This window comes from Eublepharis macularius, chromosome 8, assembly GCF_028583425.1.
Source record: "Eublepharis macularius isolate TG4126 chromosome 8, MPM_Emac_v1.0, whole genome shotgun sequence".
Lineage (NCBI taxonomy): Eukaryota > Metazoa > Chordata > Lepidosauria > Squamata > Eublepharidae > Eublepharis > Eublepharis macularius.
The window spans coordinates 142,633,093-142,699,598 of NC_072797.1; the positions used below are offsets into that span (position 1 = coordinate 142,633,093).

Here is a 66,506-nt window from a genome sequence, read left to right on the forward strand (position 1 = left end):
TCCCCCCCCCCTCCTTCACTGGCCAGGATCTGTGATGGAGGAGGAGGGAATGCCTGCCTGTCTACTTTCCCCTTTCTAGAGCCCGTTGTATTTTTTCCCACAACGGGCTTTGTTTCTAGTTACAATATAATGTTGGTCCATTTCCAACATAATATTAGTTCTAAATAACCTTAGGTCAGTAAAATTTATTTACTTAATTTATATTCCCCTCCTCCCCTCCATGAGGTCTAGGGTCGCCAGGTTCCCTTACTCCCCCAGTGGGAGGAAGGAGGACCTAGTACATACCTAGTACTACCAACTTCATGATGTCACTTCCTGGATTGATGGCATTGCATTGGCCACAGGAGTGCTCCCGTGCTTCATAACAGGTCTTTTTTAAGAACTGGCCCATTGGGGGCCCAAGTTGGCCCCAAGTGAAGGGCAGGAGCACTGCCGCAGTTGGTGTGATGATGTCACTCCTGGGAGTGCCGCTGTCACTTCCCACCAGCAGTGTGCCCGCTGTGGGTTTGCCCAGGAGGTATTTTCCCTGTGTTTCCCATACTTTTTCAATAACATTTTGATTTATATACCGCCCTTCACGACAACTTAACACCCACTCAGAGCGGTCTACAAAGTATGTCATTATTATCCCCACAACAACAATCCCCCTGTGAAGTGGGTGGGACTGAGAGAGCTCTGAGAGAGCTGTGACTGACCCCAGGTCACCCAGCTGGCTTCTAATGGAGGAATAGGGGATCAACCCTGGTTCTTTAAATTAGAGTCCCGCCACTCTTAGCCAATAGCTCAAACTGTCCCTTTCCCCCCCTGCTGGCCAGGTGAGTGCTGGGGGGGGCAGAGGCAGGGAGTGGGGAATCCCCAACTTCCATCCCAGGGCCTGAAGTCCTAAATGAGATCCCGGTATCTTACAGCATCTTTTTCATTTTATCTTCACAACCACCATGTGAGGTAGGTTAGGCGGGGAACATGTGCCTGCCCCAAGCTCCCTCAGCATCCACGTCCATGCCTCTCAACTGTAACCAAAACATCTGGCTGACAGGCCCGCTTGGTCACCAACCTGCTTCCAGACGGGGCTGCTATCGAGGCTACTGCTCCGGGGGGGCACACCGACACGACCCCCCGCCCCCCCGCAAAGTGTCCCCGCTTCAGGGAAGCAGCCCAGGGCGACCGGCGGGCGGCTTGAAGGGCCCTTTCAGCACAAGGGCGCGTCTCCGCTTTCGCATCTGGCCCAACGAAGTGCGCGGGCGACCCCGGTCTTGCGTGGAGGGCCCTTCGCCTGCCTCCTTCCAGCCCCCCCCCCCGGGCACTTCCGAGGGCACAGCCGCGGCTGCTGGGGGGGTCCACGGCGCCTGCGAACGGGGCGCTTCCAGGGCGGCCCGGCCCGGCGCTCCTCCGGCTCTCAGAAACCACAAAAGGCCGCCCCCGCCCCGGCCCCCGCCGAGGAAGAGCAGCCGCCTCTCGCGCGAGTCCGCCGTTCCCACGTTACGCTCCTGACTGCCGTGTCAACGGGCGGAGCGGAAAGCGCGCGCGCGCTCCAACCCCCGCCCCCCCCCCGGGAACGGGCACTCGCCGCCCAACGTGACGCGCACCGGCCGCCCCAACCGGCGCCACCGGGCGGGCTCGATCAGAGAGGCGGGCGGCTCCGGGCGAGCCTTACCGGCGGGCTGGCAGGGCGGGCGGCCTTTCCTTCTCCCCCTTCTGGCTGCGGGACGTTCTCCTTGTGGTCCCCCATCGCCGCCCTCCCCTCCCGCAAGCGCGAAAACCCGGAGCGGGCGGGCGCCAGGAAACCAAAAAGCGGGGCGCGCGCGCGCAAAACACTGACGGCAGGCAGGAAGTGATGTCATGAGCCGGAAAACGAGTCCCGCCTAGCTCCACCCCCTCTCTCCTCGCCGCGGGGGAGGCGGGGCTTAAGGGAGGGTCCCCGTGAGCGCGCGTGCGCAGTTTGTGGAGCTTGCCGTTGGGTTTGCTGTCTCGGAGGTAAAACTCCCTTCTTCCTGGAGGCCAGGATGGGGCGGGCCCGTGTTTGGCCTGGAAGGAAAACCTCGGAAATTTAACACGCCCCCTCGCCCCGCCCTTCGGCTGCGTCAGGCGCCGCCCTCGCCGGTTGCCAACTCCCGCTTAGGCGGTTCCGGGCCGTTTGGGGGCGGGGGGGGCCCGAGGGGGCTCCGAGGCCGGCCCTTTCCTCCGGGGGAGCCGACCTCGGCAGCCTGGAGTTCAGCGGTGATTCCGGGAGGCCTCCAGGCTCCGGCAGGAGGGGAGACCCGGCCTCTCCCCAGAACTCCCGTTGTCAGGGGAACGGCGACTGGACAATCCCGAATGGACCCCCGTGAATTCAGAAGCCTTTGCTAGGGAGACGGAACAAAACCGCTCTCGAACCGCATCACATCTGTCCACAGCCGCAGCCTGCAGAACGGGAAAAGGGCAGCCGCGGCACAGAAACGCGATTCCAAAGCCAGGCCCCCCCTCCGGGTGTTTTATGTCTGGTCATCCCAAATTCAGCATGAAATGACTCTCGGCGCCCGCAGCCACAACTTGCGCCGTGAAAGCCAGGCAGTCCCCGATCTGTGGCGCCACCAGGGCACAAAAGCGGGGATCCGAGGCCCGGCTCCTCACGGGTCCTTCCTTGGGATTTTTACATTTGGTCGCTCCAGTTAACTATGAAACACCTCGTCGCATCCAGGGCCACAAGAACCACGCGGCCACTGACTGCTTCTGGCGTTACCAGGCCCCTTAGGGCCCCCAAACCGGGGAAGGGGGAAATCTTACGACTAGATTTCATAAAGCAAAATCAATCCGTCCTATTTCAAAGGGCGGGGGGGAACTTAATAAAACTTGATCTATGGAAAGAGCTAAGCGAGTGTTTAACTAGCTTTGGTGTACAGAGATTTAAAAAGTGCTGGCTCTTTATGTGGACAAATCCAGACTGCATGAAAAAGACGATAAAGCACCATGGGAGCTTTAGGGTCTGTTTCTTTACCTGTAGAACTAATTCAACTAATTCCCTACGAGGCAGGACCAGATGCTGGGAATGAGCTGTGGGTGAAGGCTCCGTTTGTGAGTTTCTGGGAGAAGCTGGAAACAGAACACTGAACTACACAACATTTGCCCTGTCCTTGAGTCTACCTAGACTGTCACACATGCATCGCCTCAGTGCAGGATTCTCAGCTGTTGCAGGACAGGCAGAAATCGGGGTGAAAGGGACGCATGTACGTGCCCAACAGTTTAGTAAATCAAGAAAGTCCTCGTATGCAGCGGGGCTCCAAGTACACACACGAGCTGAATGCACAAAAAGATCTGGATCCAGGGATTGTTTCCAAGATTTGTTGTAGGGAATCTGTAATACATTGGAGGCTTCAGCAATACTGCGTTGGCACAAGGTGTTGCAACCCTGAGATTACTCCCCTTTGTAAAGAGAACTTGATTATTAAAGATAACAGATTGGATCTTGCCAGGTTTTCCTCTGCTGAAAGGGAACCTGATTGACCGACAAAGTTATGCGAAGAATTGTGGCCAAGAATTGTGGGAGCCGGGTGAACAAAAGCCACGTGGTACAGAGGAAGCCATGAGGAAGGGAATCGGGAGAGATCAAACAGGGAATGCTTGCAGGATCCATTTTTTTTAAGGCAGATTCCTGGTGTGTTCTGGTCATTAGCTCAAAAATAACCAGAAAATGCAAGAAAATGTACATAAAATCAGTTCAACTTTACCAAAAATTGTATCTCATGAATATGCACAAATGAAGTTATGGTATGTATTAGCTTTTTATTGTATGTATTATCCTAAAGGAAAAAGTGCTCTGCAAATTTCGTGAAGCCAGATTTCATCTGTTGCCAAAAATGGGGACAAAATTATCTATCTAGACATTTATACGCCAATTTTCTCCTCTGTTGGGACCCAAAGCAGCAACCAATATTACGCTCCTCCGTTCCATTTCATCCTCACAAATACAACCCCGAGAGAGAGAGAGAGTGACTGGCAAGGTCCCCCAGGACGCTTCCACTGTCGAGTGGGTCTCGGATGCTGGTTCAACATTCTCGCCCCACAAGGCTGCTGTCTCCCAAGATTTCAGCAAGGAGCGTTGAGAGAAGGAAGTAGCGGTGGTGAATAGTACCATCAAGGCGCAGAGACTGATGACACAGGAGGGTTTTCAAGGTCAGAGATTTAATGGAGGTGGTTGGCTACTGCTAGCCTCTGCCTAGTGTCCCTGGACTGCCTCGGTGGCCTCCTCTCCAAGTACTAAGCAGGACCTCCTCAGCTTCCATAATCTGGCGACATCTAAGTCAGGGCAAGGAAGTAGTACAGAGGGTCATCTTACATACAACAGCACCTGATGTGGCAAAATTCCTCCTCAAGATTTACAGGATGATAGAGATGACTTGAGTTTCTGGGGCAAGATGAGGCAGCTCCCACCAAAGTTTTTGGGTCTTCTGCATGTGCTCATCGATTTGTCTGCTTTCTTAAGGCAGCCCTGAATCACTTGAGTCTGGCAGATTTCAAATTATTTATTCATCTATCTTTGTATATGTTATCCACATCCCTCTTTCAGAGACCCTGCATATTAACAGCCACTTCAGGTGCTAATCTGAACCCACTCTCCATAAACTGTTAGGAGACCTCAGGTTCTGGTGTCTTCTTTGCTGGATTTCTCAGTTCACAATAACACTCATGGGAGCTTCCTCCTCCTCTCTGGCCTTCTTCACAAGGGGCCTGGGGCCGAGGCAGCTGCCCTCACATTTGCATATATACAGCTTGGCCTTGGCTCCTCTGGCTGCTGGACCTAGAATGATAGAATCATAGAATCATAGGGTTGGAAGGGACCTCTAGGGTCATCTAGTCCAACCCCCTGCACAATGTAGGAAATTCATGATTACTGTGAGCCGTCTGCCTAGCTCTCAGCCATTTTTGTACCTGCTTATGATTAGAAAAACCATAAGGCTCTTAATATGCGCCATGCTGCACTAGCAAGTTGCTCAGCTGGGCAGAATGTTGCCAGCTCCTGACCAGGAGACTGGAATGCACATGCCATGTGAATGGAACACCGAGTGATTAGGTGCCATTGTCTCCTGCCTACTCATGCCTTGGATTGACCAGCTCTTTGACAAGAAAGATGTGTTAGGGTTTATCCTACCAGCTCCCCTTGGACATTCTGAACTTCTTCCTCCCCGTTGATTATAACCCCAGGTAAGATCCTGTCCAGCAATCAAGGACCAACAATCAGCTCTGATAAGTTTAGGTTCTTTCTGGGAACATTTAATCAAAACTCTAAATTCATCAGCTAGCTCCAGCAGCACTTAATTAAGTTTACAGTTTCTTTGTAAGGCACGAGAAACAGGCAAGCTAACTATTTTGTCCCGCCTTGGCTCGCCAATCAAGGGTACTCGAACCCTTGGTCCATCCCAGGAAATAAACTTTTAAGGTCTTTCATGGACTGAAGTTACATTCCAGTCCCAGGGGCTGTTTTGCCCGGTAGTTACTCTGGCTTTGCCCCAGCCAAATTGTACAGTGCACACTTACTTGGATCCAAGTTCTGTACCCTCAGAATCCCTCTGTGCCTCCCTGGTTACGAATGCGGGCCATTTGAAGCCTCCTTCCACGGACCTCTCCTCTGATCGGTAATTATCATCTGAACCCTACAATCTATTCCCAGTTTCCTCTCTGCTTTTCCTAGGGCTCTTGTATGCTTGTGAAGGCAGTTTAGTTGCTTCTTGTTCTGTGTGTCTTTGAGTTTCCCCTTCAAATAAAAGTGCTCTCTGTTTTGGAAAATAGCCGTCTCATCAGTTTCCTCGGGGAGGGGACCTGGTAAAAACTGGGGGAGGATCTTGCTTGTTACTGCCTCTCACAAAGCCTTCTCCTTGTTTGCTCATTCCCCCAACTCACAAGGAGACCCATTCCAGTAACACTACCTCCCCCACACACTCCCAGTGACCCTTGCTGCATGCACAAAAGATGGCTGACCTGTTAGAACTGCTCAGCTTGCTGCTCACACTGCCACTGGACGGGCTCTCTGCAACTCGTCCAGAGCTCCAACCTCCCAACCCACTGCTGAAAAGTGGGGACGCCCTGCTCCCCTGGACTGATGTCATATCCCCAGACTGCCCCTGTGGCTGTCTGGGAAGCTGTCCTGGTAGGAGTCCAACGTCCTGCCCTGGTAACTGTCTCTGCCCCTGGGATTGTCCCAACCAGTGTTCATGAGGCCACTCATCCATGTTTTTCACCATCACCACTGCTGCTGCTGTGCCCAGCCCCGGACCATACGAGTGCCTGTCGACTGCTGGCTGGGACCTTGGCTCACTGATCAGTGCCGCCCACTGAGCCGCCACCTCCATCCGATCCCCTTGGGGCACGGCCTCCCCCTGCAGCAGTGGCTGCATCAGTGATGATACTGAGGGCGATGCCAAGGACACCCCAAGCTGGAGAACACATCCTTCAAGCCGGCCACCCCAGGCGGGGGCCCCACTGGGACCCCGCCAGCCTCCTGGTTCTGCTGTTGTTGCCACTGCTGGGGCTGTCTACTGCCCGGTCCGATCTGGCCTTGCTGATCCTGGTTGTGCTGGGACTGCTCCTCCTCTAGCTCCAGGTTCTCCTGCAGAGTCCCGACAAGCCGATGGGAGCCTTCCCTGGTGGTGGCTTCCGACTCTGCAGACGGCTCCATGTCCCTGATGATATTGGGGAAGAGGTGTGGGAGGACCTCCTCCTCCTCCTCCTGGAAATTGTCAATAAAAGATTGAAATGTGTGCAGATTTATGGCACAGAATGAAAGAAACCAAACTCTGCTATCTCCTGTGTGGTACTTGCTAAGAAAGGACTCAGCGGTGAGTATTTTGAGTGTAGAAACATTACGGGTTGTTAATCCAGATGTTGATGACCAGTAATGTTTAAGTTGTATCTTTTCAGGTAGGCAAATGGACTTTCTTATACTGGCTCCCTGTCGATTTCATGCTCTCTGTTGGGACATAGTTTTGCTCTTCAATTAGAGGAGGTTGCTGGCCATTCTAAAGCAATCATTGACACCTGGATTTTCTTGGTGGATGAGCCAGTCCAGCTGTGACTGATGGCTATTCCATGACGACTGCACAATGTCCAACCATGTGGAGATTCAGCCGTGGCAGAACAGTACTAACCTTACAAGTGGCTGGGTGGTGGTGCAGGAAAATCCCCCCAGTCATGGAATACCTTTGACTGGCAGAACACACCAGTCCCAAACAGTGTGCACATTGCAGCAGCATCAGAAAGAGTCCAGTAGCACCTTTAAGACTAACCCATTTTATTGTAGCATAAGCTTTCGAGAATCAAGTTCTCTTCGTCAGATGCCAGATACAGAGACTGGTCAAATACAGAAGAGGAGGGGGGGGAGGGGAGGAGAGAGAAGAGGCAATTGGGGGGGGGGGAAGGGGAGGGTGCAACCAAAAGATTCCTTTGCTAGTAAATGTAAACATCTCCTTTTGGTGTGAGGTTTCAAAGGAGTTTGCCATGTTAGTTTGTGGCAGCAAAACAACCAGACCATCCAATTCCAATGTAGTATAAGCCTTCGATAACCACTGCTCTCCTCGCCAGATGCATCTGACAAAGAGAACTGTGGTCCCCAAAAGCCCATGCCAGGTGCCACTGGGCTCCCCCAGACCCCGCCTCTGTAAAGGAGATCTGTTACCTGTGATAATGTGATAATCATTCATAGTCCCTATTCAGTCCCAGCTTGACAGAGTCAAATTTGCATATGAATTCAGTACAAAAAGGGGTGGGGTGGAGTGGGGAGAAAGGGAGTTGTTTCAAGGCACAATGGTGTAGCCTGACATCTGCAGTTGGCATCTTAACGTAGAAAACAGGGCAATACTAAGAACACTTTCCCGGGAGGAAGCTCCGTTTCATAGACTGAAGTGGGATTCTGAGTGCAAAACAGCAGGGCGCAGCAGCACCAGCGCCCGGTGGGTGAGCCGGTGGGAACAGCACTCACCGGGCCCCTTCCTGTGCTGCTTGCTCAGCTGCTGCCCCCCAACCCACACCTTCCTGTCGCACTTGTGCATTCTCAAGGGTCCCACACACACCGGAACCCTATTGTCAAGCTCCCCTTCTTCCCAGCCATGTAGTATTGTTACAGTGTGTGTGTGTGTGTGTGAAGTCAAGTCACAGCCTGTTTGGGGTGACTCCATAGGATTTTGAAGATAAGAGACAGTTGTTCAGCTGTGGTTTGCCATCGCCTGTTGCAGGCCTCTGCTTAGCGACCCCGGACTTTCTTGGTGGTTTCCCCATCCAAATACCAACCAGGACCGAACCTGTTTAGCTTCTGATACCTGACAAGATCGGGTTTCGTCTGGGCCAAGCCACACAGGTAAGGCGATTGCTACAGCATGTCAGATAAGCCTCCAGCATATCTGCCATGTGTTAAGTGTTTCTCGCTAGAAGAATAATATGCCTCTGAGTACATGCAGAGTAAATCCTGACTTCTGTTGCGCTGTTGCTAACTGCTTATCTTGCAGGCAAGGGGTTTTGATTGTAAGTTCCTGCCAACGCCTGGGAACCTGACCTTGGATTCCACGCAGAGACTGAGCTACGCTCCTCTCTTCCCCTCCTCCCCTCTTCCCAGGCTCTGCGGACTTTTCTTCCCACTGGGGGTGGGGTGGGGGTGGAGACACCAACCTATAACTGACCCTGCTCTACTACCTTTAGGCATTCCAACCAGTTCCACTGTCATGGTATCTTCATACTGGTATCTTTCTTTAATAAAAACATCTTTAATTCATACACCTGAGTGGTGCAGTGAAGTGTTTGGAGGAAGCACCTGGCAAGACCTGACAGAGTGCAACTTAGCAAAAAATTAAAGAAACAAAAAGATATTTTGGCAATTTGTGTATTTACCTTTGGCGTGTTGTACTAGTCTTGTAAAGAAGGGCATCTAGCCTTCCCTGGGTCTTCGTCCTTCTGTATCCCGTTACCATTCTTCTACCACCTCCAGGCTATTCATTACTTATCGGTAGCAGTTAACGCACCAAGTGTTTCCATTCAGTATTGACAATTGCTGATTGATAAGTTCAACGTTACTGCTTCGTGGAGTCACCTAAACTGAAGAGAGGGTGTCCCGTGTGCCAGGCAGGAAGAAAATGAGTTCCTGCCTCCCTGATTGGAGGGTGGGAAACACCCACGATGTCCTCCTTTCCTCAGAGGAGAAGGATGCTTCACGGTAAGTGTCCAGAGGTCCGTTCCCACTCACACCTGCTGGAATCCTCTTGTCCTCATGCTGCTGCCACCGATGGCAGGGGACCAAAGCAAGCTGGCTGGTGGGAATGCCAGCGGGAAGCCCCCCCCCCCGCCCCAACCAAGCCAGTCAGCCTGCTTTCCTCCCAAGTAGCAGCAGCCAGGACAGAAGCTGGCTGGCTGGCCTGGAAGGGGAGCAAAGCCCTTCTTCCCCATCACGCCAACCAGCCTGCTTTCCTCCAGAATAGCAGTGCTTGGGCGGAAAGCAGGTGAGGACCATTCACATAAGTACTGTGCCCTGCTAGCAGTGAGAGGGAGCCCTTCCAACCCTACAGGTAGGGAGCCTAGTAGCAGGTATGAGCACTCTGCCCAGGGCACCCCAAAACCTGGAACTGAGCCTGGGAGGAGCTACAAAGCAACCGGGTCCCTTGGATCTCGCTGAGCCGCTTTCTTCAGTTATGGGCCCTTCAAGCCTCTGTTGGCTGCATCTGACCTTGGCACGGAGCCTTGTGGGCACCCTTCCTCATGATGTTGTTGCAGGGAGCGTGCACAGGCGGCCTGTCTCCTCCTGCTGATCGCCAGTTATCAGCAGGCTGAGAGGAAACCCACCGGGAGTTTGCAGGCGTCTAGCAACCCCCAGCTCTGGCCTTTGCACCCACATGCCCCCACCAGCCTGTGCACCCTTTCTTTCCCTACTTGCAAGCTCTCCCACCACCTGCCCACACATGCAAGTGAGTTCACTTCAGAGTATGGATAGACGTGGGTAGCACACATTTCCAGTCCTTCCCCTCTACTCATCCCTTGAACTGTTTCCACCTTTTCAAACCATGGTGCCCAGAATACTCTAATATTCAGGCCAAGTGGAGCTGTTTAATTGCACCCTCCCAACTTCTGTTACCACCATAATACCAATACTGCCATTTGATGTTGTTGTTTCCTATCAAGACTTGGGAGGCCTGTAGCTAACTGAGAGGAACTTTGCTTGAGGTGTGATGTTTCAGTTTTCCTTCTTTGTTTTTAGAAAATCTTTACATCTTTATTCTCCCACAGTTGTTTCTATTTCATCAGGTTCCCGTAGGGATGTTTATAAGAGGGGGCAGAGAGAGGATCTGGATGCGGCAGCTTTGCGCCCGGCATTTTTGTTTGCTGTCTTTGCAGCGGCAAGTAGTGTGCTATTAGCAGCTGGAACCGTTGAGCCATTTCCATTTGGTGCCCCCCCCCACTTCCTGGCTGACCTTTCTGCACTGGCTTTCCACCTGAAATTCAGTAGTTTGTTAGGAGACTTCTGGGATGGTTGTTAATATTCAGACACCAGCAAGATGACAGTATAAACCCCTTTCTGAAATGCTGAAGGAAATGCAAGAACTCACAATTTAATTAACAAGATCTATCCCGTCCTTGGTAAGAAGGAAAAGCCAGCCTGAACATTTGCTATTTCACTCCCTGTTACAGTCACACCAGACCTGTGGCTGCAAAAATGAAAGGTGGGTAAATGATGGAATTCGCTGCCGGTGGAAGTAGTGGTGGTGTTCATGCTGATAGGCACCTTTAAAGGGGGATTAGACAGATCCGTGGAGGAGAGAGCCCTCAATGGCTACTCCATCCACAGAGACGACAACCCTCAGAATGCCAATTTTAGGGGGAAGCATCGGGGGGGGGGATGGCCTTGCTGTGGCCTCCAAGTCCTGTTTGTCGGCTGCTGTATGAACCAGGATGCTGGACCAGAGGGACGGCTGGCCTGATCCAGCAGGGCTCTTCTTAGATTCAGAGAGCCGAGCTACAAGTGACGCCTGACACAGGTTGGACCCTTGTCAGCTTCCCTCAAGTTTTGATGGGAAATGTAGGCCTCCTGGTCTTACAGCTTGGCTCTCCATTACAGCTGCAAGACCAGGACGCCCACATTTCCCATCAAAACTTGAGGGAAGCTGACAAGTGTCCAACCTGTGTCAGGCGTCACTGGTAGCTTGGCTCAGAGTCTCCCCTTTAAAAATGCCTCCTCTGATTAAGCAACATAAGCTTTTTGATTAATATGCGAATCACTACAAGCAATTACTAGTAATTATTTATAAATTATTACTAAATACTCATTAAATGCTGTTTCCTTCTTATTTATGGATGTCAGAAAAGGGTTTACGATGCTGGGGAAATTAATAACTAGAGTTGTGTTAACTGTACTACAAAATTACTTCTGTATCTTGAGGCAATAATCATTTTAAACCTCGGCCGTTTCCACACGCACTTAAAAGGATGGGCCACTCATGGAACACGGGCGACGTCTCCATTTGCAAATCGTTTGTGGGCCATTTGGCTTTTGTTTGTTCAGCACCTTTTTTGTGACCGCAGAAAGTGCATTCCCAGAAAAGGCGCCGAAAAAACGGACGCCAAACAGCCCACAATCGTTTTCAAACGGAGACGTCTGGATTCCTGGGGAAAAGCCACGAGCGTTCGGTGAGTGCACCATCCCTATAAGGCCATGTAGAAATGGCCTTCACCTGTTTTTCCTAGTATCTGGTATGCACATGCAAATCCTCATTTCTTTTGATGTACAAGTTTTCATTGACCTCAAAGGGATTTTGTGATAAGAATATCCATACATTACATTAGTTTCTGGCTGGTGAGTAGATAATTACCACACTGAGCCCTGATGTGGTACAGCAGTTTGAGTTCCGGCCTGGAACATGAAGGTTCAAATCTCTTCTCTGCCATGCAGTTTTCTGGGTGACGGGGGCCCGTCGCTCTTTTTCAAACTAGTCTCCCTCAGGGTGGCTGTGAGGATAATTTACTAACTAAGTAATGCCAGGTAGAGCAGTTACCCTCAACTTTGTTTAACATGTAGGCTCTTCTGGAATTTTGAGAACAGGTCATGGGCACCATAACAAGATGGCTGCCAATGGGCCAATTAAAACATGTTGGGAAACTTCATGGAACATTAAGACGACCTAAGCCAAGCACGCTGAAGGCAGCTGTTTCCGAAGGGTTGCTCCCTGCACGTACAAAGGAAAGCACCTCCTGCTTTGGTGAGAGGGGGGAAAACCAGGACTGGCTCTTTATTTTGAAGAAAAAATACTCTGAGCAAGCAGTAGTTGGGCACCATGTTGTAACCTTTGTTATGTTTCTAATAGGGTTGCCAGCCTCCAGGTAGTGGCTGGAGATCTCCTGGAATTACAACTGGTCTCCAGGCCACAGAGATCAGTTCACCTGGAGAAAATGGCTACTTTAGGGGGTGGACTCTATGGAATTATGCCATGCCAAGGTCCTTTTGCTCCCCAAACCCCACTTTCTCCAGATTTCTCCAGGTTTCACCCCCCAGATCTCCAGGAATTTCCCAAGTTGGAGCTGGCAACCCTAGTTTCTAACCATGGGAACCTACCTCCAGCTGACCAGATGCCTGATTTTTAGCTCTATTTGCATGCTTCAGTGTAGCTTTGTTAGTGAGGTATTGGAGTATAAGATCTTGACTGACTGAAAGCTACCCGTTTTCTTAAGTTCACCTACGGTCTTCAGTGCAGTCCCATATTGGGACTGTCTACTTAGAGAGGGGTGACCTCTCCAACCACGTGACTGTTTTTGGCAAGAAACACCGCTCCAGAGTGGTCCAGGGGGAGGGGTCGCCCCTCGGTAGCCTAAAAGCTGGAAAAATCCTATTCCAAGCAGCCAGCCTGCGCAAGCGCGGTCTCTCCACTGTGTGCCTGCACGGAGACCTAGAAGAACAGCATCTACAGGTACGTGCAGCCCGTTTTTCTACCTTTGCAGGATGTGTCTGTAACTGACCCCAGGGAACCTTGCTGAGATTGCTCAGAAAATGCAAAGCTGTGTTCAGTCACAGTCTTCTTTACTTTATTTCCTTTAAAAAAGGAAAGTCTGGGGCGTGCCTGTTTTCTTTTGCCTAAAATGACAACTCCCCCCCAGCCCAAACTAGGTAAATCAATGCTATGAAGTCAGCAATCGTGACAGTTAGTGCAAGGCTAAGGAAGTGGCTATACCTCAGTCTGGTTACAACTTTGCAGACGTCTCTGCCTTGCCTTTAATAGGGTCTTCTAGGTCACGCATGGTGATATACTTTCTTTGAGGGTTTTTTTTTTCTCAGTAAGTTTTTTGTACGCCTGTAGTCTGCTGTTTCCTATAAAATATCTTTTTGGGGAAATGTAGACCTCTGCCCGAGTCCCTGGAGAGCCACTGCCGGTATGAACAGACAGGACTGACCCTGATGGGTCAAAGGTCTGATTCAGTAGAAGGCAGCTTCATATTTTCATCTCTCTGGTTTTCCTTAGGGATGGGATTTCGACAGCCACGTTGCTGAGCCGCTGGTTCTCCAGAGCACAAATGCAGGGCCTTGTTCTAAAGCAGAGAGGGGTCAAACCGATCCCTCCAGCTGCCCCTTTAATGTCAGTTTGATCTGCAGCAACGATCAGGTGAAGTCATTTAGCTCTGTGCCAGGAGAAGCTTCACCTGTCCGTTCCTACGTCTTAAACCACTATTAAAGGGATAGGACTTTATTTTTCTCCTGGCAGGTTGGCAAATTTAAATGTAAATGAGGGGATGCCTCATAAAAAAATTCTCTAAAATGGTAAACCAGAACTCTTCTAAGAACAGTGTCACAAACCTTGAATTCCTAGGCAAAACCAGGAATACTTTTATCGAAAGCCACTTATTAAGACACAGGAAAACAAGTTAGTGAGGATTAACCTATAGTTTGAGGAGCCTTTGAAATAAGGTTCCTTCATTCTTACTTATTGTTGTAATCATATCAGAATCTGAATTGGTAGCAGTAGGTTTACTCCATTCTGCTCAGGTCCTGTGCTGGACACGTATCTTTTCATACATTGCCTTGGAATTTTTCTGTAGGTGCTGATTAACAGTGCAGTCCTCAACAGCGTTACTCCCTTCTAAGTCCACTGAAGTTAATAGGCTTAGAAAAGTGTATTTCTACTGAGGACTGCAGAAATACTTACCTTCAGAAGCATTACAATAGTAATTATTGGGTACTTGAAATGATTGGTGCCATAGCCAATATCTTACTAGTTACAATCAATGCTGCTTACCTACTTGACATATTTTCTTTGGACAGGTGGTGGCTTTCCTTCTGTGTTGGGAAGCTCCTTAGCAAAAAGACAACGTAGATTAAATTATACCATTTCTTTTTACAATTATGTGCATAAGTAATTTGTTTAACAATGTAAGAAAATAATTGACAAAGGTAAAGCAGTCAGATATGACAGTTGTAATAGTGGACCAAAGCAACGTAGCAAAGTTTCTCACGCTGCAATCCTGGGCATTCCCCCACACCTATTCAAAGTATTGTGGAAGGCCCCTGGACCCTTCGGAGTGGTGTTTTGAGGGGTACAAGGGCCTGCAGCTGGACTGCTAAAGAAGGAAAGCCAATCCAAACTATGTGAATTCCTTTGAACACTAAAAAAAGGGTTATAGAAGTACTAGTTATTATACTGATAGCGTTATTACTATGATGCATTATCTTGTTAACTATTTATTAGTACCCGGTGGGTTATGGAAATAAAACTAGTCCATGTATAAATACATAATACAGGCATATTAGCCAGGGGATCCCCTTTAAGGTGCTCTTGCTAACCAGAGTTTTCACAATGTAGGATCCAACACAGACCCCGGGCCATTTTGCTGCCAAGTAAGGTCGCTTTTAGCCATTCCCATGATAGCAGACTCGCTTTTAATGAACAAAAGCTGAACGAAAAGGCCGGGCTCCAAGGAAATGCTGTGTGGGTGAATCTAACCGGAGTGCAGACTCCATTGCCCGAAGGGATGGGAACTCGGCAAGTGCAGCTGCGAGGGAGGAACAGCCTAGTTCTTGCCTTTCAGGTCAATGCCCAGAGCAGCCAAGCAGGCCCAGAACCAGCAGAGCGTTGGACTCTTGCACACGAGCCGGGCTAGGCACACTAGTGAGTGCGTGGCATAGGGCCCTTAGGCAAGAGAGTGGGGGACATTTCTGCGGAGACCATCTTTAATCTCCTTTCACATATGTCGTATCAAATTGTTTATGTTTTGCTTCCCCATTGTATCTAACCTGTATCAGATTTTCTGCTCGCTTTCCCTTTCTGCAGTCTATATTGTGTTGATTGCATTTACTTACGCCGTGTAATCTGCTTTGAGTCTTAGAGAGAAAGGCAGACTATAAATAACAATGACAATGTATTCTTGCATGGAGCCTCCCAATGGCATGCAGTTATGCAGTTCCACACACACACGCACACCCAGTGGGCTGGGTTAGCCCTGGAGTTTCCCAAAGCAGAACTGGTTTATTTGTTTGCTCCTATGTTGTCAAACAGCAACTGTGGGGATGTTCTCCACTGCTTGTGCTTCCCCCACCTTGCCACCAGGAGGTGAGCAATACACTTAACATCTGTTTGTGAAGAAACAGCTGACAACATAGAGACTCTTCATTGCATTTACAATAAAAGGGTGCCAGAAAAATATAAAGTGATTTTGCTCTTCACTTATTTCTGGCTGCTTAGCAAGACAACTCTTTTTGGCTTCTGGGCAGCAGGATAAGAATCTGTGGCAAAAGAAAATAACAACCACAGCATTCAATTTCTATACTGCCCTTCAGGACAACTTAATGCCACACTCAGAGCGGTTTATAGTGTGTTGTTATGCCCCAGGAAGTAAAAACTTCAGGGAGACGAATCCCAAGCACGTTTCTCAAATCAGCAAGCTCCATTTCTGGCTAATCCTCTGCGCTGCTCTGTTTTTAACCAAGCCCTCACCTTTGGAGATAGGGATTGAGCTTGAAAGTCAGAGGCACAGGGCTTTTTTTCAGGGGGAACGCGGGGGAATGGAGTTCTGGAACCTCTTGAAAATGGTCACGTGGCCGGTGGCCCCGCCCCCTGATCTCCAGACAGAGGGGAGTTGAGATTGCCCTCCGTGCTGCTGGAGCGGCGCGGAGGGCCATCCCAACTCCCCTCTGTCTGGAGATCAGGGGGCGGGGCCACCGGCCACGTGACCATTTTCTCCGAGGGCAGCCCACTGAGTTCCGCCACCATCTCTTTTCCCAGGAAAAAAAGCCCTGCAGAGGCATATAAAGTTTGTGTCCTCCTTCTTGGGCCCACTTGATGGGTATATTGACTCCGAATCCAGCATGTCCTTTTCCTCTGGAAGAAAGAGGTAAGTATGCCAAGTCTTTTCACCTTCTCTTCTGATTGCTCTTGCCTCACTGTAACCCACTAGAGACGAATCAGGGAAGAGTTCTCTTTCCTCTGTCCTCGCTGACGCTATCTGATCTTGTTTGTTGTAATACTTAGGGAAGCAGGGACCACACAAACGCACGCACGCACGCACAAGCAAGCATAGTTCAGACCAAAAAGTTGCAACTCTCTGTTATGACTATCTCATAATCAGACTCATCACATTTTGCAGCTCCAAAGAAACACCAAACTCAGTTTTTTGGCTTCCTGTCTCAATGACATACGAATCTGAGTGTGGTCAGGGGGTTGCTTGTGTCAGAATCAGAACAAGGTTCGGAGCCGGAGCGGCGCAGAGGGCCATCTCAACTCCCCTCTGTCTGGAGATCAGGGGGCGGGGCCACCAGCCATGTGACCATTTTCGGTGAGGGCAACTTAAACTTTAAAGAACTCCCCCCTTGTTCCAGCTGACCCAAAATGATGTCATTGGGCGGTCCTGGGAACGTGCGTGCACTTTGCGCGTGCACATGTGGTACCAGGGGTACCACCTCTTGCCAAGAGTTGCCCCCTGTGCTGGCAACCCACTGAGTTCCACCACCTCTTTCCCCAGAAAAAAAGCCCTGGAAGTATGTCATCGTACAGCCATGGAAGACCTCAAATTTCTGCCAGAGCGCCGCCCTCTGATGGGTGGGAGGGTAATCCATTGCGTTGGTCAGGAGAAGAGCTGAATCCCTGAGGCTGAGAGTGTCCTGCAAGAGGTTCCTCAGAGACTTTTCTTCTCCCGTTGGCGGTTTGCATTCCTCCTCTCCTCAAGTTGATCCTATCCATTGTTTCCGATCGGAGGTTGGAGTCCCCTGCTATCAACAGCTCCGTGTTTGTGTGGACGTAATCCCTGTGGATCTGCCACAAGGTCAGCCGGTGTTGCCTGTTGATTGGGGCATCGAGGGCCCATAATCTGCACTTTGGAACAGGATCTCTCTCATGGGGTTGCCAATTAAAATCAATGATCAAAAGGTGACCCGGCACGGCTGCGATCATTTGTAGGATTTGACATCTCTTATTGGGCATGCACAGTCCCGCCACTCCCCTGTCCCTTGCTCCATGAGGGACCAAATGGATGAGCCCCACGTCCAGGCTCTCTGAGCAGCACTTCGCTCCCTGGGGGGGGGGGTGGAAATGTTGGTTTTATTCAAATAGTAATACATGTCCTCTTGCCCCTCTGACTGCTTCAGCCCTTTATAATTCCACGTTATGATTTTTAGATCCATAGGGGTATGATAGATTAAGAAGTAAAATCCGAGGGTGTCCATAAACTGGAAACTTCTATTCGCTTCGAGGGGATTGTGCCTCCGTGACTTCCGCTCCTGCTCTTTTCTCTTCTATGGATAACACTGTTTTCACTCCCTCCTGTGGCGCTGGTGGTGTGGCCCTACTCGGCGAAGGTGTAGTGGACACCGCCTTGCCACTTGACCCGCCCAGTTTGAAAGGAGGAGGGTAGAGATGTGTCCCCCTAGAGTGTTCCTGGTTGGGGAAAATGCTAGATGAACCGGTATTTTCCACCTCCTCTTCCATGACCATGTCCTCCTTCCCCTTCGCACCTTCGGTGATCCTCTCCTTTCTCTCTCTTCCTCTTTCCCTGAATTGATGTCCACTTCCTGTTTTTGATCCTTGCATTTATCCATTCCGTATGACAGGATTGTCAGCATATCCCTCAAAAAAGCTGCCTGTTTCTCAAGCGCTGCCTTTGTTCCCGCTGTGTCTGGATGGTCCCCCTTCTCTCTGCTTTTCACCCGCACACCTTCATAAGTCGGCTTTGTCTGGGTTAAGGTGGGGGTGGGCATTGCCACCTGCTCCACTCCTACTAACAGCTGGGTTAAGGTGGGGGGATGGGCATTGCCATCTGCTCTGCTCCTAATACCAGCTGGGTTAAGGCAGGGGGCAGGCATTGCCACCTGCTCCACTCCTAACATCAGCTAGGTTAAGTTGGGTAGTGGGCATTGCCATCTGCCTCACTCCTAATACCAGCTGGGTGAAGGCGGGAGGCGGGCATTGCCACCTGCTCCCATCCTGCTCCTGGCCTGGGCTTCCCACCATGCCACGTTTTCTGGACAGCATAGTGCCTTGCGTAGGCTTTCCTCCATGGCAGCGCCCTCTGGTGGTGCACCAGGGTATAAAGTGAGTTGTCTGAAATACGCTTATTCAATTATATAGTAAGATTACTATTTACTTCTCTGCAAGACTCTGCAAATAGATTGGGATCTCTGATAAAAATGAGCCAGAGCCAAGGGGAAGGCAATCTTTCCCATTTCCACATAGGGTAGCTATTCTAAGCTGAGTGCTTTTGGACTACGGGTTTTCCCCCTCCTCTACCTCCCCACAGCATTGTGTTGCGTTTGTGCACCTCCAGGTGTTTCCCCAGATTTTCTCTGATCTCTCCAATTCTGCTTTGCTCTGAAGGTTTGGAAAAGATTGCAGTAAAGCCTGAATGGCTGCTGTGTGTGGGGGGGGGGGCTGGGATTTTCCAATCCACAGGGCAGTCATTTCTTCCCTCTCCCTGCTTTTTAAAACATTTGGCACTAGAATATCATTATACTGATATACTGCTGTAACAATAGGTGTATCAGGTTCTCTGAATTCTCAGCTTTCATTTTTGAAAAACTAATTCTGTAACCACCTCCTTTTGCGGAAATATAAGGAAAAGGGTGTTTTCTCAAGGGAAGTTGAGACCTCCTTTTTAAAAAGAAAAGCTGAGAATTCATAGAACCTGATACACCTATTGCTACAATAGTTTATTGAAACAACAATATTTTAGTGCCAATTTTTTAAAAAAGTTGCAGAAGCCCTGGTGGCCCAGGGGAGAAGATGTGGCCACTTCTGGTGGAGCGGGGCAGAGACACTGGGGAAGCCTGCCGTGTGGAAGCCCAGTTCCCTGTGTGGAAGACACCCGTGCCCCGTCAGTGGCTGGGGGGACTGGAGAGTCCACCAATAAAACAACACGGGGAGGAGCTGTCAAGGGGCTGAGATGAATGATCAGTGGGTTTGCAGAAAAATGGAATGGACATGCTATGCAGTGACAACATGGGTGCCCCCCCATCTCCAACTCCTTAGTGTTTATTTCTAGCTGATAATCCTCTCAGCTGGTTTTGATGGCTTGTTTTTATATTGATATTTTCATATTTTTAATTGCAAGCCACCTGAGCATGACTTGGAGGAGACGGAGCAGAAATATCCTAAATAAGTAAGTTGCTTGAAGTGAGAAAGGCGGGGGTGGGCGGGGAGCAAGCCTCCCATATGCTTTCATCAGGACCCCTTAATATTTTTTTAGTTTTAATTTTTAAAGGCCACCCTAGTTTGAGAGTGGAGAGGCGAGGTCTGGGGACGGGGCTTGGATTCCGCCCTGAGCCTGCTGATGTCGGGAGGGCGGAATATTAATGGAATGTAAATAAATGAATTCTATTAAGGGCCCTCTAGCTCTCCCCCGTGTAACTGAGGCGCAACCCACCCAAAAGCACAACTGCAAATAGACTGGCACGTAAAAGGCCGCTTTTTGAACAGTTCCATTCCTGGTTTCCCTGGCAACAGGTTTTTATGCTGTCAGGGCAGCTATGAGAGTCGGTGGTGTTTGTTATCATCTAATAAAAATCTTATGTGCTTCTTAACAATTATCATTCCTAATGCTTTGTAACATAGGCCTTCCTTGAGGTAACCAGGTATAATCAGTTGACTGAAGAGTACAGGGAATACTCTGGAAATGTTGTGGAATTTCAAATCCTGGAGATACTTTATTATGCAGTGCATTTCTTGGCCATTCAGAGGGTGGGAGTTCAAAAACTCCCTTGGCTTCAGGCCTGTACCAAAATGTGGAAAATTTGAAGCATCCTGTATTTCTATTTAGTGATAAGACTAGTGGATATTTTGTGAGACTATCTCCATGTTTTGAAACATGGGCGATGGGTATGTGTGTGTCTTAGAAGTGTGGACTCTGTGGAAAGCTTGGAGTTGCTAAGGTTACATTGTGGGTACGGATATATCTACCTCTATCAGCAATAAGAGGCAGCGCGTTACTTAAGACACAGATTTCCATAAACAGCCAATTGTCAGGTCTCCTAAAGAGAAAGTTGTGACAAAGAACCCTCCTCTTACTTTCATATGTCCCCCCCCCTTCTGGAGGCACAGAGGATCACGTGGCCCTGAAGAGACTCCATTATACATTTTGTACACGCAGCTCTAAGAGGCAGATCGGAATAACTTCTGGTTCTTATATTCTGAAGACAGACAGACAGCAGTCCCTGCTTCTTCATCCAAGAGGCCTTGTCGCTGGCCTAGATCTTTTGGCAACGAGCAGTCTAAACCTGGTTAAGTCTCTATTGTGCTGCTTAGCTGCCGTTGTAAAACTATTATGAGCTAAAACTCAACTTTTCATTATAGCCAGCAATTTCTCCCCCCCCCCCCGCCCCCATACATTGTTAACATCCAAACTGAGGCATTCTTGCTACATCAGCTGGTCCCACTAGAGTTGCCAGCCTCCAGGTAGTGGCTGGAGATCCCCCGGAATTGCAGCTGGTCTCCAGGCCACAGAGAACAGTTCACCTGGAGAAAATGGCTACTTTTGGGGGTGGACTCTATGGAATTATGCCATGCCAAGGTCCTTTCCCTCACCAAACCCCACTTTCTCCAGGTTTCTCCCCCCCAAATCTCCAGGAATTTCCCAACTTGGAGCTGGCAACCCTAGGTCCCACTGAGGAGGAGGAGGAGCCATTTTTGACTCCTCCATTTTGTACTGTAAAGGTGGGCAGGAAAGACAGAAATTTGCTGCAAGTTAATTTTACTAATTTGAGATAAACAGCAGTTGTGCAGAGAGGGCATTTAGATCAGGGCTTCAGGTGTGTGTGTGTGGGGCATAATACCCTTAGCCGTTTCCCCAAAAAGTAGCTGGGGGAAGATAAGATTTCTGTTAGGCCAAGGCCGATTCCAGACAGCCCTCCCCATTCCGAAACGTTGCGCGTCGTCGCGTGGAAAACGCGAAATATCGCGTTTTCCACGCGACGACGCGCGACATTTCGGAATGGGGAGGGCCGTCTGGAATCGGCCCAAGTGGGGATAAAGCACTTTGGAAAAAACAGCTGTGCCTTCTGTTAAATTGGGAGACATAACCTGCTGGGACCCAAGTCAATCATTTTCTAATACAAAAGTAATGGGCAGGAGGGGATAGAAAGAAACAAAAGTAGAGCTGTGATATAAAGGAACTGAAAGAGATCAGGCAAGTTTAAAGATTATTTTTATTCTCAGGTTTCTGTTTTGGTGAGAATAGGTTTTGTAAAAAAAAAAAAAAGCCTGTAATATGGAGAATTAACAGATCGCCATCAGTACAGCCCCACAGCCTCTCTTCTATGTTATACGAACACCCCTTTCCCAGCCTTTCACAAGCGAATCAAGCCTTTTGAGGAACTACACACACACACACACGCGCGCGCGCACACACACACACAGAGAGTTTGGCAGCACTGCAATGGAAATCCAAGAAACGTCACCCGATTTAGGGATAGAAAACATGACCGATTCCAAGGGCAATTCTTCAGCTGCTTTAAGAGGAACTGCTTGAATGATTCCTGTGCTTTGCAGAGCAGAAACCTCACCGTCTTCCCAGGAAAACTGGCAAAGGCTCTTCGCTGATGCCACGCCAGCAAGATCCCCTTGTGACCTAGCCAAGCTCTCTCTCTTCAGCTGGGTGCACAGCAAAGAATGATTCTGGTGGTGGGGGGTTCTTAACGTTTTCACGTATGGAAACAAGAACTTAGCCTCTGTTCCTGTAGCACGATGATGCAAAGGGCCAATGGCCCCCAGACAGGTAGGAACCAAAGCCCTAGAAGTCCAGTAAGGGATGGATCAGTCTCTAATCACAGATCAGGACCGACTTTTGCAGGGGACCCAAAGTTTAGATGCCATGGCTTTCTAAGAGAAAATGAGAATGGCCATGTGTCTTCTTGTATAAGCCTTGCGATCCAGAAAGTTGCATCCAAGACGAGTACATGTGGACATTTCATCTCAATTCTATCTTGTCCATGGATTGCCCCTTAAACTTTCTGGCAGAAGTTCAGTAGTCTGAAAATAGTAACTACCACTGGTTTATATTGCTGTTTTGGCACTTTAACCAGAGGAGGACCAAATTTGGTTGGATGCAATTCAAGGCGAATCTAAAATAACGTATTTCAGAAGCTTGATCAACTTCATTAAAGTGATGTTAATTGAAATCTGATTTTGAAACTTTTCTCAGCTCTTACGCCAACTAACCATCAGGAATGCAAACTGAAAAGGCAACTAGCCTCTCAGGATACTTCACCACCTAAATTCACATTATAGATCTGAAATTATCTACAAGATCCAACAGTCATTGCAATTAAAAATACCCAGCTCCTCTTGTATAGAGTTGTCAACTAGGCTGCCCTAGAGAAAGTTCTGGATTTCAATATAATGGCTAATTTTTTTAAAGGTTTAAAATTTCACTGCTGACATAAAACAGGTTTGTCAATGTATGTTCCGTTTTTCGGTTCTCATTAAACTAAATATAAAACTGAACAGCTGTTTAGGTCAGTGTCAGGATGGCACCTTAAAACACACCCAGAATTTTGAGGGTGATGCTGTTTATAAGATGGTCGCTGTTGCCCTATAGCTGGTTCCAAACCAATCCATTAACAGATTAAAAATTTCCAGTGTGATCCAAACTAGATACTTTTTTCATGATTTTGCCACACAGCCAACTCGTATTCGCTGCAGACACACAGCAGAACGGCTTAATAACAACAAGAAAGGAAAGCCCAAACAGGCTCAGAATGCCACTGTGGCGAAGGGCTCTGCTCCTGCCTTCCCCCGAGCAGTTTTCCCGTGCAAAAATGGCACTGGGGGGTGCCCGTTTTCACTGCTCCACATGGAGTATTTGTGCATGTGAAACAGCCAAAATGAGAACACTCCCCCACTGTGTTTTTACACAGGGAAATGGCTTGGAGTGAAGGCAGGAGCTGAGCCCTTCCCCTCCCACAGCTGCATTTGAAAGCCATTTGCAGCCATTTTTTAAAAAGAAGCCATTTGCAGCCATTTTTTAAAAAGAAGCCATTTGCAGCCATTTTTAAAAAAGAAGCCATTCGCAGCTGCTGTGTAGCTGCGGGAAACACAAGTTGGCTGGTGTGTCGAATACGTTGAAAAAACTATTGTCTAGTTGGGTTCTGTGTTGTGACGCAGAACTGCAAGGTTAGGTATCAGTTTCAATCACCCTGTCCAGGAAGTATTCATACTATTTGCCCGAACCCCATGGGCAAAAATGGTTAATGTTACCAGAGCAGTGTAAGACCACCATGAGATCCCAGCCTTTCCACTACTCGGGTACCACCGAAAGTGCACCCTGACAACTTCCTTCTTTTGAAACTGACCTGCAGCAATCTACAAGACACGGACCATCAATTCTAGGATAATTCAAATCAGTTGACTTATTGATGTGATTTGGTGTCAAGAACGACTTCTGGAGAGGGTAAACATCTATTACAGAGGAAGTGATAATCTTGCAAGTTTTTGCGCTCCTCATTTTAATATACTGAAACAAAGCCCAGTCCATTTAGGGAGAAAATCTATTCGTGGGTGCACCTCGCCGTGACGACCCCCAGGTTCAGGGCTGCCTGTTATTTGTATACAGCCTCTGACTCTCACAATTCTTAAAGACTCCAATGCTGACAGATGTCTACCTTCAATCCTGCTGCCAGTTCAGTTTTGTTCCCTGGTCCAATTTTTCCAGAAGGATATTTTGGAAAGAATGATTTCGAAATTGCTGCATTGCCCTCTATGCTGCAGATCTGCCACAAATTAAGTTTTTAACTTGTTCTCCCTCCTTTCTCCTTCCCATTTTGTTGTGGTTCCCACAAAATGGAACATCTTCCAATCTACTACTGTCAAAAGCCAAGGAATGCTGTACTGGACGGCCCGCCATACTAGATTTGGCTTCCCAGTGCTTGTGAACCAAGCGTTTCCCGCTGGGAAAGCAAAGGCAGTCCCCAACGAATCTGTGCTATTGTTAGTGAGGCAGTTTGTACAATAAATGCAGTGAAAACTGAAGTATATATCGTGAAAGTGTGTGTGATATTTTAACGGCGGTGATACATACATGCGATATTTTGACAACAAAGATTCCAGAAGATGGTCTAGCACAATCTCCATGCTCCACTTTGCACCCAGTGTGAACTCAAATTTTAAACTGCATAGATAATTAAAAAGTTGCATATTACAAAAATAAAGACTGACACTTAAAAAAAAAAATACCCAAACCACCACGAATTACTGAACAGCAGTGATCTTAACAAAGTGGCCCCCTCTTTCACATTAGACAGACTTGAAAATGGAGTACCCCCCGATTGGGACTGCAGGTGTTGCTTTTCCAACTACACAATGAATATAATCCCTGAGAAGCATTTCAACTCATTCTGTTGGCAAGCAGCTCTGGGTTAGAGGGTGATCCTGAGGCCGAGGGTCAAATGACAAATCCTCCAAGCCCGCCTTTCTTCTGCAAGTTAATATATTACTTTTAAAATCATTTCAGTTTTGAGTTTGTTAAGTTATGCATTCAAGTTCCTGGGAATGTGTCCTTCTAAAGAAGAGGTATCTTCCAGTTTTGATTTTGCGTCCTTTTCCACAGCGCAACACTGCCACAGAATTGTTAGCTTCTTCCTATGGGGAAACTAAAAAGAAAAAAGAAAGAACATTTACAGAAGAGAAGCCGCAAATCAGAAACGTTCTCCAGCCAGCATGGTCAGTACAGCTGGCAGTACAGTACAGGAAGGGGGGGGTGTAAATAGAGGGCCGTTTCCTGTTTGCTGTAAAGCAACCCGCCTTCATATTCCATGGAAGTTCTTTTTACTTTCCAGAAAGAAACTCAAGTAGCGTTTTGCAAATTATACTCAATATCCAAGCTGATTCCTGATCCAGGCCTTCTAAAGAAGAGCTTGTAGAATTACAACTTTGGCGTAAAGGATTTAGCTCGCTTTCTGCTCCCTTCTTCTTTTGGCTGCACTGAAGATACACAGACATCAAATCCGCCTCCAAGCCTCCCCCTCTTAATAGCAAACTGAATACAGGAGGCAAACCTGAGCACATTTTACCACCAAAGATGACAGAATGGCAACTATCTAAACAAGGGGGAAATAGTTCATGGCAAACCAAAGCTCTTGTTATATTTGAGCTTCAGAAAAAGAGAAGGTGAGTAGCATCAGTGGCATCACACAACCCACACATCTCTTTGCCCAAATACCCTAGAACAAGCAGAAGCCCTGTTGGATCAGTCTGAGGGGCCAACATTCTGTCTCCCCCAACTCAAGGGTAGCAAATTCACGGGAAAAACACGTGTCAAGGGACAGATTAAGGAGCGCCACCCCCAACCTTCCCTTCTTGTGTGTAGACTGCCTCATCCTGAGAGCGCTTGGCAAGGGTGAAGGGGCTGTGAAATCTGCCCAAAGAACATGATGTAACTGAGTTGGTACTACATTCACACCGGCTTTTATAGAACTGCCAGGTTTTTTTTTTTCAAGGTGAACTTGCCGGAACGGAGTTCTAGCACCTTTTCCCAGAGTTCAGTACCTCTTGGGATTTCTGGGACTTGGGCTGACAGCATCATGAGTACTGGCACCTCTTCTTTTTAGGAACCCCCCCCCCACTGATAACAGCTAATCACCTGGGGTGAGCAAATGCTGTCTCCAGCTGATTAGGCAAAGAAGCATATATTGGGAAGGACTCTGCTCTTTTTTCTTTCAAGTCTTTTGGATGCAGATGGGCTCGCTCATGCCCATCTCTGCAAGAATGCAACTTTTGTGAATTTCCAAGGCTGCATTAATTGGAAAGGCAGCACTGGCATGAGAACAGGCCTGGAAGCTGTTTCAGTTCAAATCAGAAGAGCCGGCACCATGGTGGGAGAGCTCTGATCTCTGATCTTCTTGCTATGAGCTTGTCATGTAGTAACTTCTTAAGAGAGAAGAGAGTGTTTTCTATGCAAAGATGGGCTGGCATATGTTCCCTTTTGCTGCTTCAGTTCCCAACAAAGCACAGCAGAATTGGGGCTTCTAACTGCCCCCCCAGCTTAGCTCCCCCCACCCACTACCAGGAACTTTTTCATTTAAAAAAATCAGCAGTTGGCATTTCTTGTTTTAATGTTGTAACAGTCTTATCAGGATTTCCAGATTTCATTTTTTTAAAGCAAGCCTCTACAGAGACCTAAGGCAAAAGGCACCAGAGCTTTGAATTGTACCTGGACACAAACTAGCAGTCAGTAAAGCTGGAACAATAATTATATCTCCCTTGCAACAGATCGGTGTTGCGACTGTTGCCTTCACGTTTTGATCTAATTGTAGCTCACAGACAGTCCACAGAGGCAGCACATGACAAAGTCCGACGTGGACGTTACCAACTGCACTTCTAACCGTCGCCAGCAATCAAGGTGAGTCCAGGAGCACCTTTAAGACAAACCAACTTTATTGTACATAAGCTTTCAAGATCTGACGAAGACAGCTGTGGTTCTCGAAAGCTTATGTTACAGTAAAGTTGCATCTGATGAAGAGAGCTGTGGTTCTCAAAAGCTTATGCTACAATAAAGTGTGTATCTGACAAAGAGCGCTGTGGTTCTCAAAAGCTTATGCTACAATAAAGTTGCATCTGATGAAGAGAGTTGAGGTTCTCAAAAGCTTATGCTACAATTAAGTGTGTATCAGATGAAGAGAGCTGTGTTTCTCGAAAGCTTATGCTACAATAAAGTGTGTATCTGATGAAGAGAGCTGTGGTTCTCGAAAGCTTCTGCTACAATAAAGTTGCATCTGACGAAGAGAGCTGTGGTTCTTGAAAGCTTATGCTACAATAAAGTTGGTTAGTCTTAAAGGTGCTACCTGACTATTTACTATTTTCCGACTACAGACTAATATGGCTAACTCTTCTGGATCTATGAGCAATTGTGATGAACTTGATTAGTTGTTCAGGTCAACTAAAGATTCTTCACTCTGCTGATAGCCCTAATGATCTAAGCTATTGAGAAGACATACGATTTAAATTAAATTTAACTGTTCACAAAATTAAAACATTTCCTGTTGAAAAATGTATTTCCTTTACAGTTTTAAACAGAAACACACCCCAAATGTTTAACTCTACTTAAGAAAAATAAGCTGGAGATGAATTTTTTTCTGTTACTGCCTGAGGATGTTTCTTAGTATGCCTCCTCAAGAAAAAAAATTGTTTTGCTAGAAGAAAAGCTTTAACTGGAGAACCTGATTTAACTGCTGTTTCTTTGATCTCATCCAACTCCACCGTCTTTTTGAGCGTATTTATTCACAAGGTTTGTTCACACATTTCATGTCCCATAGTTACTCTCTCCTCACTTTTATCAAATACTTGAAAACTCTTAGCTGGAAGTGTGATCTCCACTGAAAATTATTATTCATGCTGACACTGAACCATCAGAAAAGATCTAGACGCTTCTTTCTGTGACGGCTTGTTCACACACACTGGTCAGTGCGTGGCGAACCTGTATCTGAGCACTGGCTCCTCAAACTAGCTTTGTACAAATACCCTTTTGGAAAGGCCAGAAAGTGTGCCATCATGCCAAGCAAGCTTAGGGTCAACTAATGGCCGAAGGGCCCACAATGCCAAGGGCTGGACAGAATGCAACCCCCCATCTATCTCCCAAGCTGCTCGAGAAACCAGTTGAGAAAGTACGCTATGCTTCGCTTGCCCAAGGTGAGGCAAGACCCCATGAAAACCAGAGCAGCCCCGAGCAATCCTGTGATCAATTTAAAAATAAAACTTACCTGCATGGGAATAGCCCCATAGGATGTTCCCAATATTTCCTTTTTGAGTAGATATTCCTTCGGGTACATCCAAATGACGACAGCACAGTCTTACATTCATTAACAGGTCCAAACAAGTGCACAACACAGGTCTGTAGATTTATCAGTCCCAGGGCATCACCATGGGGAGGCAGTGGCAACCCCCCAGGGGCTTCAGAGCAAAGTGGACACAAAAGTTTGCGGGAAGTTTAGGACGGGGAGCTTCACTGCGTTTCTTGCTTCGGCTAACTACTGCAGAGTTCTTGTGAACGCACAACTCCGACCCATGACTGGTGTTAAGGGTCAGTTCGGCCAGACTGCAGATCTGTGTCCAGTCCAACGAGCAACATTCAACACACCCGGCTCCCTTTAATCTGCACATAACAAAGGGCAGGGGGGAAAATCTCAAGGTTTATGAGGCTTACGATTCTGAATATGCATCCCATTATGGCCCCTGCCGCCCCCCAAAGCAGCACTAAACAAATGTATGTAAAACTAAGCATGTCTGTCATGAGAATTACAGCCTTGCTAAAACAGACAGAGGCCCAGCTAATAATCCAGCATTCTGTGTCTGACAGCGGCCAGGCACCGGCCCCAGGGAAATGCCCTCTAGGGGCACGTTCACAGCGCCCTTTTTGTATTCAGCCTCTGCACATACCTACTGTGGCTTGTATGGTTTTATGAATTTGGGTGAAGGCTGCAGGAGAATAAAAGAAAACTGGGTGAAATCCATGACGTTCTCCATACTGGACAAGTTTGCCACAAAGTCTGTCCTTATTGGCTCAATATCCTGAACGTTTTTAATACAGCGTACGGTTACAATACGCCTTTTTTCTTCAGTGATAAAATGTGCTTATTTGATTTCCATCCTGTCTTCTCATCCCACACTGGTTTACATCTAAAGATGAAATATAATTCAGCGCTCTGCTGGTTCGAATCCCACCACTGCCATGAATTCAGTAGGTGGCGTTGGGTCAGCCCCAGTTCCCCAGCTGAATTGCGGGGGATGATAACCACACTGACTTTGTTCACCACTCCAAGTGGGGCACTAATCTCTCTAAAAGAGCGGTATATAAGCGCAGTTATGATTATATGAAGTCATCTGGGCGGGCATCCCACTCAAACACTGCTCCCCACTAAGCCCTGCTGCTTGCTCCCCTTCCCTTCCATCCAAGTTCACTCCCCCAAGTGCTGACAACTGGACGGAAATTATCTTTTGCTAGCGAGTGCTGGGATTGATCCATCTAATGATGGGGGAAATGACAACATCAACACTATGTAAGCTTGGTTTAATAAAACTAGGTTGTTTATGGAAATGAATGAACTTCTTATAAACAGACAGATTTTAAAAACCCTAAATATATTCTGAGGTTATTTATAAGCCATTTGTTTAGTCTTAGAAGGCAAATATTAGAAGGGAAAACCATGCCCTCTTCATTTTGTGATTATTCATCACAGTTCATGTATTACTGCCGTGGTACACATTATCAGAGAAGTTTCTTTCCACAGTAATCCAGTAAGATATGTACCATCCCAAGGAGAGTTACAGCTTTCTAAATCAATTGAAGTCAGTGGGCTTAGACGAGTGTAACTCTGCTTAGGACAGCAAGATTTCAGTTCAGTAGCACCTTAATGACCAAAATGATTTTCAAGGTATAAGCTTCCGAAAGTCAAAGTTTCCTTTGCCTTACTGGAGCTGACTCTCAAAAGCTTACACTCTAGAAATCTTTAAGGTGTGTTACCAGACTCAGATCTTGCTGTTCTCCTGCAGTCCAACACAGCTACCCACCTGAAACCATCTGCTTAAGGTGGCAATGTATGTTGGCTATGACATGCCAGTTAACTGTGAACTTGCTGTCATTTAGGTCACCCCACCCTGTCATTGTTCCCAGAGCGGGAGTTACAGGCTGATTTCAAAGCATTTGCAATTATGGCAGGCACAGAGCTTTCATCACAGAAAATACATTTGCACATTAGCAGCTCATGAAAGGACATATACTTCGAAGGTGCAAGTCTCAAAAAAGAAAGGAACCTTCATAAAATGCAACTCTTCAGATAAATTTAGCTTCAATGATCGCACGAGACCAGACCACCAGAGCAAATGTTCTCTCTTCGCAAGAAGGTATATTGACTCCACCATACCTTTTTTCCTCAAGCTGTGATGTCCAGGTCCCCACAAACAAATCAGAATCATCTCTGGGCTGTATGTCTCCAAAAACGCGTAGCAAGAGCTTGTTTGATTAAGGGGTATTTGGTGTGTCCTTATATAGGGGCAAAGACAGGCAATTGCCAGAGGTCACTTGGAACAAGGGCTGATCACCGTTGGTGTTGGGGGATATACCAAAGCCACGTTCACGCGCTCACTTCCATTCTTGGGGCAGATGATCTCCGTCACTCCCTCCGGCCTGGGCTGACTCAGCAACTCTCCTGTGAGAAACAGGTTACAGATTGACGGGGTCAGAGACAGCGGCATATCTAACTTCGAGTTTAAATTCCCAAGACAGACAGTTTCCGCCAAAATAGGAGACAGCTCTAACTCAAGGCTCCGCTATGCTTTTGGAGAGAGATAACATTATACAAAGCCTGTTACTCAACACAATCCTCATTTTTAGAAACTGCACAGCTAAAGGATTACAAACTGCCCTTGACAAAAGCAAACATCTGTCACAGCCTCCCCCCTCCCTTCCTAGATCACTACAGACAAGCTCTAGCGATCTTGATCAAGATTAACACGGCGGCGGCGTGCTCCCAGAGTCTAATGAGGAAAAGGGCACAGAATGCTAGCCTCTGCAATTAGGGTTCAGGGGCAGATGGGGCTGGAGATTTATCACAGCAGCCCTTCAACAAAGGCCTGAATACATTATTTGAACGATGGCTACCATTAACAGAACTGGAAAGAGCCGTCTAGATATGCGGCAGTATTTTATTAACCTCAACTGAATGGGGGAGGAAGGGGGGAGCAAAGGCCCCTTCCAGCATCATCTAATCTCAGCCCTTGCGAACAGCACAAGGCTCCAAACACAAGACAACGCTCTATTAAAACCTCCCACAGAAGAAAAGTTCCCCTGTGCCCAACCAGTTTTATTTTCAACCTAACTCCTAGTTTTGAAGTCCTTGCCCCAAGAAGCTTACAATAAATTTCATTAGTACGGGGAACGCAGAGGGAGGAGAGAGGCGCACAAGCTCGTTCTGCCATGAAACTCACTGGGTGACCTTGTGCTGGTCGCTCCCACACGGCCACACCCCTGCTCACGTCCTGTTTTGGGGCGGGGGGTGGATGAAAAGGATCATGCAAAAGAACCTTGGAGGAAGGATGGGCTGAGAACCTCATAAAGAGGACAGATGTGGGCAAATGCAGTGAGACACATACCAGGCACCGTTTCAGCCAGGGAAGCAGGTTTTGCAAAAAGGGCAGGAGGAATAACTTCTCCTATGTGAGATGGGACCAGCAGCGGAGGGCTACCTATGTGTCCAGTTTGTATACTTCTCAGCCATATCAGACTTGCCACTCTTGGAATCAGAATACTGGGTTAGACGGATCTTCAAAGTGACCCACGCAGGTGTGTTTTACATCCTTACCCATTCCCTATTTCTTTAGACGGTACAGCAAGTTACTGGCATTGTTGCCAAACGTTAGCATGTTGTTGCAGTAGTTTGAAATGCGGATCATGCCTTCTACGGCATTGACACTTCCTTCCAACTCTGTGTTATTTGCAAGCGTGAAAGGCTCGACATTTCGGGATTACAGAGGAAGTTGGGCCGTAGAGAAGCCAGGACAGAGCCGCACAAAGTACTGCACAATATTCCTCCCCACCCCAACTGTGATCAATTTATTGCTACGCTTGGGAACAGCTTTCCACTCCGCTGCTCCCCATCTTTTGGTAAGATTACATATTCCACATTCCTCCCACTATGAGGATGTTGTTTTTTTCAGCTGGAAAATGCTCAAGGCACAGAAATTATCCTGCTGTGAAAGGGGTCAATACAAGTCTAATGGGAGGAGTGCAACCCCCCCCCCCCACACCTTTTGGAATAAACTAGGAATGGCCACTTTCTACTATCGTTAACAACTGAAGCTCTGGGATGCAGCTGTCCCAGGGCGGCTGCTTGCCTCAAGCCGCTCACGGCTGGCTCGTTCCACACGCAGATCAAATTCTTTCAGACAGCTACCACTTCGAGAAACATCTGCACATTCTAAGGCCAACTTCGGCACTCACGTTTGGTAGGCTGTACCTCTGCTCCTATCACAGCAGAAGCAAAAATTCCTTGGCCCGTCACCCGAGGATTATCGGTAGTCATAGGTTTCAATACAACCACCAAATCGTATGGTTGCAACTGACTGTGAAAGAACTCAAGGTAATACTATATGGACCTTCTGTCTCCACAGCTTGCTGCTCCCTGAAAGTAAGCCACGTTACATCAGTGATTCACAACATGGCGGCCAGGGGAGGCGCGCTCTCCATCTGTTTCTTCCCAGAAACCCCTCTTCCCCCAAAGCTAATGGTCAATTTTGACTTTCTTCACCTCAGTGGAGCACAAGGTATTTAAGAAAAACGCAGAAGGGAGGTGCTTCTTGTGCCTGCTGGAAGCATTCATTTGGAAATAACTCCCCCCCCCCACATCATAGGAGGATGCTTGGCTTGAACTACCCAACCTTTCGTAACTGCCCCTCCCCTTGGCAGCCATTTTGGGTGATGCCCACCTATCCATTCTCTCCCTCCCTCCCTCTCAAAATTCCTCAAATGCCCACAGGGTCATCAAAGATGGGACCCCCCTCAGTTACATCATTGTAACCTTCACGTGTCTGATTCCCCTGCTGGTCCCACTGCAGGGGCCGAAGTCTGCACGACGGGGCCACCCTTCCTTCTACAAGCCCAGGTGAACCTTCGTTGTGGAGGATTTAAAAACCCCAAACAACGCCAGCCATGATCTTGGCTTATGTGGGTTTTTAGGGGATTGTTGCAAAGCACAATTTTTTTTTAAAAAAAAAGTATACTCGCTTGTAAGCTGTGTTGGAGACCTTATAGGTGGAAAGATGAAGCATTTTAAACAAACAATGTAGAATGAATTATACAAACCAAGAAACTGCGCACATCTAATCAGTTTGCATAATTTGTATAACCTTCAGTTTTCTTGGAGCTGAATATAATTTTTTTTTCACAGTACAGAATGCGTGCAGTCTTCCCTATATGATATCTAAAAGTTAGCCTAAGTGAGCCACAAGCGCCACATAATTCTTGGTGCATGACCTTCAGGGCTACCCCTTCAGCTCCCTCTCCCCCCTTGTGAAACACTACGCACGCGCGTGCACACACACAGAGTCTTGGCAGCCAGTGAAAAAGAGCATCACTCTTGGCCACTGGAGTGCAGTCAGTAAATGGTAGCAGAGCAGCCTCCATGGATCACACTTATCATTCACTGCAATCTTGCTTTTCTGTCTGAAGCTTTTCTCCCCAAATTTGCCATATGGCGGAGTACTCTGTGCCAAATGTTATATAAACTCAACCCAAAAGGTGCACGCACGCACGCGCAAATCACGTTCCTGTTCTGCTGAATTAAGCCCCCGGAGGACTGTGTTGTAGAACAAAGTCAGCCCCGGCCGGGCTGCCCAGTCGACTCCTCCTCTCAAAACTCTGGAGAGGACGGGGAGGAGAGAGACCCGCCACTCGGTGGCTTTCACTCAATGCCTAGACCTTTCCCAACCCATCTGTGTTTGGACAGCACATTCCTTCAGAGGCATGTCATATAAACGATGGGAAACCCACCCCCTGACAGCAAACTGTTTCATGAAAATAAGACAAGGAAGAAAAATTTCCCAGAAAGGGTTTTGTTTTAAAATAGCCACGAGGCACCAACTGAAATAAGAGAACTTAAAAGCAGTGCTACTTTTTAACTGCTGTGTGTCACCTTAGCAGCCTCCAGGAAAAAGAAGTCTCAACTATAAATAAACTGGAATAGGAAAGAGTTTTAGATCAGAGGCCGGCCTTGGAAACTGTAGCACCAAGAGAGGACCCGTGAATGAGAGAGACTCGCACATCAGCCAGCACTTTAGCCAGGAGCAGCCTTTAGCCTCGCTGCAGATGCAATAAAAGTCTGTCAGTGATGTTCCCCGTATTGCACACTCCAAAGGGAAGGAACTGCCATCGTGGGGGCAGGCCCCGTCTCCCCCACGTGCTGCTCAGAACGTGTGCTCTGGGGACCTCTCCAGAGAACGTCTGCGTTGGGGTTTTCCCCATAGGTGCAGGTAAAAAAAGTCTCTATCTGCCATTTGTTGAGTGAAAAACCAGGGGGTATAAAATACATCGCTAGAGCCTGTCTAGACAAGAGTGCCCCATCCGACATTCCAGCCAAGGCAGGGAGGTCAGGCATGGGGGAAGTTGTAGGGCCTGCTGCCATGGTCACAATTCCCCTTCCACATGTGTGTTTTTAAAAGAGTATCTACACAGAATTTACAGCTTACATGGATGAGTGTTCAGTCCAATACATAACAGATCCGAATCCAGTGAAAATTTTTCACCAGTAGAAGGGCGGTGGTTTTCACCAAGTTGCCCCTACACGCTGTTGCAAGAGGCCCCCTGTCCCCAAGAAGCAGCATTTCTGGGGGAATTTGGGGGAGTAGCAGGAAAGGAAAATATGAAGAAATCTTGCACCGCTGACAGAAAATGTTTCCACCGGCAGAGATTTTCTGGAGGATCCAAACCAAAGGCCTGAAACCCCAGTCTGATCCAAACCTAGCGCAGGGTTAAGAGAAAGACCCACTGGCAGCAAATCCTCTCTCACCCACCCCCACTTTCCAGGACTCAGCTACGTGATGCAACGACGACGACCACCGAATGGGGCACGTCAGGGGGAATCCTGCTTCGTCAACAAACTCAGGACGAAGCGGGTCAAGTAATGTGTGAAAATATCTCAGCAAGTGGCGGGGTGGGGGGTGGGGAGGAAACTATTGTCTGGAAAGCCATAGGGTGGACTTACTGGAATCGCAAGTCAGCACTAGTCTGTTGATAATGTACTATGCAACTGCATTAGTGATTTCAAAAGAACGCAAGTACTTAATGCTCGCCATCAAGCAAGCCCATTAGAAACCTTCTATTTAGTCGCTTCTGTTCTATAGGTGTTTCTACATTGGGGGGTGGGAAGTAAAATGGTAATGAATTCAGGGAAATACAAAATCAATGTAGAAGGAGGGATCTGTGAATGGCCTGAAAGTCGTATGGAGCCAAAACCAGAACAATGACATTTGCACATTTACCTGCATCAGAATATACACCGTCTGAATAAGGATTCTGGTTTATTGTACCAAATTGACATGTGCATCTGTGTGTGCAATGTTTCAAAGCCATGACTGGGACAAGGGCTGTGGCTGACAACCACATCAATGCCGGTGCTACTATCTGATATGCTTCTACAGAATATAAAGAGACTGAGGGCCATCAAGGATGACTGAGCAATCGGAAGGGCAGATGACTGGATTTGGCCAAATCTGAAGCCCCTCCTTATAATATCTAAGCACCTGAAGCAGAATGGGAAACAAACACAAGCTGTCGCAAAGCTTGAAATCCTCTCATTCTTGGAGACATTTTGCTTGCTGACTGACTAGGCATTTTTATTGGACAATAAAAGGCTATTCCCACATACAATCCCTGCTTTTCAGTTCTGTTGCATAAGGGGAGGTGAGACAAATGCTTGCTATTAAGCGGCCCTGAGCCAGCACAGGATGTTACAGTGAGCTCTGAAATGTTAACACTCGCACATATTTAAACTTTAATGGGTGTGCTACTTGGAAAGACGGCACCTCGGTCAGAGATCACGTTTTTCCTTTTGCAGAGGAAGAAGATACACCATGAGAACTCTTGGCTCTCAGCTACACTGGCTCCTATTAGATTCTACCTCTTGTCTTGTATCTAACATGTTCTCAAATGTTCCAAAAAAAATCGCAGTTTATCTAGGAAGCCTAACAAAGGTGCCTGTGTGAGAAAATCGGGGCTCGCAGATAAGCTTCTCCACAGAGAAGTCAGTGTGGCACAGTGGATAGAGTGTTGAACTATGATCCTGAGAGATCTGGGTTCAAATCCTCCCCAATGGCATGGAAGCTTGCTGGATGACCGTAGGCCTAGCACAAGCCCTCAGCATGGCCTGCCTCACAGAGTGGCTGTGAGGCCTACTGCGAAGTGTGGGGGCACTCCCAGCCCTGGAGCAATGACGTCACTTCCCAGAAGTGACATTATCGTGCCACCCCAAACAGACATCAAAAAAGGTAAGTGCTAGGTTCCCGTGCACGCGCACACACACTGGGAGGGTAAGGGGACCTGGCAACCATGAAATGTGTGCTTCGAAAGGAAAAAAAATGTTCAAAGGAAGCAACGCAGAGCAATATGACCTTAATTCTGTTTTTATGAATTTAGATCCGAGTCAAACTGGATTTCTACAATACTTGGTTATAAATGTTTTATTATATTGGCTATTAAATTCACATTCTTCAAAACACCACAGAGCAGCAAAACTTTATGAGCTGGCTTCAGATGAAGCCAGGAATTTCAGTTCTTGATATTAAAACTCTGTGGAAGAAGCAGCAAGAAACTGTGATCATGATTTCATTTCATCCCTAAATACAACTCAAAATAAGCTAGAAAACAGGATTCTCCCCTCCTCCACAGACAGCTGCAAACAGCTTGGAAAAAAAACCCCTGCTGCTTATGGTGTATGCATTCATCCCACTTTCTCTTCCAGTAAACAGGACAGGTAGGAATCTGAATTGTTCCGATGCGAGTGTTGTTGACCAAAAGTGACGGTGGAGCAAGACAAATGTGTGTGCTCTCTACGGGGAAAAACAACACTCTGCCCAAACCACTCCCAGCTTTTTCAGAATGATTTTCTGTCTCTAGATTATCTGTTTTCTTGGTAACATCCCAAAAGTAAAAAAGCAATACTATTTCCTATAATGGAACCTATTGTCTATGCAGGCAACATTGCACCGTGACGCACATCAGGGTCAGGCTTGCAACTGAGACAACGCTCCGCTACTTCATAATTCAGGACTTTTGGACCCTTACTAGCACTGTAATTGTTGGGGGCCTGATTAGTTTCAATAGTCTAACCACCAGCTAGGGAACTGTGGCTTGTGTATGTACAGCTATTAGGAAAGAGAGTCACTACTCAGTACAGGCATTCATCGTATTTCCTATGAACCACCTGCACAGGCCCTCCAATAGGCCGAGGCTCAAATGTCTAATTTGCAATGTGAGAGGTGATACGTTTGACATCCACACTGCATAGTAAGCCACTTCCCACATCTCTCTAATGTGGCCACGAAGCTTTACAGGCCTTTACCTAGTTTATCATAAAGGAATGATCACCAAAACTGCTGATCCTGTGCCTGCACAGATTAAGTTTTGGTAACATTCAGGTGATGGACGCTGCTTTGGGTTTTCCCTATAAAAAGCAGCACAGCACAGGGAACATCTAAAAACATCTAAATGTAGTTTCACTGCTAAAGCTAAGCAGGTCCGACCCATTAACTTGCCTGGATGAAATGCCACTCGGGAATCACAAGCCCAGCCAGCACTCTGAGCTGTTCAAAAGAAATATAATGCAGAGTATACAAAAACAAACAAAGGCTCCAGAGTTGCTTAGGAAGCCTTCAAAAGTGGAATCTTACTGGGATATCCAACTTAATCAGTCGTCCTATTTCTGCTTTTGTGATAGAAATGGAACAATAATTTTATATGCCGCTGGTGCTTCCGATGATGGGCTTAAAGAAATCAGATCAAACATTATTAAAGAAAAGCGTGTTTTCTGAATCCACCAGAGATGACTGGAAAGAATGAAAACAAATCAAACCCTGCAGTGTGCGAGCCTGTAAAGCAGCACAGCGCATACGCTACATCGGATGCGTCACTGACTTGGACCCTGGGTGTTAGCTGACCCCCTCCCCGCAAGCAAAAGCAAAGAAAAATTGGAACGGGGGGGGCGGGGGGAGGACTAAAAATGGCAGTAAAATGATTGGAAAGATTGAGGTTTAAGGGAGATTTAGAAGATTAGGCCTGTTCACATTGGAAGAGTGCTGAGTAGGAGGTGATTATTTCATGGAAATGGAATTAAAGGGAGCCAAACGGAGCACCGGCACTTGACACTTTCTTAAAGTACAAGGGGTGTGTGTGTGTGTGTGTTTACTGTTGTCCTGCATTTTTTTTCCTGTGGAGAATCTCAGTGTCGTGCTGGTATTAAGGGCATTCGTGTGGCTCTTTTGATTTCTGGCCATTACAAATCTGGCTCTCCATGGGCTGTCAAGGATCACTGAGCTTTCTTATAGATTTACTTCATTTATACCCACATTCCACCCTAGTAGGGAACCAGAGCAGCTTATAACATTCTCCCCTCTCCATTTTATCCTCCTCACAAGAACCCTGTGAGGTAAGCTAAGCTAAGCGTGTGTGACTGCCTTGAGGTCGCCCAGCAAAGCTTCCACGGAACAGCTGAAGAGCGTTCAGACTTAACACACACAGGGATCCCCTGAGGCACATGCAGGAAATTCCCAGCTACCCCCCTCCCCTCCCCCAGTGACCCCTGCTCCATGCCCAGAAGATGGAAACAACCTCCAGGATCCCCGGCCAATTTGGCCTAGAGGAAAATTCCTTCCTGACCCCAGAGTGGCAATCAGCCATACCCGGGGCATGGAAGTGGGGCCACGAGAACTAAGCCCCGATGTGACCCTTCCTGCCCTCCCCCTCGTGATCTGCCCAGGTTCACAGAATCAGCATTGCTGTCAGGTGGCCATCTAGCTGCTGCTTAAAAACCTCCAGAGAAGGAGAGCCCACCACCTCCCGAGGAAGCCTGTTCCACTGAGGGACCGCTCTGTCCGGAAGTTCTTCCTAATGTTTAGCCGAAAAATCTTTTGCTTTAATTTAAGCCTGTTGTTTCTGATCCGACCTGCTGAGGCAACGGAAAACAACTCTGCGCCATCCTCTATATGACGGCCCTTCCAGTACTTGAAGAGGGCTATCATAGCTCCTCTTAGTCGCCTCCTCTCCAGGCTAAACATTCCGGGCTCCTGCAACCTTTCCTCATAGGACTTGGACGTCACAGTCACATCAAAAGAAAACGAGGAGCCAAAATTATGATCTCACCAGTGTCGAGGCCAGGACCGTAAGAAGCAGAGGAAGGAAAAAGGGAACACCAGTCTAGCATGAGAGGGTGCTACCACAGCGAGGCACAAGCCAAGAGCAGAGCCGTGAGTAAGCCGCTCCTGCTTCTGAGCAACCCAGCTCCATCATCCCGCTGCTCCTCTTGGGGAGTGCGCAAGGAGAGGCAGGAGCCGTGGCTCCCCTGCGATCTAAGTACGCACAGTAGAGCACGTCCTTCCCCCCACAAGGGCAAAAAAGGGCAGTTCTGCAGAGGAGGGTGTCCCCCGTGGACCACCTGAGAATTCTGATACTTGCGCTGAAGACCACCGACCTATACAAGAAACACCAACTTTGGGGCGAGTCCAACAGAAGTAAGAGTTTTCTCTGTTTCTCGGAACAGTGTTGAAGTAATACCACGGCTAGAAAAAAACAGACTTTATACTGGAGCCCCCCCAAAGCAGGAGGAGGCCAGTTTTGCAGCAAACTCCACCCCAGGCCATAGGTTGCTGCAGTTTTCCTTCTGAGTTTGTCTTCTTGGGAAGAAGACGGTGGCCAGCCACGCCCTCTTGCACGCAGCTATCGCTCATTATGCACGGGAGCACCCTGCTGAGGCCATTGCTGAAGCCTTCAGGCTGGACGTTGCCAGGCCACGAATAAAAGGGAGTCTAATGGCAAATCAGTCACTGCGCAACCCCCAGCGAGAGCTGGTCTGGTGCAATGGCCAGGCAGGCACTTGCCTGGTTCAAATGCCACATCAACCCGAGCCACGTCACTCACCCTTCACATGTACCTGCACAATCTGCAATACAGGGAGAAGGAAGTGGAGCTAGCTTTTGGATCTGTAGTAAAGAGTGCTGAACTCCTGTATAGGACGGGAGCAGAGCATGCTTTACAAATGACATGTATTACAATCAGGACTTTTTTTCTGGGAAAAGAGGTCGTGGAACTCAGTACCACACAATGACATCACTTTGGGTCAACTGGAACAAGGGGGGAGTTTTTAAAAGTTTAAGTCACCCTCGGTGAAAATGGTTACATGGCCGGTGGCCCCACCCCGTGATCTCCAGACAAGAGGGGTGTTTAGATTGCCCTCCGCACCAGTGGCGCGCGGTGTGTGACTGGCCCAAGGTCCCCCGTTCCACCACATTCCAGCTGAAAAAAAGCCCTGATTACAATACATAACGTTATTTTGAGCTTCTAAAATTGTATTACTGTTATGTGGACCTTTGACTGATCCATTTAGGCTTCTGAGCCTATCAGAGATGGGGCAAGCAGCAGCTATTTTAAAATACAGGTCCTCACATATAGAATATCCTTATTCCCTGCGGCTAAAAGGCTGGCTAAAATTAAAACATCTCACATCATTTCCAGAAAATGCCAAGATTAGACTTTGGATGACTTCCAGAGAAAGGGCACGAAACGTATCACAGCTCCCAAGGACACCGATGCGCCCTGGATGCCTGTGGGGCACCTTCCGGACTCGTTAGCTGAAGTGCTCACAGCCGAAAAGGCAGTAGGAGCCCATTTCTTCTGCATGTGGGGCCCAGGCTATTAAGGGCAACGGGAAAGGCCAAGACCCACTGGGGAAAGGAAACGCCAGTTTAGCATGAGAGGCGTCTCCAATATCCCAGGCACTGCATCAAAAAGCCAGTGTAATGGTTGCCGTGTCAGGGCTAGGACCTGGAGGACCCAGGTTCAAATCTCCACTCAGCCATGGAAGCTAGCCGGGGGACCTTGGGCCAGTCACACACTATTGGTCTAACCTACTAAGAGAGTCAGACTAAGGTTGTCGTGACGTTAAAATGGAAAAGGGAAGAATGTTGTCAGTCACTTTGCACCCCCCTCTGAGAGAAAATTGGGGTATAAAAGAAGTAAATAATAAAATCCCAGGCACTGCATCATGTCCAGGATGAAAGGGGGGCTAGCGCAGCAGACCAGGGAGTGCTGAGAGAGTTGCCCACAGGCCACCCAGCAGTTTTCTACACTGTTTTTCTCCTTCAGTTCTGGCCCATACGGCTTTGATTCATCCTCCGATTTCTGTACACGTTTTTTTTTTTGCTTTTAGTATTCACTTTAGGTAATCAATCTTTTAAAAAAAATTTAGCTGTGATGTATGCCAGCACACCTGCCAATATTGTGTTATGTATCTTGTGCTGATCATAACTGTTTGCTAAGGTTGTGTTCTGCATTCTGAGCGTGTGTAAACTGCTAACTTAACATGCACGGAGCCGGCGGGGGCTGTCCGTTACCTGCTGCCAGTATTTACTTTCGCTTCTGGCGCAAGTGACCTTGGATGCAAGTTCTGGATCCAGCTCTAGCCATTCATAGCCTCGACCTGCCCTACTAACACACGCCACAGATATGGAGCTAGGTTTAAGTGGGTTCACTACCACCAACGTGGCTACTGTAGAAAACTGGGGAAAGACAGAATCTCTTTCTATGAATGAATGGTTTAATAAAATCTGGTGGGCTGTTTTACTGGCAAGGCTAAGGAAAGGGCCTACCAGGCTCACAACTGAGTAAGTTCAGCGTTCTGGTTCAGACTCAGGTCCCAGACTAGCCTTGTTTTGAGAAAAGTTTCTTGGCTTGCTTATCAGACACACCTGCGCGCCTTCGCAGGTCTCTTGAGAAGTGGCCTTGGGAACCCTGGCAGAGCAGAGCTGTTGTCACTATTGCTCACAACCCCCCATACTTCTCATGCTAGCACTGCCAGTTAAGTATCTACGCCCTGATCAATTCATGCTCTGGTGGTGTGACGTAACGCAGGCCTGAAAGCGACTGACTGTACTGTGGCTCCTCTCTAGTCAGTACCTGTCTACCAGCAAATGAGGAAGAGGCTTTGTTTCCACACCTCCTGGTTTCCAGTATGACAAGAACTGCATGGAATGGAATGGACTCTTTGCTAAAGCCTTGTTGGTAACAACACCCTCAGCCATGCAACCAACGCAGAGATTGCCAGATAGCCAGCTTGCAGTATTTTAGTTAGTTACTAATTTAGAATAGCCAGGCTCTTATTTGTTTTCATGCTCCCCTTATTGCCTATATGAAGAGCAGTTCATGCTCAGCATGCGCTCCTGAAATCTGTCTTTAATAAACTACAATATACATTTCACCTGCCTGTATCCAGAGTTACTTGCTGCAGTATACGTGCCCTCAGACTGAACCCGGAGGCTGAAAGGCCTCCACAAATGGACAGCCGGTGTCCTTAGAAGCTCCTAGGGGGTCCTGGGAATGTGCTATTTTGTACATTCTGCAGAATGACAGAAGCACGGGGGGGCTTTCCTGACCTCTTCAGCATTCTCAAAGACTATGTACAACAGGGGTTGATGTTCTGCACTTACCACAGCCGGAAAGGTACATGAGCTCCCTGGCTTCCGCGTCAGTGGGAACTACCAAACTTTGAACTCACATCTGCCTGACACTGAAACATTTCTAAAAAGAAATTTTGAATTAACTTTGGTATAGAATGTGTGGGTGGGGAGGGGGGGGGTTAGGAGAGAGAACGCACAGGCCACCTGTTTATCATTTACAGGTCAGGCAGTCTCTCACACCTTTGACCAAGTAATGGTGTCGCACCACAGCATGGTACAGATGCTCATTATGGGTACAAATGAACGCACGAGGGGCTGGAATTATGCCCACTGGCCACAGCCCTCATAACTCCATGTGACCAAAGCCTCACTCGTCTCCCTTGAGCTTGAAACTCTGATTGAGATGGAAGATATTGCTAAATAACTGTGCCATTAAAATCCATACCCTGCAACAGGAACATCTTATGTAAAATAATAATAATATAAAGACATGATAAAATAATATAATAATGTAAAATAATAATAATAACAATAACAATAACAACAATAACAACAACAATAATAATATAAAAATACAAGACAAAATGGCACAACATCTACGGAGAAATCCTTTATATTCAGATACTGTTTAATTAGTACCCACACTTTCTTTAGCCTTTGCTTCTAGCCCAGAAAATGACCTGCTTCAACAACCAGAGGAGGAGGAGGAGGAAGCCCCAGCCATAAAGGCTCCAAATGTTTTTCTGGGGGAAAGAAATTAACGCTGGATCCAGGAGCCTCCTTGGATCCTGTTCCAGCTCTCCATCATCGACAAGGCCACTGTACCAACGAGCAGCCAAGAACAGAAACCAGGAGCACTTTGCAATTCCCCACTGGCACGAAGGCTAACAGTTCCTTGGCACATCTTCTACCCATTCCACTCGGCAAGCTGGAAGCCGTCTTTCAGCCGAAGGAGAGGTCCGCTCGTGGAAGCGGCTCTTCCCCTGCCAGAAGAGCCACTTAAGCGGCAGGAAGGCTTCAAACTCAGAGCGGGGAGAGCATTAAAAGGCAACTCAGTTCTAAGCACTGTTCATGCTCTCAAGCCATGACAAGCAAAAACAGAAGGAAACACGATGGCCTGGAACTGTTGTGAAAGACCCCTTGTTAAGTTTTTCAGGAGCAAATTAATTCATTTTACATGATTAACTGGTAAGACTCGTAGGCAACTGCCAAACAAAACATTTTACAAACACAGCATACACGTATCATCTAGTCTGCATCTTAATGACATTAATTCACAGCACAGATGAGAGTAAAACAGGCAGGAGGACCCAAGAAATCCTCAGGAGAGGCGGCTGGGCAAAGGAGCACTCCGCTCCAGCCCGGCCTGAGAGGGGCTCCAGATGCGGGTCTTCCAGGGCCAGCGGAGGCCTCTGCCCCTCCACACCGCTGGACAAGCTCCGGGCTCAGACCGAAGGCTGCCGGAGGGCTCCGGGGACTCAACTCTACTGAGCAGGCACAGGACAGCGGCACCATCCCGTGGCTGGGGAATGCCTGGCCTGAGCAGGATGACCGAAGCCACTGTCCACAGAGCGCAAGAAAATACACGCACGCACCCACAGGAACATCTAATGTAAAATGTAATGTGATGCAGACCGGAAGGGGAGAGGAGCACAGCTGGCAGGGATGTTCCTCAGCAATCCCCCTCCTTCGTTTACAGGGCTAACAATATAATAATGTAAAACACTACAATGTAAAATAATACAATAATGTAAAACAACAACAACAACAACAACAACAACAACAACAACATCATTTTCCAGCACAGCTCTGGGGCCTCCCTGTTTTTGTGCATTTTAGAACCCTGCTTTTCTCCTGGAAAGGGGCCAAAAGCCCTCACAAAAACACCCGATGTAAAGGAACAACACTGTAAACAAGGAAAATACTGTGAATTTAACATTCAAAGTACACACACACAAAAAAACAAATCTGTGTCTTTTTTTTTTTTTTTAAATGAAGGCGCTGGCTCACTCGATGGTCACAAGCGACAAGCCACGGACCGAGAGATTTTTGGATTTTGCCCCTTGGCTTGTGCCTCTGGCCACACCCAATTTTATACCTGCAGACCGGAAGGGGAGAGGAGCACAGCTGGCACAGATGTTCCTCAGCAATGCCCCTCCTTCGTTTACAGGGATTAACTTCTTACCCTCTTCTGTCTACCGTGCCGAAGCTTGGTAAGTCTGCACACCAACAACTAGTTTCACGAAGAGGGAATGCAAATGCTCTCCATCCCATGCACTTCACAATGTACTTTACCACCTCACAATTATAAATTTAACATTAAAAAAACTAGAGCACTGCTCCAAGATGCTTTCCTACCTGCAACCAGATGGAAGGTTTTTTTGTTTAAATGTGAGAGCATTCAATCATGCAATCTACTGCCTGCGTTTGGGATGTGGTGTATAATCATGACAGCAGTTGCTTTCTGAATTGAAAACTAAATGCTAAAACTGTGCTCTGTCAAAGCCTTCTGAAAAAGCCACAGAGAGCATCCTTAACATTATGGACTGGCTCAGCATCATTTTCATCCCAGAGCATCCCACCTGCGAAATGAATAGAGGCTATACCACTGGGGCTTTTCTCCTGTTGCTGAGAATGACCTGTTTCTCATTATGGAAACCCTGAAGAGTGATTTTGTTCTTCCGCCACCATCCCTCCACCCCTAAGATATGTGCCTTCCCTGAAAGGAACAAAACATTTCCAGAGAACATGTTTTTATTCCTTTTCATAATCGGCTCCATCAATAGCCAAAGATGAGCTGGGCTCTTAGTACAAAACCCGCACACGACATCCTTGATTGATTACATTTCAGGAAAGAACAGACGGGAGCTTCTCATAAAGACGTAACTCATTCTGAGAAGGGAAAAGTCTAACAAATAAATAAAGCAGCTTCACAAAAGCTACTACTGTCCATAGTTTTAGGAGTACGGAGTTGTGATTCTGAAACGTCAGTTATGGGCCTGTGCCTGGACGCTGCATTGCTGATATCCCTCGTGTGACAAACTCCCACCACGTCAGGGCTAAGCAGTCCAAACTAGAATATTATGACCTGATTTTGTGAAATGCAGGTGGTGGTGATTTTAACTTTTTATACAGAAAAGCACGTCGACACGTAATTCCCCCATCTGCAATCTTAAGAGGTAGGTACACTCTCAAAAAAATTGTATGATGGGATTCTTCCATATGCGGAGGACTGGCAGTTCTTGGGCTGGGCCTTTCTAAGGAGGCATTTAACAAGGTTATATGATGTGAACCCAAATTAGTTAATCTGGAACAAGCAACCTTGTATCCTGAACTGAATTATACACTGGGAGGAACTTTCTCAAAACCATGTCGCTCATCAGAATTACTTCCTTAGCCCAGCCCCCTTCATACAGCGAGGAAACAGACTAAGGGATTCCACCCCCCGCAATGCTTTCTGGATACACGTGTGAGAATCTTTTGTTAAATTTTATTTTCCACTAGAAACTTTAAGTAAAACATACTGAGAGCCAAACTAAAAGTGACGTCTTACACAGGTTGGACACTAGTCAGCTTCCCTCAAGTTTTGATGGGAAATGTCGGCATCCTGGTCTTGCAGCTGTAATGGAGAGCCAAGCTGTAAGACCAGGACGCCTACATTTCCCATCAAAACTTGAGGGAAGCCGACTAGTGTCCAACCTGTGTAAGACGTCACTTGTAGTTTGGCTCTCAGATTCACCTGGGGAAACACTTGAAGCTGCCTTCTACTGAACCAGACCATTGGTTCACGAAGGTCAGAACTGGCCATTTCCACACTGCTTACTGGCCACGGAACATCGTGCCAAGCTCCTGGAACGACAGCGTCTTCCTGGTGCGATTTCATGCGAGAACAGTAGTTCTTGTGTGAAATCGTGCCAGGAACACGCGGTCGTTCTGGGAGCATGACGCGATGTTCCGTGGCCAGTAAGCAGTGTGGAAATGGCCACTGTCTGCTCTGCCTGTGGCTCTCCAGGGTCTCAGGAGGAGGTCTCGGACATAACCTACAACCTGGTCCTTTTAAGGGCAGATGCTGGGGACTGAACCTGGGTCATTCTGCATGCCAAGCAGAGCCTCTGCCAGTGAGCCACGCCCCCACTCATTTCCCCCCAAATGGGAAAAGCTTCCTTTACAGACCTTTAGTCTGTAAGGGAAGGTTATTTTTAAGCAAACTCCATCAAATTTGCAAGGAACCTACTTTTGACTGTCCACTAAAGACTCCCCAAATGATTGTACAATCCCCAAAGGATTGTGCCTGAGGTCCAATTCTATGGGAACCTTAAAAACCTGCCCCCGCAGCCACTCCCCATCATTTCCTACGGGAAAGACATTTCAATGGCTTTTAAACTCCATGGCTTGTTCTCCCTCCTTACTGGGAATGCTCTGGTTCGCCATTAAAACTCCCTTTCAAGTTTAACCAACAAAGCTCAACAGAAACAAAGAGTAGTAAGGGAACCAATGTCAAACCTGAGAATCCCAAGCAGGGAGGAGGGGGGACCACAAGCTGCAGAGTTTAAAAGGCAGCTGGTGGCAGTGGCTAAAAGAGCTCTTTTAGAGATTGGGCAGGGGTGGAGGGGTGGGAATCCACTCTGCCTACGGCCTCCTCCCTCGTGCTGCCAGCCTCGTGCCACCCTCTTGCCACGGGTTTTGGCTCCATTTGCACCACTGCGCTCTTGCTCACTGCCTGCAGCAGCTGCCTGTGGTGGTTGAATAATCTGGCTCAGCACAGTCTGGCTGCCTGGATTGGATCTGAGGTTCTTCTATGTGAAGTGGCATAGCCAGATCATGCCAGATCAGCATGCTATTTTGCCAGTTCATGAACCTGGATCGCACACGCTTAATGAATTCTTTGCATCTGTGTTGACTGCAGAAGGTGTGGGACATGCACCCATACCACAGTCACCATTTTTAAGAAAGAAGTCTGAAAAACTATCAAACTGAGGTGGTGAGAGAGAACATTCTAGATTTATTCGGTAATTTAAAAACCAAGAAATCTCCTGGTCTTGATGGCATACGCCTGAAAGTTCTCAGGGAATTAAAGTGTGAAACTGTGGAGTTACTAACTCGTATACGTAGCTCGTCACTAAAATCAGCCACCGTACCAGAAGATAGGAGAGTAGCAAATGTTACACTGATTTTTAAAAAGGGGGGCCAGAGGGAAACCAGGAAATCTTTTCACCTAATGCCTATCCCTGGAAAACTATTAGAAACTGTAATCAAAGACAGAGTTATTAGATCAAGACGGGTAGCCATGTTAGACAAGGTACCTCACCAAAGGTTCCCGAGCAGCCTCAGCAGCCATGGCATAAAAAGACAGGCCTGCTTTTGCATTAAAAATTGGCTAATGGGCCAAAAGCAACGAGGACATTTCTTGCAATGGAGAGAAGTAATCAGTAAAGTCCCACAAGGATCATTATTGAGGCTGGTGCTGTTTAATTCGTTCATTAATGTTTTGGAACTGGGGGAGAGCAGCCCCGTGTCCAAGTCTGCAGATGACATGAAACTATTCAGGTTGGCGAACATCGAGGCCGGCTGTGAAAAGTTCAAGGAGGATCTCCACAAACTGTGGGAGTGAAATGATGTTTGGTGTAGGCAAGTGTAAACCAACGAACGCTGGCCTGAACTTGCCGAGCCTGAGAGGGAAAGAGACCTTGGGATCACAGTCAACAGCTCACTGAACGTGTCCAGCCAGCGTACTGCAGCAGGGAAAAAGGCAAACTCTGTGTTGTGAATCATCAGAAAATATATTAAAAATAAAACAGTTAATATTATAATGTAGTTTTCCCAAGCCGTGTGTCAGGACCCAAAGTGGCTCATGAAGGCTCCGAAAGTCGGTCGCAGGTCAGACACCCCTAATGGCAGCTCTTGCCCTTGAGCCCCCTTCTCTTTCCCCCCTCTCCTTCCTCTCCCAGCCCCCTGCAGGGCTTCACTGCCTTCCAGCTGCTGCGGGAGACGTACTGCGTTGAGCCGCTTGCCACCCGCTTCTTTGCCTTCATCTGCCGTCTTCCTGCATCTCCTCAAAACTCAGCGCCCCCTTCTCAATCTCTTGGAGCAGCCTGAATGTGTAAATTTGGACTTGCGGGTCACCATACCCCAAACCCACTGTTCTAATGCCCCTGCACAGATCTATGGAGTGGCCTAATTTGGAATACTGTGCGCACTTCTGGTCACTGTATCTCAAAAGCACACCAGAGATCTGGGGAAAGGTATAGAAGAGGCAACCAAGCCGACTAAAAGATTGGAGCACCTTTCCTATGAAAAAAGACAGAAGAGCCTGGGACGTTTCAGTTCATGAAAAAGGTGACTAAGGAGAGAGATGATGGAGGTTTATCAAATTATGCATGGGATATACAGAGTGGACAGAGAGAACTTTCTCTCCCTCTCCCAAAATACTAGAATTCAAGGGTGTCCAGCGAAGTTGACAGGCAGTAGATTCAGGACAGACAAGAGGAGACGCTTCTTTACATGAGTGATTAACATGCAGAATTCACTGCCAGAGCACGCACAGTCATAGCCAGCTTTCCAGAGAAATTAGCCATGTTAGTCTGTAGTTGCGAAATAGTAGATTCTATTTCATAGAATCATACGGTTGGAAGGTACCTCTAGGGTCATCTAGTCCAACCCCCTGCACAATGCAGGAAATTCACAACTACCACCCCAACTGCCCCAGTGATGCCTGCTCCGTGCCCAGGAGATGGCGAAACACCTCCAGGATCCCTAGCCTAACTGGCTTGGGGAAAATTGCTACCAGACCCCAAGGTGGCAACGGGCATTACCCTGGGCATGTAAGAAGGAGCCATGAGAACTAAGCACTGATGTGACCCTTCCTACCCTCCCCCTCATGATCTGCCCAGGTTCACAGAATCAGCATTGCTGTCATATGGCCATCTGGCCTCTGCTTAAAAACCTCCAAAGAAGGAGAGCCCACCACCTCCCGAGGAGGCCTGTTCCACTGAGGGACCGCTCTGTCAGGAAGTTCTTCCTAATGTTTAGCCAAAACCTCTTTCGATTTAATTTCAGGCCGTTGGTTCTGCTCTGACATTCTGGGGCAGCGGAAAACAACTCTGTGCCATCCTCTATATGACAGCCCTTCAAGTACTTGCAGATGGTTATCGTATCACCTCTCAGTCGTCTCCTCTCCGAGCTCCTTCAACCTTTCCTCATAGGACTTGGTCTCCAGACCCCTCACCAACTTTGTTGCCCTCCTCTGGACACGTTCCAGCTTGTTTATTTCCTTCTTAAACTGTGGTGCCCCAAACTGAACACAATACTCTAGGTGAGGTCTAACCAGAGCATAGTAGAGTGATACCATCACTTCTCATGATCTGGACACTATGCTTCTGTTGATACAGCCCAAAACCCCATTTGCCTTTTCAGCTCCCACATCACACTGCTGACTCAGTGTATTTGTAGCATAAGCTTTCAGCTGTCCTCGTCAGATGAAAGAGCTTTAAAAGGGGATTAGACAGATTCACCAAGGATAGGTCTACCAGTGGTTGGGAGCCATGGTGATTAAAGGGAACCTCCATTTTCAGAGGCAGTTCCCCTAAAGCTGTTGTCCGGAAGACTCATAAGTATGTACATCTGCTTTAGTGCTCAGATACACACATGAGCATGCACGCACGCGCACACAGCTTGAATTTTTTCCCCATTAAAAATAAATTATGGCCGAAGAGTACCTGCAACACTCCCTCAGCCCCAAAGCACTCCATCAGGGCCTTAATTTATTGCCTCGGTGCTTTCAACACTGGCTTGTGAGGACAGAGATGTGATTCACACCTAGGGTATGAGAGGCCCCGGTTCAAATCCAGGACATGTGCTACTGAGGGTGGCACTATTTGTGGAGAAAAGCCATGGTATGATTTTTTAAAATTTTCCTTAATTTATACCTCACATTTCTCCTCAATGAAGACCCAAAGTGGCTGACATCATTCCCCTCCCCTCCATTTTATTCTCACAACAGCCCTGCAAGGTAGGTTAGGCTTAGAGTGTGTTATTGGCCCAAGGTCACCCAGCAAGCTGGCATGGCAGAGCAGGAGTTTGAACCCAGGCCGCCCCGATCCTATTCCACCAGTCAAGCCACTCCACCACCTTGGCTCTCAAATGATGTTCCCAACAGGGCAACTGGCAGTTCCCGTGGTACGTTTCAGGTTGGATGCACCGGCCAAGGGGGAGGCTTGCCCCTCTCTTCCCCCACCACAGTCCTGACCCAAGGCAGACCCCCCACATGCCTGAGAGTCAAGATCCAAGCACCAATCTCCCAACGCGTGCCTGACCACAGGACATGCGAGGCACACGAGGTCTCTCTCACGTTTGATTCTGCCCTCGGAACAAAGCAATTCCCCACAAGATCTTACGTGCTCTCTTTTTATAAGAAATGTAAACAATGAGAATAGATTTGCTGGACCTTGAATGAACACAGAATGAACATCTCGGGGTTCAACGCTAAACTCCTTATAAAAGAGTATAAAATATCAAGGGGGTGAAAAAGACGCCAGCTACAATCTTCAAACTACGTACATTTAAAAAACCCAAATATTCCCAATGACGCTGGCAATATTAAATGAGATCCAAAGCCTGCACAAGGCAGCCTGACCCGCTTGACGTGAGCAGGATCTATATGCCTTCTGCACATCAGCCAAATCTGTGTAGTCAAACGGAAGAAACAATTCGGCCAGCGTGTAGCAGAAGCCTCAGCAGCTGCCATGGTGCTCGCTCTGTGCTGCGCTATGAGCCACAGTCACAGCGGCCCTCGAGCAAAAGAGCCGCGTTTATTCCCACCCCGGGCAGGAGGTCTGTTCTAAGGACAGCTCTTGCCAGGTGGAAGCCACCCGCCTGCCAGAAACAAGAGGGCCTCCTCGCCTACTTTACTGAGACACGGGCTGGGATCCACCTTGGGAGCAGCGCCCAGAAGAGCCAGAGGCGGCTCCTGAGCCTCTGAGGATCTCTGCACTACCGTGGATCAGGGCTGGATCTGGGAAATCTTCAGCCCAGCCCCGCTCAGCAGGGAAGCCCTGTAGGTGACCACGAGTCAGCTCCTCTCCAACAACCCTGTGAGGTGAGTAAGAATAAAACATTGCTCCGATTCCATGGCAGGGAGAAGAGGACAAAAATGCTTCTTACTTTTACTTAGAAAGTAAAGCCAGTTTCGTGTAATGGTTAAGAGCACGAGACTCTAATCTGGAGAGCCGGGTTTGAGTCCCCCCTCCTCCGCTTGAAGCCAACTGGGTGACTGTGGGTCAGTCACAGCTCTCTCAGAGCTCTCTCAGCCCCACCCACCTCACAGCGTGTTGTTGTTGTGAGGATAATAATAACATAAATCGCTCTGAGTGGGTGTTGTCCTGAAGGGCGAGATAAAAATCGAATGTTGTTGCTACTTTCTTAGAAAGTAAACGTTTCTTCAGATGTTTTCTTCTTCCCAAGAATGAGCCTCAGGCCAACAGTCCTGCCTGCACTTTTCTCCAGGCAGAGGAAGCAAACTCACGAGGGGAACTAATTATCTGAGCAAAGGAACTCCTGTTCTGATGTCCCCAAAAGACCTCAACCCAGTATTGCATAAAACTAAATACACAGCAGGCAAGGCCTACTCACACAAGCATCTTTTTCACCTCTGGTTCCGGATTCTTTAACAGCAGAATGCCAGGCAATGACAGATGGGAGCGCCATACTCTCAGAGAAAACGGGTCGCAGAGCAGGCCTACCCCGAGGCAGATCCCTACACAAGCAAGCGGTGCCCTAAAAAAACCTGTTCCAGAAATCTTTGCAACTCAGGCTGGAATTACGGGAGCCAGAAAACACAGGATTATGCTCAACAGGCAAACCAAAAAGGAAAGAGCGCCTCAATAAAGCAACTTTATTGCCCGGCAATCTCAACCCCCCTCTGTCTGGAGATCAGGGGGCGGGGCCACCAGCCATGTGACCATTTTCTCCCAGGGCAACCCACTGAGTTCCACCACCTCTTTCCCCAGAAAAAAAGCCCTGCTTACAACTTCATCCCATTTTTGACACGGATGCATTGTGTTCATTAAGTTCCCAGAGTGGTAACGCTGCCATTCAGTTGGGGGAACTGAGAAGTGCCCCAATTCCATTCTTTACATCAAAAATTACAAGCCCGTAGCTCCACTTCTGGGATATCCAACCTCTCTAGGCATTTTTGGACTTCTGACACCAGGTGGTGGTCAAGAGTATCAAAGAGCTGCCACAAAATGCAGAGCCCGGGAAAGAAAAAGGCGGCTGCAGCAAGCAGAGCCCCACACGCACAGTCGGAAAGAGGAGTGAGAGAAAATAAAGCCAACGCTCTGACGATGGCAGCCCCAACTGAAATGTTATTTTAATCTGCACAACCAACTGGATCTCCAGTGGTCAATCTGAACCTCTGGTGGGAAAGAGCTCCACAGGCCCCGCTCACTTCCTTTAAGTGCCCCACATGGCCCCGCTCACTTGGTGGGTGCCTGGAAAAGTGTTGGGGGACACCTCGGTGCCCATGGGCACCACGTTGGGGACCCTGCTCTAGTTTATGCAACTACCCATAAGAAGATTTTCTTTAGATCAAAGGGAACTTCCCTCTGTAAGAGAAATCCTCCGCATCTATAGGACCAGACATATCAGCAGCCTCCAAGAAACGGTTCATGTCAACAGCATAGCAGAAAACGGCATGCAAGACTCTCGTCCTAGTTTAACAGATACAAGAGCAAATAATATCTACCACGCAAATCATAACAGCCCCTTGCAGACAGCTAACTACATGAAACTAACTTCCAACACAATTCTAAGAACGCTTTCCCAGGAGTAACGTCCTTCTGAATTCAAGAGATTTACTTCCGAATATACATGCTTAGGATTGTACTGGGAGGTGCGTAAACAAGCCATGGCGGGCAGCAGAGCCAGAAGACCATCACCCATGAAAATTTCTCACAACTGAGTTGAAATAAAGTCCACACATCTTTATAAACATAGTCCAAAGTACTTCAATAGTTGGGAGAAAAGTCCCGTAACACATTGCTTATTAAGGTCAGGAGTTTGACTTGATTTTATGCCAGTGCACGGTTCGCCAGCCAAAAGTATTCTTCTGGCATTCTGACTCCAGCCTCTATTAGTCAGGCAGGAAAGCAGCATCAACCGGCTGTGCGCCAGCAAAGAATTCAAAACAAACCATTATCAGGAAAGTCTTGATCTTGAGCAATTCCCCTAAAGTGAGTCACCCCACAGCCAGCAACTGGGCTTGGTGATTTGTTCTCTCACGCACAACTGAAATTCTGAAGAAAAAAAGTTTTGCAAATTACAGTAAAAAAAAAAAAAGAAGTCTCCGGAGCAGTGACTTTGAGTCACTCTGAAGTGGAACAGTGAAGGGTCTCCATTTTTGGATTACTTTTCAGATGTCATGAAGAACTAAGGTCAGCACAATTCAGTGAATCGCTGTATTTTTCCCCCCCAAAAATGCACCATCTCATTTTATATGTAAATGAACAGATAATTTCCAAATGTCCATCAGAAGGCTAGCTCTGCAGCATAGCTGGGTAAAGGTCAGCTGAAAGCCAAGCTACAAGTGACAAATGACACTTGAACGGCAAGCGAACAGACTCAAATGTATTCCTCCCTGTTCACTTGTGCTCCATTTGATCACGTAGTGGAGCGCAAGGGAACGCAAGTGGAGCACAAGGGAACAGGGAGTCTGTTCACTTGCCGTTCAAGGGTCATTCGTCACTTGTAGCTTGGCCCTGTGTTTCTCAGAGGTGCCCAGTAACACCCAATCTACACAAGCAAAAAATAAGGGGGTAGAAAGGCCTGCTCCACGACTGACTACAGGCTGGAGGGTCACATTTTGGAATGCCCCTTTATGTTAAAAATCCCCCCCCCCCGCAAACAGAAAAGCAGCGCAGCAAGAAAAAAAAACCAGAAAAGAATCTTTTCCAGTTTTAATAGTTTTTTGTTAGCATGAAACTTTTTATGTGAAAGAGCATTCAGAACTGTTTGCAGCCCACAGTAGCACCGCCCGTTCTATCACCAGGCCCAAGTTCTATAGGATGAAATACACTGAGAGTAAAGAGGCCAAACCGGACTCTCTGCGCACTTTGGGCCAAGAGAGAAAAGAACTGGTTCAGCCCCCCTTCCCTCCCCCCACCCCGCAACAGTGTCCCAGACACGCCTCTCTTTTACTTTGACTGCAATTTACTCGTAAGGGGCAGGATGTAAACTTTTCAGGGACATTGTTGCAGTGAGAATAAACCAGCTTGATTCCACGGACGTGAAGCCCACACACGTGAGCCCTGGGCCACACATATCTGCACCTGGAAATTCCTACTTACCAACTGTTAAGGCAATCAAGCTACAAAAGATGAATGCACTCCTGCCACCAGCGTAGCTTGGCTCTTAGCATGGGTTTAGGGTAAGGAAAAGATGCAGCATCTCTTTCTGCTATTACTTCTCCCCCCCCCCCCGCCCCCGCCCATTTTACCACTCTCAAAATTTTATGCTGTGAGATAAGTGGACAGATAAAGACTGGCCCAGGGTAGCTGTGCAGGGGTGTGTGAATTTGAACCCCACTAACGGGACTGCTCCTGTTCAGGCCTCAGGATCGCTTTTAGGCCTGAACACAAAGCACGAGCCCTGCTAGGAGGGGAGCATCTCCCCTGGGCCCGGACACTTCCCTCCTGAAAACCCAGACCTCTCTCCATCACAAGGTCTGAAGGTAAGGGCCCCTTTCATTTCTCCATCTGAGCACAGAAAGCCTAGCACCATTTACATGGGCCGTGGTTTTCCCAGTGGGATTCCACACAAGTCAAGAGCTTGAGGATTGCCAGTCAAAGCCTGGCCACAGCTGGCAAGACCATTCAGAGATGCAGCCCCCCCACCCACCCCGCCCCGCGTAGACTTCTTTATTCCGTCCCACACTCACCTCTGGCCTACATTTCTACCGACACTATACGAAACCAGTTTGCCAGAGGCCAAAGCAGGGTAAAAGCGTGCATGCCAGAAGCAGAGGTCTTCATTTCAACCTACCTCCCGCGCACAGGGAGAGGGAGAGGGGGATCATCACCCTATTGTCTGTCTCCAGTCTATATAGCCTTTTTTTTTTTTTTTAGTATTTTCCACTTGAGGGCATTTCTCTTTGAGTACCATATTCAATAGCGTAAAAATACTTCTATGCTTTACTCATCAAAATTTGCAACTCTCCAAACCAAGCACACGAAGGCTTTGTGACATACTGAGGCCTGCCAGGTGCTTCGCAGGCCACCACCCTTGTGTTTGGGGAGGGGAGTCTCAGCTGTACAGCAAACATTGTGTGGGTGTGTGTGGGGGGGTGGCCCAGCAAGCCACAACACACTGGTGGGCTACACAAGCTGACCATGTCCGCTCTCACTACACACCTGAGCACGTAAGAGTTGCAAGGCTGACTGAAGAAGAGAGAGAGGAGAAAAAGCAGGGCTCTTGTAAACTGAATGAATCGTTTTGGATGTCAACAACATCCGCTACAGAGAAGGGAATCTCTCAAAACTCCAGAGCCTTAGGGCTATGAGGAGGCATGGCAATATAACATGGCCTACTGAATGGCAATCTGTCTATCAAATGGTAACTAGCCATGGTGAACACATGATAACTGGTTGAGGGAGCGCATCAGGACAACCAAATATTTTGAGATATCTTGCTCATTTGGAGAACATACAGGTGACTATTTTTACTAGGCACTTCACCAACATATCTGCACCTGAGGTGTACCTGATTCCTCCTTACTGCTTGACAAAACAATACAGTTGGCCCAGGATGTGGTGGGGTGAGAGAATCCAACCTGAGGTAGTCTGGATGTATGTACAGACTCAAGTGTGTCGCCTTGCCAAGTGATAATTTTACGAACACATTAATGGAGGTGTGTGGTAAAATGGTTGCCCATAATTACCCTCCATAACATTCCGCCTACTGTTCAAAAATCAAGGGAAATAATAGGGCAGAGCTAAAATTCTCATTACTTGGGAGGAGGAAATATTTCAAACTGCCTTTGATTCTCTGGGGGAGGAAAGTTACTATCCGTCTCCAGCCTAGACAGTAACTTTAACGTTTTCCTCTGAGCCCGCACAGATGCCCAGTCTTGCCACCATTCAAGCTCTCTCCCACCTTGGGGGAGTCTTGCTTACCCGCTTCACTGTACCCAGCAGTAAGCAGGATTTCACCACATATCAGGAGCAGATCTGTGGCATCTCATGATCTGTATTCACCCACACCGTCCGTTTACCAAGCGGTCGCATGTACTGGCATGGCAAGTCGACCCCTGATAAGTGGCCCACCCATATTCTCACACAGATAACAGAGCTGCTGATCGCTACAATCAATTAAAAACCCCTTACCTGGAAATGGATGTGGGTGGGGCGACCCTCTTTTAAGGCACTTGGAACAAAGGACGTGCACAGTGTAGTAGAGGCCGGGCCATTCTTGAAGCAGGACATTCAGTTCTTCCACTAGGGGCGTTATGGCCTGCCAAGCCGTCCATATATTTGGTAGAGACGCGTGGCTAGCAATGGACAGAGTATCTGGCTGCTGGGCACCTTTGGCAGGCCTGTAACTTATTACCACAGGTACCTTCCCCCTGTAGGCATAAATCTGGTATTTCCCATCTGATCTCTGGACCACGTGACTGTTAATCTGGACACTGTAGCGGGCAAACAGGCCTGGTGGAAAGATGAAGGGGAAGCTGTATTCAATCTGCAGCTGCTCAGCCACAAAGGATGGTCCGCCCAGGTTAGTTCCATTGATCCACGCCTCTGCGTGGGGCATCTCGTTCTTCACATAGCAGGGGAACTTGTACCAGGCAGTGGCCCCGTTCAAAGGTTTGGATTTGGGTTTATTGACACAGTAACAGAGCCCCATCTTTTCCAAGAGCTCTAGGATGAGCTGCAGGTCCTCTCGGCTCTGGACATGGGGCTTGAGGAGCAGTCGGATAACGTGAGTGGGGAGAAGTCCGTGGAGCAGGAATCCTTCCACGTAGTGGTGGAGCTGCGTGGCCTTCAGCTCATCCGCAGGGGCATTACTGAGCAGTTTGTGGAACAACACCATCGCATCCCGCTGGCAAAAGACGTTGAGGATGTCGATGAGCCTGGGCAAGTTGTGGAACACGTATTCGCGTAGGGTCAGGTGCTCCTCAAAGAACAGCAGCTTGCCACTCTCGTGCAGGTAGGAAAGGGCGCTCTGGAGGCGGTCCTCCGTCAGTCCCGCCTGCAGGCCCAACCGGGCCGAATCCCACCAGCTGAGCCACAGCTGCTGAGCCTGCGGTTGGAAGTGCAATTCCTCCAGCACCTGCCAGGACCTCGGCAGCACCCGGTGAAGGTTTGGGAAGATGTCTCTGTGCTCCGCCACTGAGAGCAGCTTCTCTCGCAAACGGCGTACCTGGCAGCAATCCCAGCAGCTGATGGGCAGGACCGGGGAGAGGATCTGGGGTCGGTGGTTGAGCAGGTACTGGAACTGTGCTTTCTTACGCCGGAGGTTCTTGTCCGACACACCGTAGAAGGCAACGTGCGGGCTAGAGCACCGCAGATCAAAATCTTGCCCCAGGGCATAATCTACTTGCTGAGCCAAGTTCTGCAGGCCCTCGTAGTCCCGTTTCTCCTGCCAGGCAATCTGCCGGTGTATGTCTAAGCACTTCTCCTCCACCTCCCGCTCGGCACACAGATCCGCGTGGGTGCCCACCATGCACACCACGGCATGTGGTACTTTTGCCCCTAGCCAGTGAAGGAAGTGTCCCACAGAGGAATAGAAACACTGTGGCACGTAAGTACTCAGGTTCACCACCAGTACATAGAGGGCTCCAGGGGAGAGGAAGAAGGGCTGGATCACGTCGTAGCTCGGGTCACCGGCCAGCTCATACACAATGAAAGTCAAGCTCCTCTCTGCATCCGCCGTCCAGTCCGTCACCTCGATGCCTCTCCCGCTGCCTGGCAGCCCTGCAGCAGGTGAAGCTGGCAGCATGGCAGCCCGTGGTGGGGAACACCCTAAACACACGTCCCCATTCCCCGTTGGGGGTGCAAAGGGCAGAGCGTCATGCTGCAGCTCAGCAGCAGAACATCCAAGCTGGGTCTGCCCAGCAGTCTGGGGGGGCGGATTAAGGAGCATTCCCTGCTGCTTGCTGAAGACACATCCGAAGCGGGGACACTTCAGGGACGAAGCCGGTGGGGAAGCCTCTGGCTGCTCGACGATAGGGGGGTGATTTGGCTGTGCTTTTGGGGACCGAGGCCTTGGCAATTCTCTCCGTGGCTCCATGCAGCACCCCATGGGTTGGGGCTTCCCAGAATCCTTGCGGGCTGCCATTATGGAGGAGTATCTTTGCCCCAGTTCCTCCTCCTCCTCCTCCTCCTCCTCCATGAGGCACTTCCTCAGCAGAGTTTTGCCGGCGTTTTTCAGGCCCATCAGGACCAGCTTGAGCCGGGGTTTCAGGGCGGGCTGGGAGTGGGCCAGCTCCTGCTGGTAGGCGGCGATGTAAGGGACGCCCTTCATGCAGACCTCATACGGGGGCTGGATCAGCGGGTTGTCTTTGATCTTCCAAAGGGTGATGCGGCTGAGCTGGCCAAAGCCCTCGGGCAAGATGGCGATCTGGTTGCCCTGCAGCACCAGCTCCTCCAAGTGGCGAAGCTGCACCACGGAGTCCGGCAGGTAGCGGATGCGGTTGTTGTCCAGCCAGAGGGTGCGGAGGTGGCCGAGCTGGCAGAGGCCTTTGGGCAGCAGGCTCAGCTGGTTGCGGCTCAGGTAGAGCTCCTCCAGGCCCGGGAGGGCCAGCACGGCGGCGGGGAAGTCGGCCAGCAGGTTGGAGGAGAGGTTCAGCATCTTGAGGCGCCGCAGGTTGCCGAAGCCGGCCGGCAGGGCGCGCAGGCTGTTCCCGTCCACCATGAGGTTCTCCAGGGCGCCCAGGCGGCACAGGCCCTCGGGCAGGCAGGCCAGGCCGGCGCCGCTGAGCCACAGCACCTTCAGGCGCTGCAGGCAGGCGATGCCCTCGGGCACGGCGCGCAGGAGCCGGTTGCCCGAGCAGTCGAGCTCCTCCAGGGCGGGCAGCTGCAGCAGCGCGGGCGGGAAGGCGGCCAGCTGGTTGTGGTCCACGTCGAGGGCGCGCAGCTGCTGCAGGCGGCCCAGGGCCTGCTCGGGCAGGCGGCCCAGGCGGTTGAAGCTCAGGTCCAGCTCCTCCAGCTGCCGCAGCTCGCCCAGGCCGGCCGGCAGCGGCCCGCCCTCGGCGCCCAGCTGGTTGTGGCTGAGGCTGAGCTTGCGCAGGCCGCCCAGCAGCGCCAGCGCCGGCCCGTCGTCGCGCAGGCAGCGCAGGCGGTTGTGGCTGAGGTCGAGCTCGGCCAGGCGGCCCAGGTGGCGCAGGGCGGCGGCCGAGGGCAGCCGCGCCAGCCGGTTCCTGCGCAGCGACAGGACGCGCAGGCGGCTGCCCACCGCCGCGCACAGCCCCTCGGGCAGCTCCGCCAGGCCGCGCCCGCTCAGGTTCAGCATCTCCGGCGGCGGCGACTCGGGCGGCGGCTCGGCCTCCTTCGCCGCCTCCGGCTCCGGCTCCGGCACTTTCCCGGCGCGCAGGGCCACGTCTCGCCACAGGCGGGCCGCCTCCTCCGGCCGCTCCGTCTCGGCCATGGCGCCGCCGCCGCCGGCACTAGGGCGCCCGGGCCGGAGAGCGAGGAGGGGCCCGCGGGCCGCCACGGCCGCCGGCCTTCCTCTCCCGCGCCGGGCCCGGCGGCGGCGCCGCGCTCGCCATGGAGGGGGCTGCGGCTGCGGCTGGGGCTGCTCCTCCGGCGGGGCCGCCGCGGGCCGCTCCCGTCTCCTGCGCCCTCGCCGCGGCCCGGCGGAGCATCCTCCCGCTCGCGGGCTCTCGGGCGGGCGGGCAGGCTGGCTGGCTGGCTGGCTCCTCCCGCGCACTCGCGCCCAGCCAGCGGAGGCGGCGCCGGGGGACGCGGAGGAGGCGGAGGCGGCCGCGGCGACGCCGCCCTCCGCTCGGGAGTGCGCGCCTGGCCGGAGCCGCCCTGCTGGCGAGCTGAAGGGGCGCGGCGCCCTGGAGCGGCGCCCAGCTGGCCTGGCGTCGTCCTCGGGGCCTGTGCCGGAGGCGCGTGGAGGCCGCTGCGCGCGGGAGAGAATCGGGGGCCCCGGGAAGCGCCGCCTGGGCTCGGCCCTCGTTCCCGTCGGAGGGGCGTCTGCTGCGGGCGCGACCCAGCCCCGGGGCGGGGGGGGGGGAGAGGAGCCCCTGTTTTTCGGGGGGGGGGGCGCCTGCCCGGGGGAGTTGGCAACCAAGGCGCCAGTGAAATGAGCGGCTCTCCGCTGCCCGCCCCCCCCCCAGGGCTGCGGAGTGGCGCCGCGCCCCTTTCGAGAGCAAAGCGCAGCAATGCCGCCGGGGGGGGGGCTGCTCGGCGAGGCGGGCCCGGCTGTTGCTTGGCTCGGTTCTTTTCGCCCCTTTCAGGCGTGGGTCGCCCCCCCCCCCCGCCCACTCTCACGGCAGGCCTCTGCCTGGCCTGTGCCCGCGGCGGGTCGGTCTCTCCCAACCCCAACGCTGCCCCTGGGCCCGGCTTGCAAAGATGGCCTCCTGCCTGCGCGAAGGAGCCCTGTGCTTTCCGCAGGTTAACTCAGGATTTCAGAGTTCGAAATCTTAATCGGATCACAATCTTGTTTCCAGTTGCAGGCTTCAGCCCTGAAAGAGGCTAAGGAGAAATAGAGCCCCTCGGGTGACGCAGGCAGGCAGCCCCGTTGGGGCCCCAGCGCTTAAAGGGACGTCCAGGGAGAAGGTCCAAACCTGGACTCTGAAGAGGAAAGCCTGGTTTTCAGTAGACTAGAGTCGGGAGGGTGAACAGATTTGGTAGCCATTCCCTGTGATTTGGAAGGGAAATCCTAACAGATAAGGGGAGAGATCTGCTGCGTTTTCACGTTGTTTTCAGGTCTCATCTGCCCTGTACATGCATTTCTGTTCAAGTACGTGAGTATACACACACACACACACTTCACTGTGTTCTGCAGCCCGTGTGGTGTTGGACTAGGATCCGGGTATGAAGTGCATATCCCGCCTCTGTCAGAAAAGCATGCTGGGGGACCTACCTCACAGGGTTGGTGTGAAGATAAAATAGAGGGAGGAGAATGATGGAAGTTGCTTTAGGTCCCCATTGGGGAGAAAGGCAAGCTATGAATGAAGTCAACAAATAATTCCAGGTACCAGACAGCTTTTGGAAACAGGATGACAACCAAACCAAGACCCTAAACAGCCGGCCCCTCTTTCGATTCTCCTTTAAATCTTTGCAAAAAAAAACCCCTTTCTAATCTGGCTTCTATCTGTGTGAAAAGGGAAGAGTGTGCGGGAGTCACCCTGCGCTGAGAATGGCAAAGCAATGGGTCTCTTGGGACAGACTAGAAATGTGCTTGGGATGACACCGTCAGACAGAGCCCCGTTTGCTTAAAGCCCTGGGGAGAGGGGAGAAGACTGAACTCTGGAGACAGACCCACACCTTAAAGCCCCTTCGCAAAGGCCCTGGAAATACCTGGGAGGGAAGCTCTACACGGTAGTGCAGGAAAGGGCAGACATTCTGGTTGCTAATTTCCTTTGGGAGCCTCGGGAGCTCCCAGTCACAAAACGGCAGCTCGCACAAACGGGTGGAGCTGCCTTTTTCTGAGTCAGGTCTGTCAAGGTCAGTCCTGTCTCCTGAGACTAGCAGTGTCTTCCTGGGGTCTTAGGCAGAGATCTGTCACAGCGCCTACCTCCAGATCCTGTGAACAACTCTCTGGTTTTCCTGAGAGCGGCAGCAGGGAAAAGACGGCTGCGTGTTTGCGCAGGATGAGGAGGGCTGGGAGGGGTGGATGGGAAAGGGGTGCAGGTGCTGTTATTCTTCTGTCCTGAGCAATGGTACTTCGGTGTGTTTTGTGTGTGTGTGTGTTTGTGGGGGTTCCTCTCATGAAAGAGAAAGAAGCTGCTGCAGTGGCTTTAAAGGGGAGGATAAGAAACTTATTCCTGTGGCCCTGGAGGAGGGACAGAGAGCTACTTTCGTTCGGTGGAAAATGGTCACTCCCTGGTGACATTTTGCCCACCCGTGCTCCAATTCACACATTACGGCAAGCACTGTGTCGTGGGGCCTGCGTGATCCTGATAGGCACAGCTGGCAGGTTTCCATATGCCAACAGAGTGCCAGTGTAACATCTGCAGAGGGCTTGTCCCTGTTTCGGAACGTTGTTCTTCACCAGAACTGCCTCTGTCTGTCTCCTGTAGCTGCTCCCCCTCCGGAGCCAGATCTTGGGGGGGGTCACTTGCCCCGGGCGCCGCCAAACAGAGGGTGCCGGAGCAGCTGCTGGCCAGGAGCGCACACTCCCAGCCCTCCGGTGGCAGCACAGGTGGCTGCACGAGAGGGCTGGGAGACCCGCGGCAGCCAGAATGGCAGGCAGGCTCCCGGGGGCGCCCTGTGTAATGACGTCATGGAAGTGACATCATCACACACTTCTGGGGGCGCGCACACACGTGCATGTGGGGACAGGGGCACTGCCAGACTTGGATTGCCTTGGGTGCTGAGAACCCAAGATTTGGCCCTGCCCTCCATTGACACACTTTGGATCAAGGACAACGGCATGCAACTCAGAGCCAAACTACAAGTGACGTCCTACACAGGTTGGACACTTGTCAGCTTCCCTCAAGTTGTGATGGGAAATGTAGGCATCCTGGTCTCGCGGCTGTAATGGAGAGCCAAGCTGTAAAACCAGGGCGCCTACATTTCCCATCAAAACTTGAGGGAAGCTGACAAGTGTCCAACCTGTGTAAGGTGTCACTTGTAGTTTGGCTCTCAGAAAATGCTTGATTGGCTCAAGCGGATTTAAACGTAATGAAAAAGAAGCTACCATTTAAGCCAGGCCTCCTTTCTTGGAACTGCAGGCCTTGATTATATTTTCTCTCCCCCGCCCCTTCCTCTCTCTCACATGCACGCACGCACGCAGAGTGTAGGCACTTAGATGCAATCCTCTGTATGGACAATCTCCTTTTTGCTTTAAGGCAGGGGTGGGCAATTGTTTTGGCTTGGGGGCCACTTTGTGGGAGCGGAGGTTAGCGGAGGGCCGCACCTTTTAAAATGATTGCATTCATTAGTTAACTTTGCATTTCAGAAAAGGTATAAATTGTATCATAAAAATTTTTCTGACTGTCTTGGCGGGCCACAAAAAACTCTGTAGTGGGCCGCATGTGGCCCGCAGGCCACAATTTGCCCACCCCTGCTTTAAGGGATGATTGCAGTTTGGGTTGTGTCGACTGCAAGCAGGTTTAAACTGGACTTGTCTGTTTTAAGCCATCAGACTGTCTTGCTCAGAAGTCAGGACTGTCAGGTTGGCTCTGCAGAGAAGAGTGACATCTGGCAGGCTCAGCTATTCCTGACAAGATGCACCTGCAGAAATCCTCTTTTCTTGACAACTTTTAAAGCCACAAGAGTTCCCTCCTCCTTTGTGCCCTGCTGTCATCCCTGGGCGTCATTTTAAAATTGTTCTGTGGTTCGCATGGGATGACCTTGGGATCGTCCAGCCTTTTATTTACTAATTTGTATTTACTTAACATTTTTATCCTGCTTCTCCACCCAATTCGAGACCTTAAGGCAGCCAATAACTAAAAAGACATCCATAGTCTGGGGGAACCAGTCTGGAACAAGCAGCTTCATAACTGGTATAATATGCTTTCTTTAGCAGAACTGGCTGAGAAAGGGGAACATCCAAATCAAATTAATTGGAAATATTTAGCATTATCATACATCACACCACACTGCAACCCAGTCCCGAGTCTTCTCCTGGGGGATTTCCTGGAGATGCAAAAATGCGCCTCCGCCTCTGCCTGGCACCCAGTTCTAGAGTGGTTTGTTCTGCTGCCCTCCGTGCCCCTCCCCATCGTCCTGTGCATTGTGTAGAGCCCCCCTACAATGCCTCTTAAAGGACTTGCTTTTTTTCCAGCTGCATTTCAACATGACTCAGTAAAGAAAAGGGAAAGCCCTTTAAAGGGCTGAAAACAGGAGGATGAATAAAGAGCTTCGCTCTGCCATTTTATTTGTTTTTCCATGGTTTCCTTTATTTAAAACCCACCTTTTTCCCCAATAGGCACTCATACTGGCTTTCCGCATCCCCCGGTACTCCATTTTATCTTCACAATGATCCTGTGAGGTAGGTTAGGCTGAGAAGGTGTGACTGGCCCCAGGTCACCCATCAACCTTCCACAGCCGTGTCAAGCCTGGCTTTCCCAGATCCTAGTCTGCCACTATACACAACCAGGGCTTTTTTTCTGGGAAAAGAGGTGGTGGAACTCAGTGGGTTGCCCTCGGAGAAAATGGTCACATGGCTGGTGTCCCCGCCCCCTGATCTCCAGACAGAGGGGAGATGAGATTGCCCTCCCCACCCCCTGTCTGGAGATTAGGGGGCGGGGCCACCAGCCATGTGACCATTTTCAAGAGGTTCTGGAACTCCGTTCCACCGCATTCCAGCTGAAAAAAAGCCCAGTGCACCACACTCCCATTTTGATGCTGGCACTTGCTCTCCCAGTAGTAGTTATAGGGGGAACCTCCCGATGGACACCCCACCCACAGCTTCCCCTTGTAGTTTCCCCTTCAAAGTGAAGAAAATTATATTTTCTGGGGAGCAAAGGGAAAAACGAGCCAGACAAGTCGTGTACAGATTGGGCACGGTGCCCTCTGGATGTTGCCCATACTGGGGAAAAATCCCTTTGTGAAGACAGCCCTGCAATCATGAGATTTGCTACTTGATCCTAAGAAGGTTTAACCGGAAGTAAGTTCTGCTGCGTCCAAGGGGGTCTTACTCCCTGACAAGGATGTGCTCCTTTTGCACGGTTGGTTGAAAAAAAAGCCTACTGAAAAAACTCACAATCTCTATATAGCAGAACAGTTCCCTGTAAGTTCTAAATTTATGGAAAAATGGCTACCGTTCTTTGAATACGTTGATAGGTTCAATATCCAACCCAAATCAAAAATACTTCAAGCAATAACCCACTCTGGAGGCTTCATTCTGTAGCTTTAATGATCCGTATTTCTTTGTTTCTTCTCAATTCTGTTCCTGTATCAAAATAGTTTTTTTCACTTGTTCAGCTGTAAGTTGTTTTTTTGTTTGTTAGTTTGTTTATTTGTTTATTTTCAATAATTTTTTTTTTTAAAGGCCACTGGATTTGATGGCATGGTACATATGCTTAGCACTGCAGCTTCGGGCCTGCAGACCATGAACAGCAACTGTAGAGTCCCTTCACTGCTCATTTCAAAGTGCTTTGCATGATGTTTTTTACCCATTATAAATAAATTTGCCATTCAGTGATGTTGTAAACCCCCCACTACCCTTTTCCTAATTTTCGGCAGAGTTATCGCAAGAATACAGCAGGGTCTGTATTGTGACATTTGTCATTCTTGTAAGCAGTCGATCAATCCCAGGTCACTAGACACTTATTTTGGCACTGCCTAAAGAGCCCGTTCCGTTCTAAGCCTCAGGGGCTGTCTTCATAAGGAGGACTAGCTCTGGGTCCTACTCACAGGGCCAGCTAGACAGGCAGAGGGCAGCCCTTCTAAGCTCATTGACTTCAGTGGGCTGGACATTGCTCTGCTAAGAATGGCACTGGAAGGGTCTCGATGAGTGGATGAGATGGTGGAATCAAAGGAAGAGTTGAGCGTTGTTAGGCCCACCTGGGGGAAATGTTTGGGGGCAAACCAACCCTGGACAAAAGTGATGGCCGCCTCCTAGAACCTTACTGGAACACCTGCTGGCCCTTCCTATCATAACGATGGCAGAGCAGCTTTTTGAAGTATTGACAGGGTGGGGGGGCTGGACAGCCACCTGGTTCAGGACAGTTCAAAAGGTTTTGTGATGAAATTGTTTCAGGTAATCTACATGGGGACAGGC

At 49.2% G+C, this 66,506-nt stretch overlaps 2 protein-coding genes across 3 annotated transcripts in view; both read right to left on the reverse strand.

The window, feature by feature from the left end:
- The window catches only part of ERI1 (exoribonuclease 1), a 16,708-nt gene extending 14,899 nt beyond the window's left edge, over positions 1-1,809 (reverse strand). Inside the window, exon 1 of one of the 2 annotated variants that reach the window (XM_054987317.1) lies at positions 1,655-1,809. In XM_054987317.1, the coding sequence (XP_054843292.1) occupies positions 1,655-1,729 (75 nt within the window). In that variant the 5' untranslated portion in view covers positions 1,730-1,809. Of the gene's footprint in view, positions 1-1,054; positions 1,165-1,654 lie in introns of those variants that run through there. The other variant, XM_054987319.1, reaches the window with a different exon arrangement.
- A 19,789-nt stretch (positions 1,810-21,598) lies between these two features.
- MFHAS1 (multifunctional ROCO family signaling regulator 1) lies at positions 21,599-60,335 on the reverse strand. The gene is made up of 4 exons (XM_054986401.1): positions 56,990-60,335; positions 30,323-30,607; positions 28,163-28,554; positions 21,599-25,057 (listed from the first exon to the last, which is right to left on the reverse strand). Exons 1-2 carry the CDS (start codon positions 60,249-60,251, stop codon positions 30,477-30,479), a joined length of 3,393 nt encoding a protein of 1,130 aa, XP_054842376.1. The 5' UTR covers positions 60,252-60,335; the 3' UTR covers positions 21,599-25,057; positions 28,163-28,554; positions 30,323-30,476.
- Positions 60,336-66,506: the final 6,171 nt, after the last annotated feature.

Excerpts from the sequence above, each read along its gene's own strand:
- MFHAS1 (XM_054986401.1), bottom strand. The coding sequence starts at position 60,251 with ATGGCCGAGACGGAGCGGCCGGAGGAGGCGGCCCGCCTGTGGCGAGAC. Across the intron at positions 30,608-56,989 it reads CCACCCACATCCATTTCCAG|GAGAGTTGCTGAGTCAGCCC; the intron begins GTAAGGGGTTTT and ends TGTTTCTCACAG.